Source organism: Tetrao urogallus (assembly GCF_951394365.1).
Source record: "Tetrao urogallus genome assembly, chromosome: 21".
Taxonomy (NCBI): Eukaryota; Metazoa; Chordata; class Aves; order Galliformes; family Phasianidae; genus Tetrao; species Tetrao urogallus.
In genome coordinates this window covers 1255130-1324755 of record NC_136834.1, presented here as the reverse complement: position 1 = coordinate 1324755, position 69626 = coordinate 1255130, and the positions used below count along the sequence as shown (strand labels likewise).

The 69626-nt window shown below is 48.5% G+C and overlaps 6 protein-coding genes across 7 annotated transcripts in view; 2 read left to right on the top strand and 4 right to left on the bottom strand.

The window, feature by feature from the left end:
* Window positions 1-5845, bottom strand: part of CLCN6 (chloride voltage-gated channel 6) — a gene marked incomplete at both ends in the record, with an annotated part of 14499 nt that extends 8654 nt beyond the window's left edge. Inside the window, 10 exons of one of the 2 annotated variants that reach the window (XM_079545604.1) lie at window positions 427-559; window positions 1234-1292; window positions 1435-1502; window positions 2162-2288; window positions 2534-2640; window positions 3032-3098; window positions 3739-3804; window positions 3940-4005; window positions 5202-5261; window positions 5765-5845. In XM_079545604.1, the coding sequence (XP_079401730.1) occupies window positions 427-559; window positions 1234-1292; window positions 1435-1502; window positions 2162-2288; window positions 2534-2640; window positions 3032-3098; window positions 3739-3804; window positions 3940-4005; window positions 5202-5261; window positions 5765-5845 (834 nt within the window). The remainder of the gene's footprint in view (window positions 1-426; window positions 560-1233; window positions 1293-1434; window positions 1503-2161; window positions 2289-2533; window positions 2641-3031; window positions 3099-3738; window positions 3805-3939; window positions 4006-5201; window positions 5262-5764) is intronic. The other variant, XM_079545605.1, reaches the window with a different exon arrangement.
* Window positions 5846-8778: 2933 nt separating this feature from the next.
* MTHFR (methylenetetrahydrofolate reductase) lies at window positions 8779-15934 on the top strand (the record flags this gene model as incomplete). The annotated part of the gene is made up of 11 exons (XM_079545417.1): window positions 8779-9020; window positions 10105-10343; window positions 10461-10571; window positions 10742-10935; window positions 11398-11648; window positions 12263-12397; window positions 12692-12872; window positions 13242-13424; window positions 14813-14914; window positions 15130-15249; window positions 15737-15934. The coding sequence occupies 11 exons, from the start codon at window positions 8779-8781 to the stop codon at window positions 15932-15934; spliced, it is 1956 nt and encodes a 651-aa protein (XP_079401543.1).
* A 19938-nt stretch (window positions 15935-35872) lies between these two features.
* AGTRAP (angiotensin II receptor associated protein) lies at window positions 35873-42642 on the bottom strand (the record flags this gene model as incomplete). The annotated part of the gene is made up of 6 exons (XM_079545511.1): window positions 35873-35979; window positions 37218-37256; window positions 37478-37676; window positions 38268-38379; window positions 38586-38620; window positions 42616-42642. 6 exons carry the CDS (start codon window positions 42640-42642, stop codon window positions 35873-35875), a joined length of 519 nt encoding a protein of 172 aa, XP_079401637.1.
* Window positions 42643-48914: 6272 nt separating this feature from the next.
* On the bottom strand, window positions 48915-54752 carry DRAXIN (dorsal inhibitory axon guidance protein; the record flags this gene model as incomplete). Its single annotated transcript, XM_079545508.1, has 6 exons — window positions 48915-49027; window positions 51154-51243; window positions 51441-51530; window positions 51883-51994; window positions 52494-52678; window positions 54275-54752. The coding sequence occupies 6 exons, from the start codon at window positions 54750-54752 to the stop codon at window positions 48915-48917; spliced, it is 1068 nt and encodes a 355-aa protein (XP_079401634.1).
* Window positions 54753-61574: 6822 nt separating this feature from the next.
* Window positions 61575-63956, top strand: MAD2L2 (mitotic arrest deficient 2 like 2; the record flags this gene model as incomplete). Its single annotated transcript, XM_079545453.1, has 8 exons — window positions 61575-61620; window positions 61786-61904; window positions 62097-62168; window positions 62805-62905; window positions 63028-63122; window positions 63238-63311; window positions 63658-63750; window positions 63915-63956. The coding sequence occupies exons 1-8, from the start codon at window positions 61581-61583 to the stop codon at window positions 63954-63956; spliced, it is 636 nt and encodes a 211-aa protein (XP_079401579.1). The 5' UTR covers window positions 61575-61580.
* Window positions 63957-65631: 1675 nt separating this feature from the next.
* LOC306954545 (F-box only protein 6-like) lies at window positions 65632-68464 on the bottom strand (the record flags this gene model as incomplete). Its single annotated transcript, XM_079545646.1, has 5 exons — window positions 65632-65796; window positions 66458-66593; window positions 66897-66992; window positions 67617-67743; window positions 68206-68464. The coding sequence occupies 5 exons, from the start codon at window positions 68462-68464 to the stop codon at window positions 65632-65634; spliced, it is 783 nt and encodes a 260-aa protein (XP_079401772.1).
* Window positions 68465-69626: the final 1162 nt, after the last annotated feature.

Here is a 69626-nt window from a genome sequence, read left to right as displayed (position 1 = left end):
CACCGTTAGAAAAACTGTCAACTTCACAAAACCAAACACTGCAGGCAGAAAAACCCCCAAGTAGAATGCACAGGGCATTGCTGCAGTACAGCTCCCCAAGGCACAGGACAGCAGAAAGAAATTCATCACCTGCTTGCTCTGCTCTCACAGAAACGGGCTGCAAAGACCCAGGCACAAAAGCCATTTCTCTCATGTACCTGAGAAAACTATGCCACCTACAAAGCTGTCTCGTAGTTCTGGATAGTACCAGATTACTCTCTGCCCTTGATCTGTATTAATTCTGGGGCACTGATAGAGAAAGCAATCTCTCCCCTACCAGGCGGGCTCAGGACGAGACACAGGATAACGTGAATGCCCTCACAGACAAGTTCTCTTCAAGGTCCAGCTCAAGGAAGAGACATACAGAGAGCGCCAGGCACTACTTACCACTTTCCATGTAAGCCCTTGGTTCCAGAAGGAGGAACCTTCTTCCAGGCTGAAAAGAGTACCCCCAATTGGGGCTCCGAAGGCAGCTGCAACCCCTGCAGCTGCTCCAGCAGATACAAAGTCCCTTTTATCCCTGAAGAGGAAAAGAACACCAGTTTAGCAGCAGAGAGCTGTGAATGTGCTTATAGATTGTACAGAATAAGGAACAGTCCCCATTTATCGATATATCCTGGGCATACATGAGTAGCAGCTGGGAGAAGTACTGGCCATGGAGAACAACACCATTTGATCAGCAAGCTGCTGCAGCACCATGCTCTTTTTCTAGAGCACCAATACAGAGCAAAGCACCGTGGTGCTACGTGACTGCTGAGTACACAAGGAAACATCCCACACCAAGGTGCTCCAGCATCACCTGGAAGAACTCCAGAGAGGGAAGGGCAAGTTTTTATTCACATTCAGGTGGACCTGCCTTCTCTGGAGCCTATCTTGGTTTTAGAGGGTGCATAACTGAGCTTGTTACCAACAATGAAACCATTTAACTATTCAGATTAAAGGTTTTAAGTGGGTAGAGATTTGCTGAGCAACATGAAAGAACATTGGTGAACATGGAGATCAGAGCTGGGATCCCTTAAGGACAGCAGTGAAGAGTCACTTTACTTATCCTGCTGCTGTCTTGCTGCAGAATGAGGCTGCAGAAAAAACACAAGTGACTGATTTCATCTCAGGCAGCCGCCCTTCTCCCAAGGAAGTCTGCTCAATTCGCCCCTCCCTCCCCTTTCCCTCTTCTCCTCATCCTGCAGACAGTACCTGTCACTGCGGAAATATGGGAAGTTAAACTGGATCTTCCTCAGTGAGATGCTCTGGAACTACAAAGAAAGTAAAGATTTAGAAATACAGGTGATAGAAACTTACTACTCACAGTACTCTTACAAAGCAGTGGTGTGGACTGCTGGTCCCTAATCAATGTCTTGGAGAACAGAATGATTTTCTGCCCAGGCCAGCACTAACCTGGGGCAAACCAGCACCCACGACAGCACCGCTGTGGATCATTGGACCTTCCTTCCCAACAAAAAGACCTGGAAAGATAAGATTGGTAAGTCACACAGAATCACCAAGGTTGGAAAAGACCTTCAAGATCATCCAGTCCAACCATCCACCCATCACCAACAGTACTCACTAAAAGTAGTCAGCATATTTCCTGCCCTCTTCCTTGCTGACAGTACCAGGACAGATCATCTCACCACTCCCACGTGTGTCCCATGACACAGCTCCTCTGTACCAGGCCATAAGGTACAGAAGTAGTTTCCAATACCTAAGCTGAGTCCAGGCTCCTCTCAAGGGAAAGGGAGCTGTTGAACCCTTTGTGCCCCACAAAGATTTGTGAACAGACTTGGAAATCAGGCAGAAATATTCTACAACTACTCCTTCAATGACTCTGAACTCCCCAGGTTACTGTGAGCCCTGCTGCATACAACACAGCCTCCTTCAGACTGCTCCAGGTAATGTGTTCGGAAGAATTCTCACATCTCCCTCTTAGACAGAGACGCCTCTTGCTAACCCACCTAGAAGAGCACCTGTTCTCTTAACAGTTCCATCCCTTCTGTCTTACTGACTCTCACAACTAGCCCATCAAAATCATTTCACCAGAAAGACAGAGAAGCCTCCTGCACCCTCCCTTTCATTTCTCTCCCTTCAGTGATTCCGTGCCCCAACAAGACATCACAGCCCTTCTTACCTCCTGCTACACTGAAGAGCACTCCCACAGCTTTGCACACCACCGTCCGGAGCCGCACAACCCCTGGAACTTTTACCCCATTGAGGTAGCACTTAATTTCAGGAATTCCTGATCCAGCTGCCACAGGCTGCAGAAAGGAAACACTGATGCTGTGCTGCACTGATGTCAAAGCTGACTGACAACATCTCAGTTGTCACCCCACCTCAGTCAGAGGGCACAGCAGGGATCAAGAGACATTACTTAGCTAACTCAAACAGCACTGTGAAGTTAGTTGGATGCCTTGGGCCGTGGGCAGGAAGGAAGCTTCCTACCTAGAACCCATGTGAGAGAAAAGGAAGAATGTACAAAGTGCAGCACAGTCTTAAGTCTTACCTGGATCAGGACTAGAAGACTTGCAAGAAAAACAAAGGTCAAGTTGAACCCCAGCAGCTCCAGTAAAGACAAAGCAAGACAGCCTTTCTCAGTGCATTCTTCCACCGCTGCATGGAGGGTCAAGGAAAGCAACAACATTCTTCCCATCAACACACAATCATTCAGTGTTGGCTGGCACCAAGAGCCAAACTTGTGCTTCCAACTCCAGGCAGGGCAGATGACCACTCATCAGAGAGCCAATCACCCAGCCAGAGCTCAAGGGTGAGCTATGAGGAAGGGAAACAACTCGAGCTTTCAGAGATCAGCCTTTGCCCACATACTGATTCTGAAACTACTTTCTTGGTTTTAAGGGCTGAACAACACAGGCAAATTAAAACCTGATTAATCAACAATGTGACCGATGGCAAAAGTCTAAAAGAATCAGCTGCTCTGAGCAAAACATGGCAAGAAAAGGGTCACTCGAGTCCAACGGGACTCCAACCATCAGGTAAAAGATACAGCTTTGTACAACCCGGAACTTGAGCTGGGTGAAGAGCCGTACAAAGAAATCCACAAAGAGGCCCACCTATGAAAAAGAAGACAGACCTGTCATCAGAAATCACTACATGCAAGCAACAAAGACCAGCCTCTAGCAAGCCCTACAGGAATACACACACGTGAGAGGACAGAAGATGAAGAAGGCAGAGTAAGTATTCAGAGCAAAGTAACTTGGGAAGCTTAAATTCAGTGCCTCCCTTGTTCTCACTGAGACAGATCCATCCCAGGACTATTCCACTTCACAGCATTAATCTGGTAGCATTTTTAACACCTACAACTTACATCGGGGTACAGAAGAAAGCTGATGTTTAACTGAGGCATACACTCAGAAAAGCTGATTTTCAGGCACATACAGTGAAGTCTGCACTGCCAAACAAACTCAGCTCGACTGTAAACTGGCATTCTGTTTGATTAAGTGCTCAGTTCAGACAAGATCTGCAGAGTTAAAGAATTTGTCTGAATACTCTGCAAAGAAAACGCAGCAACATCTGGAAGAAAAAAGCTCTCCTGGAATATAATGCATCAACACCGTGCTTTAATTGCCAAAAGCCACCTCCAGCCAGGAAGTTCTCCACTTCATGAACGTAAATATTTACTCAGCTTCCCTCCTTTGCCATTGACTTCTAACTTATTCCTGCTGATCTCTTCCCATACAGCATGATCCTTACCAGTCCCGTGCAGACTCCAATGGCAAAAACCATCACCCATTTCACTGCTTCATAGTTTCGGGCTTTCTGTTTAGAAATAGGATTAAAGAATAAACAAATAAACGAGCCTAGTCAAAGGAACATACAGAGATCAGAAAACTTTCTACAGCTTTAGCTCTCAAGATACTAAAAGCTGAAAAAAAAAAAAAAACAAGTTCCTACCTTGTTGTCCATGCTCTCCAAAACTTCCAAGTATGGGTCATTGATACAGCGATCGTAGTCCAAGCTCTGGAAGAAAGCCAAAAGGTCAACCTAAGAACATCAGCCGCTATGGACTGTGCAAGAATCTGCCCACAGTGACCTTGTTAAAGATTACAGAAGTCATTACTTCCCCAAAGCTTGTTTTGCAAACGAGCGTGGGAGGCAAAACTTCTGTAAGCAACTTTGTTTAAGAATTTCCAGTAGAGCCAAGCTGTGAGAATCAAGAAGAGCAGACCAGGATAGGAAACAAATAAACTGATTAACACAACTTTAATTTGAATTCATAACGTACAGATTTAGACCTTGCTTTGTTAGGTGCCTCCAATGTGACAGTGCAAGGGGCAACATCAGACTTAATCTTTAGTTACAGCAGAAGTACCAGGTATGAATTCTCAATAGGCAGCACCAGCTCTTAACCTCATCACAGGAGGAAGCTAAAAGTAATAGTTGTCCCACTGTAGTCACAAGGTATCATTACTTTCTACCTGTATCAGCTTTACTTTTTTGAGCCAAAGGGTAACAGGTTGCTGTTCCATCAAGCAGTAACAGCTTGCTGACATCCATGCTGACAGCAGCTCCTCTAAATAACTCAGGGCCTCCATTCAGACACTTAACAACCAATAATCTCCTGTAAGAGTCAGGACCTTACCTTCCAGGTAGATGGAAAGATCTGCTTCTTCCTCAATAGGAATCTGACTTAAGCAGCAGATGGTCAAGACCTACTCAGAGCACAGGGCTCTAACCTACAAATGCCATATCAGTGAATGCAGAGCAGGTCTTTGCAAGAGCAGCAACTTTTGGCATTCCTGTGGCGCCAAGGAAATCTAGCTGTAGTGATGCAATTGGACTTCTTGCCCCATTTCAGACTCAAACTGATCAAAAGCTGTGTGCAGTTCTTTCACAGAATCACAGGACTGCAGGGGTTGGAAGGGAGATCATCAAGTCCAACTTTCTGCTAAAGCATTTTCTCTACAACAGGTCATACAGAAAGCGTGCAGACAGATCTTGAGTAATTCCAGAGAAGGAGTCTCCATCACTTCTGTGTGCAGCCTGCCCCACTGCTCCATCACTCTGACAGTAAAGTTCTTCCTTACATTAACACAGAACTTTGATGCGTTCATTTTGGCTCATTGCTCCTTGTTCTACGGCTGCAAAAGGAGGCCAGCCCCACTGACGTGACTCCAGCACTTGAAATATTTAGGAAGCTGATGCTTATTACTTACCTCATAGTCTTTGCGTGGAAGGATCTCATCTTCCTCTTCATGAGTTTCTCCCAGGATCGTCTACAGAACAAAAGGGCAACATGAAATGAAAAATAATCAGCAGGATGAATACAGATCCCAAAATGAGGATCACTGCATACAAAACTAAGGTGTGGGCTATGAAAACATCACTTACATCAGATAAATGCACAACTACAGAGCAGAACCAGAGTACCATTTAGCCTGGACAAGCCCTCTAAGATCATCCAGCCCACATCCCTCAGAGCCACACACCCACACTGCACTCCCCCAGGGATGCTGAGCCACTTATTTCCCCGCACAGCTGTGCCAGCACGTCACCACTCCACACAGGGCTTTACGTTACAGCTCACATCTCAGCGGCAGGAAGGGCAGCACAACAGGCAACGCTGAGGCGGGCTGAGGCGGGCTGAGGCGCCCGGGGCCCAGCGCCATGGCAACACCCAACGCCCGCCCGCCCTCAGGCACTCCGCGACCAGAGGCTTAGCGACAAAGCACAGCCGCGGGGTGAGCGGCCGCACACACACAGGGCTCCGCAGCCGTACCAGCTCCTCAGGGGTGCGGCTTTCCCGCTCTCCGCAGCACTGCGGGCAGCAGCAGCACAGCGATCCGCCGCACCCCGCCATCTTATCCCGGCGCCGCCCGCCCGCAAAGCACGTGACCTCGCGGCGCTCACGTGACGCGGCGACGTACGGGGGTTGGGGGGGAGGGAAGGGGAGAGTGAGGGCGCGACGCCATGCTGGATAAGGGAATAGCGGGATACCACGTGATGGATTGGGGGGGGAACAGCGGGGCTTAAAGGGACGCGGGATGGGGCCGCCCGCGATGCGCAGCGTGCGACGCCGCGGGGAGGTGAGCGGGGCCCTGCGGGGGGGACAAAGAGCAAGGCTTCCCATCCCACCCTTAGAACGGGTTCAGCCGAGGTGACAGCACACGGTCGTCTGCAGCCAGGCGTCCCCGCGGGGAGCCAGGTTCCTTATAGGGCGGATCCTTATAGGGTCGATTCCTATAGGGCCTTCTGTGCAGGTGCTGCGTGCCGTTTGTAGCCCTGGGGGCTGCAGGTCCGGCCCCAAAGCACTCGGGTGAGCCGTGTGATGATTGCTGCGGGAGGAGCTGCGCTCCCTGCCAGCTGATGGGAACGCCGAGCGCTTCTATTGATGCACTGCACGAGGCCTTCCTACCGCCTCTGTGCTTTGAGACGGCCGGCAATAAACCGAGGCGAGAAAACCTTGCCCTATAGAGACACCGAAAGGCCAACCTGCGTGCTAGCTGCTCGAGCCGAAGGGGGAAAGAAATCCTGAGGTTTATTGTTCGTCGGCAATGAGCTGATGGGAGGCTGCCCCTATAGCTGCACTGCTTTGGGATAACCCCCATCCTGTCTGCTGTTGTGTCTGTGGGGAGGGCTGTTGGTACGCTGAAGGTTTGAGGCTGGCAGCAGCAGCAGCCTTGTGCTCCTTTCTCTTATCTCCTGCCAGCTGGAGTGGTCCCCAGGTGGTAAAAGCAGACTTTCTCCCAAAAGGTTTGGCTTGATGGCCAACTGAGTGTAAACAGGAGAAGAGTTCAAAGTCTGGATGACCGGAGCTCGGAGTTTCTGATGAGGACAACGAGTGTGCCGGCTTGTGCAACAGCTTCCTCCAGAATAGACTCCTTGTTATGTAATGACAAGGTGCTGCTCTCAGTGTCAGCGTTAAGCTTTGACAAAGCATATAACCCAAATCCCATTTTTTACAGCAGCTTTTCTCTAGCTGTCTGTAACTGCTCCCTAACTTCTGAGGTGCTGGAGATAAAGCATCAAGCAGTTGTGGTCCAGGGAGCTCAGCAGAGCTGGGCATCCTATACCCAACCTGCAGAGCTGCTTGATGTTCTGGAAAGCCAACAAGCACATCTGAGCATTCTGCAGGGCAGGGAAAGATGGGATGGTCTCTAACCTCAGTTCCAGGCAGCCACAGTTGGTGAGGAAGTGAACGTAGCACCCTAACTGGTGAAGGAAATAGCTGAATGTGTGCAGTGCAAATGTCTACAGAGGTGGTGTGTCTTGCAGAGAGAGAAATGCCACAGGGTGATGTCCATAAGGACAAAAGAAAAGATGGCATGCAGGGGGCCCTGTTTCAGAAAGGATTCTTCCATTTTTTTTCTTGTTTACCTTCCCTATTAGCAGTTGTCCTTATCTCTGTGTTGTAAAGAAATGCTGCCTTTTGGGAATAAACAGATGGGAATTCATGAAGTTGGATGCAGTCCAAGGGGCAGCTGCTGTAGAGGAAAATCTGCTGGTGTGTGTAGCCTGAGACTGCAGGATCAAAAAGGTCTTCAGCTGGTGCATGGGGGCATCACAGCCTGCTAAACTGCAGACAGAGCAAAAGTCATGTTAACCTGACTGTCGTGAGAGCCAAGTTTGATCCTGCAGTCACAGAAGAGTTGCATGGAGGTGGCGTGAAGCCAGCTGCTGTGTTATTTTCAGCACTGTGTAAATGCACTCGTTATACTGTGTTTTCACAAGATTGTCTGCCATAGCTTACAGTGAGGGCTGGTCAAAGGGACCTCTTGGTGATGATTGGTGGTTGTAGCACAGGACCCCTTTTCCTTTTACTTGCCTTGCCATCAGATGCATGTCCTGTACCCACTGTGCCACTTCTGAGGAGCCTCAGTAAGTTTGCAGACGACACCAAGTTGGGGAGGGTGTGTTGATCTTCCTGAGGGGAGAAAAGCACTGCAGAGGGACCTGGATGGCCTGGATCTATGGGCCAAGGTTAGCTGTATGAGTTTCAATAGGGCCAAGTGTCGGGTCCTGCATTTTGGTCACAACAACCCCAGGAAACCCTACAGGCTTGGGGAAGAGTGGCTGGAAAGCTGTCTGACGGAAAAGGACCTTGATGTGCTGATACTCAGTCGGCTAAATATGAGCCAGCAGTGTGCCCTGGTGGCCAAGAAGGCCAATGGCATCCTGGCTTGGATCAGCAATGGTAAGCAGGACCAGGGAAGTCATCCTGCCCTGTTCTCGGCACTGGTGAGGCCTCACCTCGAGTTCTGTGTTCAGTTTTGGGCACCTCAGTACAGAAAGGACATGGAGGTGCTGGAGCAGGTCCAAAGAAGGGCAGCAAGGCTGGGGAAGGGCTTGGAGAATGTGCCCTGTGAGGAGAGACTGAAGGAACTGGGAATATTCAGTCTGGGGAAAAGGAGGCTGAGGGGAGACCTTATTGCTCTCTTCAAATACCTGAAAGGTGCTTACAGAAGGAGCGGGGTTGGTCTGTTCTCACTGGTAACAGGACGAGGGGAAATGGCCTTAAAAGCTGCACCAGGGTAAGTTTAGGTGGGCTATTAGGAAATACTTTTTTACAGAAGGGGCTGTTAAGCACTGGAATCGGCGCCCCAGTGAGGTGGTTGAGTCACCATCCCTGGGTGTGTTTAAAACCCATTTGGACGTGGTGCTCGGGGACATGATTTAGCAGAGGTTGTTAGTTGGGGTAGTACGGTTAGGTCATGGTTGGACTCATTGATCTTTAAGGCCTCATCCAACCTGAGCAATTCTGTGATTCTGTTCCCCTTCTCTAGAGCGCTCACCATGGTCAATGAGAACCAGCATACCTGCAGTGCCAGCTCCAGCTCCAAGTCCGATGGCGGCAGCAGCAGTGGGAGTGAGAGCTCCAAGGACAGCTCACGCTGCTCCACTCCTGTCCTCGATGCCGAGCGTCACGAGCGACTGCGGGAGAAGATGCGGCGGCGGCAGGACTCTGGGGACAGGTGGTTCTCCCTGGAGTTCTTCCCTCCACGCACAGCCAACGCTGCTGTCAATCTCATCTCCAGGTGAGGGCCGCAGGGTAAGAGAGGGGATAGATGAAACCTCGTTGGTGGAGGGTTGGGAAAAAGTTAATGAGGCAGGCTCTGCCCCGTGCTCTGTCTCCCCTTCCAGGTGACGAAGCAGGTAATGGGGCTGTGCTTTCCTGCTGAGGAGGGTAATGGACACCAGGTAACTTATCTTCCTTGGAGGCCCTCAAGTGTTAAGTGTCATGGTGGGGTTGTTGAGAGCGCAAGGCTGCTGCCATGCTCTAGGTCTGAAGTGCTGGGGACGACAGAGTAATAGCTATTTAAAACAGAAAATATTTCATGGACATTGCGCTCAGATCTCTGGCACTGAACTCCCACAGGTTTTCAGAATCATTCAGCCACTATAGTTTGTGCCTCTGTTTTACCAAGGACTCCAGTTTTAGACCCTGAGACTGGTTTCCCCATGCACATGCTGTGTGGAAGGTGACAGATCTCAGCAGAACTGAAGGTTATCCTGGAGCCTGAGCCACCATGTACTCATCTGGAAGAGAAGAGGGATTCTCATAACCCCTTCTGTAATTGCTGTATGCCAGTGCCATGTTTACTTTAAACAGAAGGGCCTGTTCCAGCCCAGAGCAGGAGAGAGGAAAAGTTAGAGGAGCCTTCGTCTCTTCAGTGAGGCACGCTTGGAAACACCACAGAGATCTGGCCTTCCTTTCCGTGTTTGTGGCCTGTACAGTTAAAGCTGGGAAAGGAGGTTCTGGCATAGTCTTCCATCTCAAAGTGAATGGGATGTGCATTGTGGTCTACCAGATTGTGCATCAGACTAACAGAACACATTGAGAGGAGGTATATTCTACAGAGAAGACTTAAATTACTTCCTTCCTCCTCCAAGAGATTCTAAGCTCTTCTTCATTCGGCCTCAAGTGATTATTATCTTTGTTCATTTCATATTTGCCACATGTTTAACTCTTAGTTACACGCCTTTTTTTGGTGACTCCTGCTGCTGTCATCCAAGTTTTCCCTGCTTGTTGATGGCATTCCAGCAGGGAGCAAGATATCCTGGCATAGAGAGGAGGTGAGCTGGCTACCCGGTAGGCTAACACAGCTCTAAAATCCACAGGTTTGACCGCATGGCAGCAGGTGGTCCTCTCTTCATTGATGTGACGTGGCATCCTGCAGGGGACCCAGGATCTGATAAGGAAACCTCCTCCATGATTATTGCCAACACTGCAGTCAACTACTGTGGCCTGGAGACCATCCTTCACATGACGTGCTGCAATCAGACCAAGGATGACATCACAGGGCACCTGCAGAAGGCCAAACGGCTGGGGCTGAAGAACATCATGGCATTGCGTGGAGGTGAATCCTTTTGTCCTAGAGCACTTAGTAGGGCTGAGGTGGTGTTGCTGTTACATTCAGCTTCATGGCAAGATGAAGAAGTAACAGTTGGAGGAACTGGATTTATTCTCTTTCCAGATCCTGTTGGTGAGGAATGGGAGGAAGAAGTACACGGATTCAATCATGCTGTTGACCTGGTTAAGCACATTCGCAGTGAATTTGATGATTACTTTGACATCTGTGTGGCAGGTATGCATTTTCTGATGCAAAGTGTGGGGTAGGATATGAGATGGGGAAATCAGTCCAGCAGTCCCTTTCTGGACCTGGGCTGTAAATGACACAAATGACACAGTGAGATTGGCTACTTCCTAATTTCTGATGTGTTGTCTCGGCTTTTCTTTTCTTCATCCACTCCAAAGGCTACCCCAAGGGTCATCCTGAAGCAGAGAGCTATGAGGCAGACCTGAAGCACCTGAAGGAGAAAGTTCTTGCTGGAGCAGACTTCATCATTACACAGCTTTTCTTCCGACCAGAAACCTTTCTCAAGTTCATGAAGGACTGTCAAGCCATTGGCATTACCTGCCCCATTATTCCTGGCATCTTCCCCATACAGGTGAAATCAAGTTATTCTGGCTTGGGGAGGCAACGTGGAAACGTGTTACGTGTTCTGGGGTCAGGGTCTGAGAGAGGTCTGTGAATACCTCCAACAATTTCTGGGAAGTAGGAGTGCTAAATATGTGATAAATCTGTAGGTGGTTTGCTAAATGAAACTCTGTAGAGGTTTTCTGTACCCATATGGCACAGAGGGATATAAAAGGCAGTTGCCTACCTGTTCTGAGTGGTGAGACGTCACTGTCAGCATGCTGAGCTCAGGCACTGAGTAGGTAAATGTGATGAAATCACCTGACCTGATACAAACAGTCCGCGTTACATGGGATCCTAGGGATGGAGCCTGGCTGTACGAAATCCAGGAGCCCCCAATTCTGTCTCCTGCTGCAACGTTGAGATCAAATAGCTGTTACTGGACATGAGAAAAGGACCTGGAAAGACTGAAATCCTGTTTATCTTCACCCAGGGTTACCACTCTCTGCGCCAGCTGGTGAAGCTCTCCAAACTGGAAGTGCCCCAGGAAATCAAAGATGTGATTGAACCCATGAAGGATAATGATGCAGCTATCCGGAATTATGGGGTGGAGCTGGCAGTGTCCATGTGCCGGGAGCTGCTGGACAGTGGCCTGGTGCATGGGCTCCATTTTTACACCCTCAATCGGGAAGTGGCTACTACTGAAGTCCTTAAGCGCCTTGGCATTTGGAATGAGGACCCTAGGTGAGCTGAATATGCTGGTTTGTTTTAGTTCCTGAACATCCCATCTACTGAATGCACAAAGAATGGATGGGTTGGTTCTTCTCTTCTGCTTTTTAAGTACTTTTCTGCATTTAGACATTCATCCTTCCTGCAGGTCTCTGATAAAAGCTGGGAGGAAGGGTAGGTAGTGGAGGAAAGAACTGAAGTAGCCTGTTCTGTGGAACTTTAAAACCTAAACTCTTAGAGATGCTGCTTGGAAGAAACACTTTTTTAAGACTCTCAATACATTCCTGATACAGAGAATGGGATCAGAGTCCACATCCTTCAAAATAGACAGGTGGAAGCACAGGCAGAGGGATAACTTTTCCTTCCCACAGTGCTCTTCCCTTACTTCAACCAATCTCAGATGTCAGTCCTGCACTGAACAGACACCTACCAAACAGCTGTGAAGGAAAACCTTTTGCATAAAGAAGGAAGAGGTTTATTCGATTTTTGTCTTACCTCTTGTCAAATAGATCTCTTCTTAGCTTTTGCTACTTGTTCTCTCCAGAGGCCAACTCTTTAGGAGGAAGGCTTCCAGCCTCTTCTAGAAAGACAGCAGGAGAAGCATGTTGACTTCTGCTTTCTCTGTGCAGGCGACCTCTGCCTTGGGCAGTCAGTGCTCACCCCAAGAGAAGAGTTGAAGATGTTCGGCCAATCTTTTGGGCCTCTAGGCCTAAAAGCTACATCTATCGAACTCAAGAGTGGGATGATTTCCCCAACGGTCGATGGTAAGCTGTTAGCCTGCAATGGCAAGGTGTGGTACAACAGCCTGCTGCACAGTTGATCTCTGTAGTTAGTGGGTGTCTGGTGCATGCCTTCAGCCTGGCAGAAATGATGGTTTGTTGTTGAAGAGGTCCCCAGTGGATTTGAATGAGGTGAAGAGAATGGCAGCAAGGTTTTGGGGTTCCAGGTCTTTAGAAGGATTGTGGTGGATGCTTTTCCTGGCTGGCTGTTTTCTTGCATCCTCAAACTGGTGCATCTTCATCAGTGCTTTGTTAATCCTGTGTCTGTTCTGCTTATAGGGGTAACTCCTCTTCTCCGGCCTTTGGGGAGCTGAAGGACTATTATCTCTTCTACCTGAAGAGCAAGTCTCCCCGTGAGGAGCTCCTGAAGATGTGGGGAGAAGAACTGACCGGTGAGGAAAGCGTCTTTGAGGTTTTCACATGTTACATCACCGGAGAGCCCAACAAGAATGGACACAGGGTGAGAGGTGGCCCTGGAAGGGCTGGTCAGTGTGGCACAGACAACAGTACTTCATGTCTCCTGTTCCTGTACAATGGCAGTTTCCTACTTAAAGCTGCTGAAATAGTGGCTGAAGGGGAGGGATACTCTCTCCAAAGAGAATCCAAGAGCCAGAGCTAGGGCTGAGCATAAAAAGCAAGCTGCTGTAGCATCATGCTGAGCTCATTCCTGGAGTTAGCATACCTGCCCCCCAAACAAAACCTGAGAATTCCGCCCTGTGTGAGATGTTCAAGATCACTAGGGCGTTTCTGAGTTCCTTCAGCATCAGTTAGTAACCAAAGGATTGTTGTGCACTCCCACACTGTAAGCCATCCTCTCTCCTCGTGGTAGGTTACGTGTATGCCCTGGAACGATGACCCTCTTGCTACTGAGACCAGCCTTCTGAAGGAGCAGCTGGAGAAGGTCAACAGACGAGGAATCCTGACTATTAACTCCCAGCCAAACATCAATGGCAAACCATCCACAGACCCCATTTTTGGCTGGGGACCTAGTGGAGGTTACGTCTTCCAAAAGGTACTGCACTCTTCTGCTGGGTAGCACTAAGTTGTGACCTAGTACAGTCTCCATGAGGTAGGAAGGTCTTAGGCTTCCAAACAGATACTACTTCTGCCAGCTCCTTACTCTAATGCTTTCTTGCTGGGATAAGACAAAGCTCCTCTGGTGACTTAAGAGACAGATCATGTCAACTCTGTGGCTTACCTAGCTGTTTTCTCCCACTTCAAAACAATTTCTTGTTTTTACTCATAGCAAGCAGTTGATGCTAAACACTTGCCAGAGCAGAGCTATCAAGTTACAGATTTAAAAAAAACAAAACCAACAATAAAACATGCCTGCCCACTGCAGCTGATCCCATTCCCAATGCAGGAAGCACTCAGGCTTCTCATAATAGTAATCAATGAAGCAGTATCTCTCCCATCCAGCTTTTCATGCTAATAACTGGATATTTAAAAATTCTCTCATCCATCTTTCTCTAAGGCAGAGTTCTTCACCAGTTGCCTCCACTGCAGCACTTCTGCTGTGGTTACTTCTGGTCTGCAAGCAGTCTTATCTCTCATGCCTGCCTCCTACTGTCATGCATTTTCAGGCCCTACATCCTTGCTATTAATGGCTGTGATAGGAATCTCCTGTGTCAAGGTAAATGCCAGGCAAGTGCCTTGTACTAGGAAACAAAGCAGCTGTGTTCAAAAGGGATCCGAATTGCTAAAGCCATGAAATGAGCAGATGGCAAATGCAGTTATGTTTTCAAAGAAGAAAACAAATTCCCTGAGGTGAGGGGAAATCCATCATCACACAATAGCCAGGAAATGGGGGGAGGGGAAGCAGTTGTTGGAGCAGCCAAGCACAGAGCAGCAGTAGATGGAGGAAGTACAGAATTAGATTGTGTGAGCTCACTGGGAGGACTGAGGACAAAAGATGAGACTGGACAAAAGGCAGGGTGTTTCAGAGCCCAGCTGAGACCTCGGACTTCATCTCCTGCTAGACTGGGCTGCCTTGGCAGGATACTCCTGTTCATGGGCTACGACACAAGTCAAGCTCAGGCTCCTTCCAGGAACTCTGGCCAGTATGGGCTGCTTTCCAGGCCCAGCAATTGTGGTTACACTGCCTGGAGCATATTATAGCCTGTCTGCTTACATGGGTACAGGTCAGATAGCTCGCAGCTTTCCCAAACAGGCCGTTCTCAGGCTGTTACCTCTGCTCTCCATGAGTTCTTTTTCTCAGCTCTTACCAATTTGTTTTGCCCTTTGCTCCAGTCCCCTTTGTAATACATATTTCTGGGGATGGATATAGAAGTCTTAGGCTTGTGCTAAAAAACACAGGTTACAACTGTTCTTTCGGTTGCCTCTGTGTCAGCCCTGCCATGAGCTAGGGCTCTTATTTTTTCTCTCTTCCCTCTCTGGCAGGCATACCTAGAGTTCTTCACCTCCAGTGAGATCGTCACAGCACTGCTCAAAGTGTTGAAGAAGTACGAGTTGCGGGTGAACTACCACATTGTCAACGTCAAGGTAGGCTGATATTTACAGGATATTTTCACCACCTTGGGAGAGAGGCAAAGGTCAAAGATTCAGACATCCCCAGGAACAAACTGGGACACGAAGGAAAAGTGAAACAAGTCAGCTGTGACCTGCAGCTGCTGTCTGATCTTTTAACAAGGACAGGAAAATTGCTCTGACTCAGTATCTCCTCCAGCAGCTTCAGAAAGGTTTTCTTTTCCTTGTAGGGCCAGAATATCACCAACGCTCCTGACCTGCAACCCAATGCTGTTACCTGGGGCATCTTTCCAGGCAGGGAGATAATCCAGCCCACCGTGGTAGACCCTGTAAGCTTCCTTTCCTGGAAGGTAAGTCCTTCCTGCTGCTGGACACAGCTGTGATACCCTGGAAATTCAGTGTCTGGTTTGTTTCGAATCTGTAACACCACTTGCAGTTGAGTACTGTTGTGGCATTAGCTCGCTGCAATCTACTCCCTCAGTGTATTTACAGCTTCTCTCCATGAGAGCTTTTCAGAGACACTAAGTAAATATCCGGGAGGCTGGGGGGCCATCATCTCCATACGAGTCCCCAGAGCTCTGAGCAATAGCTTTCCCTCCCACTACCCGCACAGGGGCAGTATTGAGCCATTTTACCGTAAGCACGTCTCATTTCAGCTCTGCACAGTTGTGGTACCTCCCACTGCCTGCAAAGCAGGAGCTTCCTTGCTCAGCTCTTGCAGCACTTACTGTGAGAAACAATCCACAGGCATGCCAGGCGTATGTGATGCTGGTTGTCCCAGTTGAGGTAGTATAAAGTGTGCATGAAACCCCTCAAACATCTCTCTCTCCTCGGCAGGATGAGGCCTTTGCTCTGTGGATTGAGCAGTGGGCCAAGCTCTACGAAGAGGAGTCGCCCTCTCGCATGATCATCCAATACATCCACGACAATTATTATTTGGTCAACCTGGTGGACAATGACTTCCCACTTGAGAACTGCCTCTGGCAGGTTGTGGATGATACTTTTGAGCTGTTGAACTCTCCACCTCAGCAGTGAAAAACTCATCGTCTACTCCCTTAGTTCTCCCTTCCATCTGCTGCCTGCAAGGAGAGAAAAAGCAGCTCCTTTCAGAATGCTGGACCAGAGGCTCCTAAACCCAGTCAGCGTTGCTGCTCAGAGTCAGGCAACTCTGATCAACCCCCATTACAAGCTCTTCTATCCCGACAAAAATGTTCCTTATCCCTTTCCACTGAACAGTAGCCAGAAGAACCACCTGTACTTCTAAGCTGAGGTTCTCTGTTGAGCTTGAACGCCAGCTCTGCAGGATGGAGGGGTGCTCACCATGGTTATGTCGATCACAGCTTGTAGGAGAAACCTTGCACACCAAGCTCAGTGGAAGTCTGGCAACTTTCTTCTGCAAGGTATGCTGCTTTGGGGGCAGAAACACTCCTGTCAACAACATCTATGCAAGGAAGTTGATGCAGCAGCTACCAACCATAAAAAGCAGCTCAAACTGCTTTTACGTTGCACTCCAAAGATGTATTGCATCATGACTAATATCAGACTCTTTTTGTGCTCACTCCAGAAGAAGGTTTAATCTTTCCTAACTTTTCCTCTTAGCTATGCTTCCTGATTTTTAGTTTTTTTTTAATGGGAATATGAATTCCACTTCTGGATGTGATCAAATAGGAATCACTCAAATGTACAATAAACTACATGTATACAAGTGTCTCTTGTACTAGACTAGATTATCTTAAGTAGCACAAAGAATAATGCTTGCAAACTAATCAACTTGGCCCAAGGGAAAGCTTTAAGAAAACAACTGATTGCAAGGCAGTGCTGCCTCCATTTCTAACACATGCCCCAAAGGAAATATGGACAAAGGAATAATAACCACCTATGGCCCCTGCCTCAGTTCTGCATGGCCACAAGAGTGGTAGTCCTTCTCCTTTCCTAGCTGTAGGAAAAAAATAACCTAATCTTTCTTGACCTAATGACTCCAGCAGACTTAGGCCTTGCACCAGTGAAAGAAGGGGCGGCCGAGGCTGCATTGTCCTTAATCCTGCAAAGCTACCCCAGGCTAGGAAAAACAAGACCTTGGGGCAGCTCCCAGTGGGATTTCAAGATCCCTGCTAAGCTGCAAGCATCTCTTTCAAACAAGCAAGGAAGAAAAGCCTTTTCGAGATTCTTCAAACCCTCTCATTACAGCTGTCTGAGACTGGGCTCATATATCCAGGGTAATTACAGGGCATCAATCACAGGAGCAAGTAATGGGAAGGTTGGGGGTCAGACACGCCTGTCTTCCCCCAGCAAAGCTTTTGGTGCTCAGCTGTTCCCAGCAGGTTTCTTCATCCCTAGCCCATTCAGTGCAGAAAGAAACCAGCAGGAAGCAGTCAAGAGGTTGGCCACCCACTGAAAGCCTTAATGAAGAGCTGATGGACTTGGACAGGGGGTGGGGGCCAAGTGGGAATCATCCCAACCACCCAAGGGAAGAGCCTAATCTTAAAAATAAGGTCTCTGTTCACAGTGACCAGTGTCAGTCCAAACTTTGGAATCGACAGCATGTAGCATTTCCACAGACACATTCCTGCTCACTTCTTCAAAACCACAGTTTGCTTAGTCCCTTACATGACACTAAGCTCTCAATTACCAAAAAAAAAAAAAAAGAAAAAGTTAAGGGAGGTCCTATAAAGTATTTTTTGACTTTTAATCAGAACTCCAGCAAAATCAGGCTCTAGCAGAAAAGGGAATGCAACCTCACAACAAAAGCCATTAAGCAAGTTCTCAAGTTTGTGCAGTAGGGAGGCAGAATATCAGTCCTTAAATAAGACCTTTCTCTGGATACCATCTCTTCCTGGTTGTCCTCTGGCTATCACCATGCTTTGGGCTTGCAGCACTGTTTTTAATCACACAGGTAGATCATGCACTGCTTTCTAGATTGCAGGAGACCAGCTCTTTGTTGTGACTGCCAGCTGTATCCTCCACTCCTGAAATGAGCAGCTGCAGGCAGGCCCCACACTCAGCAGTGTCCTCTGTCCTTGAGTTGGAACACTGTGAGCTGACGCCATCTTCCAAACGCCTGAAGTAGAGGGGACAAATCAGAAACTCAGGTTGCCCTGGAGGGACTGCAGCCACCCTCACAGCATCAGTGAACCCAGCTCTTTCTCTAGCAGTGGCCAAGCCAGATGCCTCTCTGTTCACTTACTGTCTTCTCCATCCCCCGTGTTACTGTAGCCAACAAGGGAAGTGAAGAGTACAAATCAAAGTGACAACCTCCTCCCTCTGCCTTCCTTTCAATACTTGTGTTCATCGTGTAAAGGAGGACTTAATCCTGCATAGACCTTTGGGAGGCAGAGGAGGGAAACGACTATTTGAGATACTGGGCTTTGCTTGCACATTCAAGTTTACAACAATTTGCCTGACCTGGGTGCAAGTCACCACAGTCCTCCAGTAACAGTGTGGAGCCTGACTGTTCCCTAAATGGGCTCTCAAGAGGCAGAGGATTCATGGATAAAGATCGTGTTATGTGCCCCTTCAAACCCTTATCAGAGTTCTGCTACCCCAAAGATAAAGCTAAATAAAGCTGAAAGCTATTTCCCCTTGTTTTGGGCAAGTCCCATTTCTTGATGTATTCAGCTTCTCCTTCTTGATGTATTCAACTTCTCCTTTCAGTAGTGCTTTGTCCAGGGAGGGAAATACAGGGAACATCAGTTGTCCCTTTGTGGTGTTTGCTGATCCACCACGGAGCCTGGCACCTTCCACCTTTCAATTCCTTAGTAAAGGCACACACCCACTCACCCTCACAGTAAGAAGAAGCTGTTTCCCACAAAATGACATAGGTGTCTGGAACTCATTTTACATCCCTCTAACCACAAACCGCCATTTGCTTATTATCTTTCTGATGGGACACTTCACAGGAACAAGGAAGCACGTGGGCCCAGACATAGCTCCATGTTGTTTCACCTTCCAGGTGGCAATAAGGGACAGCCCTCCCTGGAGTCTTGGCACCTTGAGCTTAGATCTGAACCTTTTAACCCTTATGGTTGTACCAGAGTTCTGGGGTTCAAAGAATAAAAGCAGCCTTGAGTGCTTACCTCAGACAGTAGGCTTCTGGCTTCAACCTCCAGAAACCTCTGCACTACACAGCTTTGTAAATACCGACGTCTCCATGCTCTCCAGGCCTTTTCTATCAGCCGCTGCTGGTCCTGCCAGGAAGAAAGGCAGTGCACAGATTAGATCATAGAATGGTTTGAGTTGAAAAGGACTCTTATAAGCCACCTGCTCCAACTCCTCTGCAATAAACAGGGACAACCGCAGCTCCATCAGTGCTCAGAGCCCCCTCCAGCCTGACCTTGGGTATCTGCAGGGATGGGGCACTGCCAGCTCTCCGGGCAACCCGTGTGCCACTGCCTCACCGCCTTATTGTAAAAAACTTCTTATATCCATTCTAAATCTCCCCTCTTTTTGTTTGAAACCATTTCATCTTGTCCTGAGCAGAGGGGAGACAAATGACAGCTGGTATTTCAAAGAGAAAGCTGGATAAAGTAGCCACAGCAGCAAACTGGGATTTTACGTGCACATTTGAGCATGTTAAATCCCCAGGTCTCATCTTCTAGAATGTAGTGGAGGCTGCAAGCATAGTGGGCTTATCCACTAACACCCATCATTGACACCCACGTGGCAGTACCACTCACCAACACCTGTGCCAGCATCACCACCCTGCTGGCTTCTTTCCACTGCTGCCAACCCCTTGCCAGACTGCGCAGCCTCCTGGCACGCTGGCACCGGCGCAGCGTCACCGTGTGATGCCACCACCTCAGGTACTTCCTCCTGTAGGCAAGAAAATGAAGAAAACAAGCTTTTGTCAGAGAGTCTTTTCCTGGTGGCAGAATAGTGATGAAGCTCAGAGCCCTCCAACTCTGCCTACCCAAGCCAATTGTCATTCCATTCATCGGAGTCCACCTCTGCTTTGTTCTCCTGGATCCTGGCACACCCAGGAACAGGTCCTACCAAATCGTGTCTCTCTAGCTGTTGAGGGAGCAGCAGCCTTTCAGTCCTCCTTTGGCTTCTGTAGATCACCAGCCAGCGGTGAACAGCACTGGGAAAAAACCCAAGGGAAGCAGCTGGAGCTGAGCCTTTCTCTCTGCATCCTCTGCTTTCTAGGAAAGAAAAGAGGAATCACACAGGAGCTAACAGGAGGAAGAGATTAGAGTTGCCACAGGTTCTCAGTCCTTTGGACACTAAAAACAGAAGCAGTTCACAGTCAAAATTTGACTGCAGTTAGCATCTGCTTCAGAGAGAAACCCCAGTCATTAGGTTGGCAAGCACCTCTCCCTCTCCCCGCTCACACACCACATATGGCCCCACAAAAGGAAGAGAGAATGGGGTATCTTACTTATGGACAAAGACAAGGACATCTTCTTGCTCTTCCTAGCACCTATCAGGGTACTGCATTGCCGTGAGCACTGGGAAAAGGCAGCTGCTTTTGTCCAATAGTTGCAGGCCTGCAAACAGAATTAACACAGCTGCAACCAAGTCTAAAACACATGCACACATACAGCACAGAAACTAGCCTTACAGATACACTTATGTTCATATCCCTGCAGGTAGTTTAATGTGCTAGACCCCAGGCTGGAAACTGCACAGATGAGATCCCAGCAGGACTGACTCAGTCTTTCAAAAAAAAATCAATCCAGCTCTTTGTGGTTTATTAGCTGTGAGCCTTTTGAAATAGTATGCACCCCTGATGGCTCTGTCTGCTCTGTGGGGACAGTGATTATCCCATCCCACCTTTGAGTAGAGAGGAAGGAGTGCTCTTGCCTCTCTGGTCAAAAATATCCCCACTCCTTAATACTGTGCTCCAGATGGTTGCCAGATTATGGTGATGAAGTTGTTTGCACAGTCTGTAAAGAATTTCAAGGCAGAAACTAAGCAGTCACCACAGTTAGGACAAGCCAAACCAGGTTTTCCTACAAGCCCTATCAATGCAGCTCAGTGCTCGGTGACCCACAAGCCAACTGGGTGTTCTAAATCATCTCAGAAGGACTTTCTTCTTACCTGTTTCACAGTGGCCACAGACCCCAAGTGCAGGGCTTGCTGTCCCCTTGAGGCCAATCGCCAGCGCTGACAGGCTTTAGCTTGAGAACATCCATGCCACGTGTGGCTTTTCTCCTCTCCCAGCAACTGCTGTTTAGCTGTCATGAACTTCACTCTCCATTCTGCAAAACTCACTTCTAGAAGATGCTTCTCTCTGACCCTTCTAAAATAACAGAGGGCTTCTTGCTGCCTCAGTCTGCAGGCAGTGACCTGGGCCCAGATGACTATGCACCTGAAAAACAGTACAAATGCAGAAAAGTGCTCTTTATCAGCACCAAACAGACAATGGGCCAAATTCCACCTTCTCAATCCACTCTGCAGTGTTACATATAAGTCGTCAAAGGAGTATGACTGCTCCCTTCTGGCCATTCCAGTGTTGCAGCTCTTTAAATACCCCTACAAACAGAATACAATATTACATTTTCCCTCTGCTGACAAGAAAAAGAAAGAATTAAATTAGTCAGTCTGATCTTTCCCTGTGCCAGCAGCTGATCTTTAGGATGATGCTTTATAGAGAAAGGCTGTTTACTTGTGGAGTAAGAGTAATGACACTGCTGAAATTTCCTTCAGCACAATCCCAGCAGACCCAGTTAAGTCTTTCTGCTGCAGAACCAAGCTGGATTCAAAATAGCATCTCACTGTGAAGATGCAGATCTTCCTCTTTTTCTTGGCTGAAACGCTGAGGGCCTGCTGTACACAGGATATATGGCTGGAAAAGAATTATTCAAATTTTATTCAAGATTTTATTTAACAAATAAACAAATCCTACAGTGTGTACAGGAGGAGACACAATTAACAGCACCGCAAATCTGCACCTACAATAACTCCTCCTCTGTCTACTCTGATGCATGGAGGGCAGCCTCCCTGCACAAACCCAGAAGCAAATCTGCTTTTAACTCTTGGCTCGTCCTGTTGGTTCCTCATTCCACTTGGGTTTTCATTATGCAAACTGCCCCACTGCACCATGGGACGGAGGTGTAAATATCCTCTGCCTGGCAGGCTTCTCTGAAGATCAAGAGAATCTATTGCAGGTTATCCTAGCATGAAAAATGCCCCCCTCAGAAGAAACAGGGCTCAGCCTGCACCACAGCCATGCTGACTGGCAAGCTGATTTATTTATTGACATTAAGGTGAGAAATTAGAGGCGATCTCCCATCAAAAGAGGGCTCAGAAGGAAGATTAATGGTGGAGGCACTCTACGGGAAGGAGCAACATGAAGGACTTCTCCGAAACACAATTCCCACTAGGGTGCCACCACACAGATTGATTTGCAGAAGAAAATGCAACTGGGTGAGGTGAGCATAGAGTCTAAGCATCACAGCTGCTAAGGTTTTACTGGGTTTCTTTTTTGTTGCTGCTTTTTCCTGACCTTCTCTCCTTCTGAGGCTGAGCCTGCAATTCATAAGTAAATCTGCTAGGAACAAACCTTCACTTCCCATGCCTTAAATGAATTCTTGGCATAAATCATCTCACTGATCAAACGGGTCTGAATACACTGGATCCGCTGCTACATAAATTGCTCTTCACTCAAAGCTTCCCTTGGAAATGCTTCAAAGAAAGGAAACAAACCTGTGCAGGAGGAGACGCTCCCAGAATAAAGCAGCATTTTTCAGCTGCCTTGTTTGGCAGCGCCACGTCTGCAGGATCAATCTCTTCTTCTCCTGGCAGCTATGCTGAGCCCATCTCTGCTGCAGCTCCTTCATATTACACTTCCCTATGAGAAAAGACAGGAGCTTGCTGAGATAAGTTCTACTTCTCCCTCCCCCATTACAGCGTCCACACAAGAGCAGACAATACACCTGCTGCAAATTGCAGTCTAGGAAATCTTAGTCTGGCCCATCATCTCCCAAGCAGCTGAAAAGACTACTCAGTTCACCCCTTCCCCAATCAGCCTCCCTGATTGCATCTCCCTAGCATCAGTTATACACAGGGCAATAAGGCTCTCACTCGCCCCTAGACTAATGTTCACACGCCTACAACCAGAAGCAGGAGTTTCTCCAGCCCAACCATTCCCACAGTGTTCTTATACAGAGGTAAATGCTGCTGTAGGATGGAGTAACTTACTTTGACAGTAGGAATGCCAACGCCGAAAAGCATCAGCAGTCATCTGGTGGAGGTGACACCTGAACCTCTGGTCAGCTTCCACTTTCTGGGCCAGTCTCTTCTTCCACAAGCTGAAAACCATCCGGCAGCAATTAAGCTGGTATTTAAGGGCTGCTGCTACTTTTTGGTTCTTGTTCTCTGCAGCCCAGTGGTGCCATCTGAGAAAGGCTCTGAGAAAGAAAAAGATCATTGGAGCATCTGTAGGAATAACTCAGACAGATTCATACATTTGGAATCAAAACCTTAACAATAAATATATGTGAGATATTTTAGGAAATGCATCATATCTGTTCAGATCCTTTCCTAAGTAAATGTCAGGGTAAACCAAAGGCAGGGCAGGGTGTAAGGGAGTAAGGTATTCTGTCCTGGCTGTGCCAAGTCTTCTGTTCTCTGCAATTTCTGAGTAAGTAGAGAGCAAGGCCAGTTCAGGAGATAGGAAGTTACCAAGGCTTGACACCAGCAGCACTGGGATCACTCTAACTTCTGAGGCAGCTCATCAATGCAGAGAGAACAGCGTTTAGATATAATAATTTTGAAGCAGGAAAATAAAATAATGGACTGCAAAACTTCCACTGAAAAAGAGGAAGCTTCTGGAAAAGCAAGTGTGGAGTTCCTGAAACAGACAGCTTTAGGAAACTTCTGAGAAGCACAATTCCTACCGAGACAGCTGCAGAAGCCTGCAGTACTGCTGGGCCTTTGTGAGTTGCTGAGTTCGAGTGGACCAGATGATGAAGTACTTCTCCAGGCAGCATTTCTCCACACGGTGCCAGGAACTCTCCACCTCCTTCTCAGAGCTGCAGTCCTGTAATTCAGAAAAACAAAGTCCTGAACTGCTGTTTGGACACAGTCACTCCCTACAGCTCAGCCTGTTCTTGCTGCTGTGACTTCTGTGGAAGTGACAACTAAGTCTCTGTTGCTAATCATGCCCCGACACTCACACACATCTATATACAAGGGTCTGACATGATTTTTAAATCCCAGGCAGATGGACAACTTCCAATTCAACTAGAAAATGAACAGGAAGAGCTGCCCTAAGATGTAGCTCAACCGCCCCCCTCTCCCCCCAGGCCTTCTGTTCAATCACAAGAAGAGAAGAAGTGAGATCTTCCATATCCTGACACCTGAAACCCAAAGGCTCTTTCCCCATTTGGGCCACACAAAAAGCAGTTATACATTTACACGCATCGCATTCATTTTTGGGTCTCACCTCTTCCCATGTAGAGTAACTGACAAGAGGCTGGACATCACTGTCTGCACTCTGCAGTGCCAAAGACTGGAACTGACCTCCCACAAACCAATTTTCTCTGCAAGAAAAATACGTCAGTCAGGAAAGCAAGAGAAAGAAGAAAGTATCTGTAAGGCTGTTGTGAGATGGTGTGGGTGACTATCCTAAAAGAATGAATTTGGCCAGACCAAACAACCAGCATCCCAAGGAACAAGTCTCCAACTTACCCAGATCTAGTCTTCCATGGAGGAAAGGAAGCCTGCAAGCACAGCTCCCCACCCAGCTCAGCTGGCAGCTCTGCACATTGGTGTAGTTGCAGGAAAGAATTGTAATAGGGCAGGTATGGCACATCCTCAGCAGTCAGAACGGAGGAGCAGCTCTGCTGGCTGCTGTCACTAAAACTGTATTCCTGCATGTAAGGAGAGAAAAAGACACCATGAGACAAGTGTTCTAACAGAATTACTCTGCTAACAGTTCTGACCATTCTGACCATGTCATTTATACCTCCTTTCAGCCAAGAATCAGGAAAATCCAGAATGCATCCAAAGGAAATGCAGGCTAGCAAGGGCAGATCCAGAGCACAAACACATCCTTGATGGGAAAGCAAACCATCACAGAGGCAGCAAATATGCCTGTCTGACCTTTTCTCAGTGAAGAGCTTGTTTGTATTTCATCCCTTCCACCTTGCAGCCACAAACAGGAACAAAGTACACACGAGAACCACACTAACTCAGCAGTTCCCAGTATCACTACATGAGGAGAGCTGAGAGAGAAGAGAGTTTACAACTTCTGATGCCAGGACCCTACAGCCTGAGAGCTCTTCAGGTCTGAATACTGAGCACAGTTTCTTAATGACAATTCCACATTGAAGCAGAATTTATTTCCTGAAAAATCCCAATTTCAGAGCAGTTTGTACATAGATGGCAGAGAAAGGACCTGTAACAAAACTTCCTCACCTTTTCCAGTGAGCTTTGAGAGGCAAGAGTAGTTGGAGCACTGCTGTGGAAGCCAGAAGATGTTGAGCGTTCCTCACAAAACAGTACAGCAAGAGGTTCTTCATAGACAGCCCTGTGAGAGTGCTGAGGACTTTGTTTGTTTGTCTTCAGCATGAGATACTTCTGGTGCCACAATTTCAGAGCTTTTCTGAGTCTACGCTCCTCCAAAGCCTGAGAGAAAGAACTGAGACAGAAGATATTGAGATGGCAAAGTGACTGAAGAGAGATACCAGAGGGGGACACTGGTAAAGATTAGATGGATAACAGATAGAACAAGAGGTTTTTCCAGGGGGACTGGGAGTCAAGTGGATACAACCAAAGAGGGCTCCAGGAACTGGTTTTGGCACTCACTCAGCTCTGCAGTGCTCGTACAGCCTCTCCTTCCACAACAGATACACTCTCTGGAGTTTCATCTTTAGGCAGAAGTCATCAAGAGAGTAACCTGTTTTCTCAGGAAACTGTGGCACTACAGCCCACCAAGGCCAGCTGTCATCACCTTCTGTTGTAGTTCTGTGAGATACTGAGCTTACAGCTGGTCCTTAGCCAATTATAGAGATTGACAAGAGAAAACAATTGTCAGAAAGCATTCGTATGAAACTCAGTCCAGCCCAGCTCTCTAACAGCTTTCTTTCAAGGCTTAAGGCTTTCTTCTGGGTCTATGAAATAGGGACCAAACTGCTTATAGCATTAGAGACACATCCAGAACAACTAGCCCTCCACCTACTGCTCATGGTATTTCTTAGTTCCATGTACTGAGAACTGGAATGGGTTGCCCAGGGTCCTGGGGACCTTCAAATTCAGGCTGGATGGCTCAGAGCTCCAAGCAACCTGATCTAGCTGTAGATGCCCTTGTTCATTGTGGGGGAGTTGGACTAGATCACCCTTAAGGGTTCTTTCCTACTCAAAAGATTCTACGGTTCTATTTATTATCTGTGCCTCTCTATCATCAGGCTGTTTTTAGCTGTTTTTCAGGCTTCAGTTCACTGTACAAGTGGAGAAGGAATAAGTCTCAGCAACTCCAAATCTTAGGTGCTCCACAAGCCCCACGACACTCACCATAATGCTGCCTCCATCTCAGAAGGAGGAGGTTCACCACTGCCTGCTTATTTCTTTCTCTGACCCGCAGCATCTGAAACCACTGCTGGAAGTATTTCCTCATTGATTCTACTCTGAGATGTGTCAGGCTGCTCTTGTAATAAGCCTTTAGCTCAACAGCCTCTTTCCATGCACTGAAGCACCTGAGAAAGACCAAAGGAAAACAGAATACTGAACTACTAAATCTTTTTCTGGACTTTGACTTCTGAGTCCTTTAAATCAAGTTTCTGCTGCCACTAAAATCAAATCTGTTTTGACCAAAATATATTTCTACCTTTATTAACTCCTGAAATAAAATAAAAAGATGACTTTAAGATGGAGCAACGCATCATTATCTGGATTGGCACCATCATTCCTTGGACTTCCAGAATGAACTTTTTTCCACATTAAAAATACACCTCATCAACTTACCGGGAGACCAATTTCCTTTGGATCCAAATTGTCAGCCCTAAAATCTTTTTCTTTTCCAAGTGTCGGGACTGCCACACCTGGAAAATGTTTTGTAGCCGCTTCTTTTCCATCAGGGCACGTGCTTCCAGCAGCCTGCCTTCCTCATTGCTCAGCAGCTCCTTCTGAAGGCACCACAGTCTGAAAGCTGCTGTGTTACAGGGCAGGAACAGATTGACAGGAAGAAAAACAACTTAGAAGAACTTGAAACAGCTTAGTGTCACACAGCAATCATTCCCAGGCTGAACTCTAGCTGTCCGGAAAAGGCACTTAATAGAGATAGATCACACTGCTGGAGCAACAGTATCTGCTACAGCTGAATTTATATAAGCAGCAAAGCAGAAGTGTACGGCAGGGCAGGTAATCCACCCTCTACCCCTACAGATATTAGCCCAGCTGTTTGCAGGATCAGCTTCTGGAAGAGCCAGGTCAGTGCAACAACTACACCCTGACCAAGAAACGTGGTGAAACAACCAAGAAACGTGGTGAAACAGTGGCTCCATTCAGGCTGCTCCACAGAGCGCGTGCTTACCAGCTAGGCGCCTCACATCTCTGATTGCTTGAGCTCTCCAGCAGAACTCATCACCTCTCTGCCTGCGATGAAGCTGTGTCCACAGTTCACTCTCCAGCCTGAAAGTTGCAAGTATGCCTTAAAACCCTTATGTCCAGACAGATGCAAAGTGAATCCAGAGCCTCCCTTCTCCCTGGGTAGCCCTATCTTTTTGTCCAGATTTGCTCTCCTGCCTTCAGAATCAACAGGATGAATGATGGTCTTTTCTTTTGACCATCTCGTGTCCTGCTAGACTGTGCTATTGGAGTGGAACAATACTATTTACACTCATATTCCATATGCAGGAGATAGCTGAACTCAAGAAAGAGTACAGCACAGCTGTGTCAGACACAAATCAGACTGGAACAGTAGTGCATTATAAACTCTAGGATACCAATTCCTGCAGCAGTTATCTGCAGCAAGCAATCCATTCACAGACCCGGACACAAGTTTCACACCCTCTGACAAAAATGTCTGTAAACCTCCACTTGTCTGAGATACAGTAGGAGAATCCTCTCAGCTTACCTACAAGCCTGCTCAGCTTCCTTCATGTATCCTTCCGTAAGCTGGTGCTGAGCTGAGGTTGTCATAGTTGCTAATCTTCCTATTCCAGAAAAACCCACCGATGAACTTTGGGTACATGAATATGACTCAGACTGTGCAGCTTGTTTTTGGCTCTGTTTTGTCACAGCTTCCTTCCACTGAAGAAGGAACCACATGGTTAAAACAAACTGTAGGCAGAGTATCAGCACCAGGGTCCACATCACTGAATTTCAAACAGGTGCCACTTGTACTGCCCCTGGCCCATCCTCACCTTGTGGAAGCTGGCAGCTAAAAGAGCTGAGGCACATCTTTGCTGGGCTACCAAGCCAAAAGCACTGAGGGCCTTTTGAGGCTGCTGCTGCCTTGCTGCAGCCTTCTTCCAGCTGACGTGGTCCCTCCAGGCATGGAAACACCTAGTTACCATTTGTCTGTCAAGTAAGTGCTGGAAACTTTGAGAGAAAAAGCACAAGTGAGCTCCAATAACATACAAAAATTAAACACAGACAGAAGGTGGCAATCAGACTTCAGGCATCAAACTGAAAAGAAATTCCCTCTAAAGAGTGAAAAACCTGCAGCCTCACACCACACTAACATGTCCATCTCACATTCTTCTGATCCACAGATGACAAATTTCAATCCCATCTCATGAATAAGCCCTGTTCTTGATCTTCACTAACTCTGGAATGAGCATGCTACAATTTGCTGCAGTGAAAGGTTATGTGTAGTACCAATGCTTTTTCCATCGCTATAGTAACTAAAGTTGAATTTAGAAGGAAGAATTTTAAAGATAAAAATACTGGTTTTTAAAATACACTCCATTCTAGACAGCCAGCTTTTGAAAACAACCAGATGTAGCTCCTGAGCCAACCATGGCAGATCCACTGCTAAATCCTAAAGCCAGGAATGGTTCCTCAGCCATTTTCCAGCAGTTTTCCTCCCATTTAGCTACCAGCACACTCACACGAGAATTCTGAGTCCTTTTTACCTTTGCTCATTCACCTTTGGAGACCAGCAGCTGTTCTCTGACACCTGAAAACAGACAGAAGACAACAGTCATTCCAATACCCTACTATCAAAGAGTTTGCCTGTGCCCAGCATGGTAAGCCATTTTGGATGGAGTCCAGAACAGTCCTGCTAAGCATTGCATGTTACATTGGGTGCTTTTGCTGCTCTGAAAGCTCTCACACACTTCAGCCACTAAAAGGCACAACAAAACTGGAATCTCAGGACCCTGCAATTAAGCAGGGAAGAAAAATTGCTTAATGCTTTTGGTCCGCATGTAGATCCTGGGAATATAAACAGGTCTTCACATTCCCAAGACCAACCAAGTGAACAAGCTGGTGTTTAGGAAGATGCACGCAAATGTTGAGATGGAGAAGGACCAGAAAGAGGAGATTCTGACCATTCAGAGCCAGAAAAATAAATGACAAGCATTTCCATCACTGCTGGGCTTCAACTTTGCACTTCTATCAGAAAGTAGAAATAAGCACAGTATCTGCTATTAGGGATGCTACACGGTGAGCCCGCCCTCACCTCACTGGGCACAGCTTCCTGTGTCTGGTTCCCTTCTTCACAGCACCGTGGTTCTTTGGCACTCTTCTCTACACAAGGTTCTTCACGGTGGTCAGGAGCTTTCCAGTTCCTCCAGCTGCTTTGCTGGAAGTGTCTGTTTCTCCTTTCTTCTCTGTTTGCATTCACATGTTCTATGTTGGAACAGTCACCAATGTCTTTTCCAACCTGAGTGCTGAAGAAGCTGGACTGGCTGTCCCCCACTGCCATCCTGCTGGCTGCTGGAGATCTACAGTCATATACCTCTTCTAAGCCTTTGCCAGACTCAACAGGAGGTTTGGGGTTCTTGACTTCTACAGATTTAATGCTAAGCTGCTGTACTGGCCTAAACTCTTGATCTCCAGAAGTGACTCTTACACACACTTCTCTTGGAGTCCCATACATGGATATGCCAACGTTCATCTGAGTCCCAGCCAACCACGTTTCCAGCGCCACGTGCTGACCCTCAGGGTGGTTTTTTGTCCAAGGCATAGCACATAGGGTTGCCTCACCAGATGTCCCTTCTGCTTTAAGAACCTTTTCACATGAATGATTTCTTGTATGAACATAAAACCCACCAGTTTCCAGAGTTGGCTTTGGATGGGACTGGCATCTGAAATAAGGCGAGCAATCGTTGGAAGAATCTTCTGTATCCACAAGCCTGCCAGAGCCCATCCCAGCAGACAGCCTATCTGGATGGATGCCACCTGAAAGTTTGGTTCTCCACATGCTCGAGTCAATGTATCTGCATCTGTGAGAGACAGAGAGAGGTTCAGCGTGCCCAAAGTCCCTCGTCACTGCACCAAGGCTCGTGCCTTTAGCAAATGGAATGCTCCATCTCAATCTTGCCTGAGCAGCACTAGTTTTTGCTCCAGCTAGCTGTTCTCCTGTGCTCAGGATAGTAGGAGCTGGATCATCAGGAGCAAAGCACAAACTGCCACCGACTGGAAAAGACTTGGGCTCCAGAGGAAGGGAGGCCCGGCTCCCCATGAAAGCAATTTCTTGCTTCAGCCTCCAGATTGAACAGTACAAAGCAGCAGAAATTTGTGAGGACTGCGAAATAGGCTGAAGGGACTCCAAATTAGATGGACTGAGATCACCTGAAGTCAGGGCTGAACTACAAGTGCTGATGCTTTCCCTTGAGCTCCTTGAGGAAATACACAACACTAATTTGTGCCTAAGAGGGCAATCTACAGCATGAAATGGCAAAGGTGTATTGACCAGCAAAGGGTTCCCAGTATCCATACAAGACACAGCAGGTGGCTGCTGCTTTTCCACTGGATAGTCACTGTTCTTGTTCCTTCCTTCTAAACAGTGATGATGAATAGTAGGCATAAAGCAGCTATCAGCTGCCTTTGCTTTCTGACTGTGCTGCTGAGGAAGGCCAAAATTCTCATTCCTTCTCCCTTCTAAGCTACAAGCCTCAAGGTGAGAGTGTCCCTGAGGGAGTTCTGCAGCAGGAAGTGTGGACACAGCAAGATGAGGAGTCCTGTGAGCCACGTGCTTCAAGCTGTGCTGCTGCAGCTTAGAGTAGAGATTATTTTGCAGCTGGGAGCAGGAACTGGAGAACTGACTGGTGGTATCCTGGAACAGCTGAGAAGGCCAGGAGAGGTCAGTCTGTAGCAGTCTGGGCTCTCTATGCCCAGCTGACTGCGATGAGGTGCACAGCCAGCCCTGTTCTGTCTGCCTGTGAGTTACACTGAGTGCAGCAGCATCAAGCCAGTGATGAGAAATATCTGCTCAACTTCTCACACCCGAACACAGATCAACATTCACATCCTTCTGAAAGATTCTTTGCTCTGAAGAAAAACAAGAAGAAACATAAACAAAGGAGCATGCATATTTCTTGACCCATCTTCCCTCATTTGCCACAGGCTTTGGGTACTTTCCTACTAAGTCTCTTTGTCCCCAGTCCACCAGCCTTAATCCTGGAAGTAATATGGCACTATATCCATCCTGCTGCCAGCAGACAATCACGACCGAGAGCAGGAATGACTGAAGGGAAAGACTTAATCTGCAACAAAACTGCTGGAAGAGAAAGACTTTAAAACAAACACAAGTCAGAGCAACCTGGTTCCATCGGGATTACAATGATTACCCTCTCTTCATTGATCAGAAATCAAATTCACATCTCCTCCATGCCCATTTTCTCCATGGCTGCTAGCAATGGTGCTGCCTGGACTTAAGGTACTGTTTAACTGTGTGTCAATTTCAGGTTCATCCACAAATTGTGTTGCAGCCCTGCAAAGGCTGAAGGCTACATAGGGCAGTTTCTCCTTATCCACACTACAGGACAGAGCAGTGTTTAAACATGCAGAGAATTGACACTGTCCCCCAATTTGGAAGAATTACAACATATATGGGAGACCTAATTTGCAGTCTAGCCACTAAGTCAGATGGTTACACATATAGATCTCATGCAGAACAGATCCTTAAGTTGTGGATAACAGCAGTAAGTGCCATTCAAGGGAACTGTGCTTTCATTCCCTCAAATTTTAAATGCAAATGCCAATTGCTGTCATTCCAAGCCTTCTTTGCCAATCCTCTTCTAAAAAATGAAAATGATGGGGTGAAAAAGACACGCAGCTAGATCGTCTTTAAAAAAAAAAAAAAGAAAAGAAAAAAAAGCCCAAACAGCCAACATATGAAAGACTGCAGGAAATAAATGCCCACCATCTTTTTCAAATACACTCAAGTAGCAGAAGGTCTCCATTCAAGTGGCATTATTTCCAAAGTATGTGAGCCTCGGACATCCCTGGCTGCAAGCAGCCATATAAACTCCTTCAGTAACCACCACAAAGAGGGGACTGCCAAATGGACAGCAGGTCATCACGCAGTGTTGCAATTATCCTTGGGAACTGGTGTTTCTGTCTTTCAAACCTCACCAAATGCACCGTTTTTGTTTTTTTCAAGCCAAGTAGAAGTTGGCAACTTACAGAGTGAGCAGACAAAGCACTGCTACCTTCTTTAGGGCATCTCTCACTGCAACCAACTGTAACATCAAAATGTAGAATGGCGTTCTGCAGGAGCTCTCCTTGCATCCCAGGAACACCCAACCAAAGATATCGCATAGAAGTTTTACAAAGGGTTTGGAATTGCCAAACTTATCAGCTCTGGTTTGTTCCATGAACATCTGGAACTTTGGCTCTGGGTTGCTCTGTTGTTTTTTCACTTCAGCAGTTCTTTCTCAATATTCTCAATATTGAGAATACTCAATACATTGCCGTGCTGATTTGAGTTGTTTTTCACCTGACATATCCCTAATTTCGGTCTCACTGAGACCTGAAAGAGAAAGCCTCCATTAAAACTCACGTGTGTTGTTCTTTCTGTGATTACCATTCAGACCTTACTGTAGCCACTTATAAGCAGTATTTAATCCTACTCGAAAGGCAGTAAGATTTTATGAAGTGCCTTTTAAAATTCCCTCTAAGGCCACAAGGCAAACAGCATATTGCAAACTGCAGAAATCCACAACCAATGGATTCCATATGAGCTTTTATGCCTGTAAGCATTTAACGCGTGTGTAGCATGATGCTAATGCATTAAAACCCAAAATAAATCCAATTCTGCAAACAAAAATTAAGCTGATCAGTGTACCTCTGTACTACAAGCAAAGTAAATAGCACAGCCAATGGGAAGCAAATAAAGCTCTTTCAAGTGAGCACCACTCGAGCATTATATCGAGGAAGATAAATGACAAACACAAGTACTGCACAGATAACTCCATTCTTCCCACCCCTGCCGACCAAGGCTCATGTTCCAAGTTGGAACCAGCGATTGGTTCGACACCACACCAACACGCTTCCAATCACAGAACCAACAGCACAGAATGCCTCAGAAACAAGACTTCTGCCCCCCAAACCAAACCGTCACCATTACGGCGAGCTTGGCCTCGAGCCTCGTGGCGTAGTACTCCTCCCCAAAATATAGAGAAGACTGTCACTGCTCCAGCAGCTGAGACACTTACTCACTGCCAGGGCTGCTGGCCATACTGCTCGGCCTCGCCAGAACCTGGGGGCAGATCAGCACCTCTTTGTCTGCTCCTCTGAAGGCAGGGGCAAACCGGCTGCTTTGTCCCCCCTCAACTCCCAACTCCAGCAGTGAGCTCACTCCAGCTGGGCTGCCCTAAGCAGCTTATCCCCTCCGATTAGCAACGCCGCCTGTCACCAGGGCTGCAGATGGCCACGGGAAAGCGGCTCTCGCCCACGGCTAATTAGAACAGCGTTCTCAAGGCAGCCCAGACGATGTGGGGTCTGGCACGGCAGGGCAGCTCAGCCACGACCTCTCTCGGATGTTGCTGCTCAAAGCGCCCTCTCAGCTCCACGGAGAAGCACGCCGTTTCCTCCTCTTCACTCACCGGCTGCCAGTGGTGCTCTGGGTGGGAGCACACGGCTCCCTGCGCCGGGCCATGCCCTGCCCTCAGCCCCACGCCACTGAGGGAGAGGCGCCAACGGCTGGTTTTTCTTCCTCAGAAGCCAGGAAGGGGCACAGTTTTTATTGTCATCTGTCTCTGCTTTACTGCCCGGAGTTGGCATCCTTGATTCATAGCAAGCGCACTGACACCCCTGCCTTGCTTTGCTCCTCTGTGCTGCCCTCACATCTGCTGACCTCTCCGCAGGAAAGCACACAGCACGTCAGCTAGATGGGCACTGATACAGATTTGGCTGTGTTTTGTTTTCCAACATCTTGGAAGAGCTTCCTTAGATGTAACCATATGTTCATGCTCAGGAACTCAGGAAGTGCTGCATTCAAAGCAACCATTTTGTCTGTGGTCCACAGGTCTGGGGAAGAAAAAGCTGCCTCCCTCCTGAGTGTTTAAACACATTATTCAGGGATCCATACTGACACTGCACAGTTCTGAAGAACAGTAAAACACTGAATGTGTCCACTCTGCCACTTTATAGAAAACAAGCTCTGCCTACCTAGTCTTCATCATGGGAGAGTAAATCAGATTAATGCAGCTCTACAGCATCTACCAGGTGTTCATCCAAGCATAAGCAACATTGGCCCAGGCACAGCAGCAGGCCACCATAATGCTCGTGCTGTAGAGGGAATGAAGCATCTGCTAATGTTTAGAGTGACAAAACCTGAAAGAAAAATGCTTGCTTTTAAAGATACATTTGGTACGTTTCTAAGGGCTAGAGCAGGGTTAACAGGGTTTTGGTCATTGAAGAGTCAACACAGCAGCAGGTCTTGTCAGAGAAATGCAATTGTCAAATAACAGATGTATACTTTGAAAGTGAACCTGCTGCAGAAAAGCACAGATCTTCCCAGCACTTGTATTTTTCTTCAGCCAAGGCTGAAGAAAATCTTTTCTTTCAATCTTTTCTTCTTCTAACAAAACCTGCTGAACATTTGATAAGATTGGATTGATAAGATCCAAATTTATAGTTTGCCACGTTCCAGAGCTCACCACCGCAGTGCAGAACTACACAAACCCACCCCTGCCATTCACCAGTCCTTCCTTTCCTCACTCACCTCCACTGCCCACACATCTCCGTGCAGAACCGTCCACATGTTTACATACAGCTTACAGCAGAGCCACTGAAGCCTTGTAGCCCTTGTCCCATAACAACTCTCCCAGACTACAGTCCCAGAGCCTCAGGAATAGCAATATTTTCAAATGAAACATGGATGACCAGTGTAATTTTTTTTCTAACACAGAAGAACTGTATTCATTTCATAGTTTTCTTAGAAAAGTGTAACACTTCAAGTCCTATTAAGGCAGGCAGCTGAAGGCAAAAAGACATTTCAAGGCACAGAGCACAGGTAATCAACATTTACCAGCCATTTTAAGTATCCTGAAGGACATTTAACTTTCATAAAAGCATCAATGAATGCTCCCTGGCCCAGTAAGAGCACTTTATACAAACCCCAGCTGCACGTAAACCACCACAGCTAGCACATGGAGTTATGGTCATAAATCTTAATTTAAAAACATCATCAAAAACAGCCTTCAAGAACTCCCAGATGTTTCCTGGAAACGTACCAGCAAGAAGACAGGCTAAACTGTGTTGTCTTAGGGGCAGTCCATAAGCTTGTCTAGGAATATTTTGTGCATCTCCCTTACTTACAAACGAGAGGAGGCACAACACAAGACTTGGAAGAATGCAGAAGGTGCATCCACTTGCACATAGAGAGGAGGGATTTAGGGGGAGGGAGGAAAGCAGTGTGTTGGAATCACAAAGAGTCACAGAGCTTAAAGTTATCTGAGATGTTCTGGGCTCATTCCAGGAACCCCTCTGCCTAATCTTCAGGAAGGAAAAAGAAAAGTCAAATCAGATCCTCTCCTGTTTGCTCAGTAGAAGGTCTTGTTTCATCAGAACAGACATGGGAGGAGCGTAAGGCTGGACTGAGAGAGGGAGGTGTCCGTTCTGCTGCAGACAAGGGCCTCAATATGGATGCTGAGCTGTCTTGCTTGAGTCAGGCCACAGAGGAGAGCTTTCCTGCTGATCGATTGTCTCATAGGCACTGCGGTCCCGGCCTGCACGGTTGAGACCTGAACAAGAAGAGAACAAGCTTGATGAAAAAAATGAATACAAAAAACTGAATCTCCTAGAAGAAACCAAAAGTTGAGGAGCATGCCACATTACCACGACAGGCTTGTTTTTATGCAGCAAGGATGCTGGCTAGTAATGAAGAGGGCTTTTGTTTCAAAAGACAAGACAGAGGACCTGGAAAATCACAATTCAGTTCTAAAGAAAAATGCCAGTTAGTAGGAAAAGAGAAAATTTGTCAATCACATTCAACAGAAAATAACAGCACATGGTTTGTACTGAAAATGTTGTCAGGAAGACATTTCAGAAGAAGATAAAAAAAGTACTACGTGACTGAATTCCAACTTGTGCCTGGGAAGAGATTCTGACAGCATGCTGTGCTGAACAGCATGGTAAGAAGGAAGAATACTCAGCTACACTTTCTGTAGGATACAGATGTTAAATCCTAGTCACAAGTACACTCAGCAGGTAATAAAAACTGGCACAAACATGGCACGCTGGCCTTCTGAGCCAGCTAAGAGAGATCTGCATGGCATTTGCACAAGCAGCTGATGGAGAAAACATCCACATTCTTCTACCACAAGGTGCAAACAATACCCTGAAGCTGTTGTTTTCCTCTGACAGCCTCTCCTTCTTTATAAGTACCCACCACTTTTCACAAGAAGCTTCATCGTTTTTGCTAGCACCAATGCAGTCTAAGTGGCAGCTTTCAAACACTACAGTGCCTGTTGTACCACCTTTTGTCCTACAAAGCCTTAGGAAAGAAAAAGATAACTGTACTAGGCTGCTGGTTTTGCCAGGATGAACTCCCACACAGCAAACAATCTCTGGCAGCAGCCCCAGGAATTCTTGGCAAAGAAGCTGACAGAATACCCAACCCTAACACCTCTCTCTGGCAAGGCTGCCACATTATTCCTAGCAACTGCAGCCAGGAGGAAAAATGAGTGCCTCCAAGCAAAGGAGCACAAGGTAAACATCAGTCCCATTTCCCAGGTAAGGAAACAGCAGTCCACAACTATCAAGCTAGCAAGGGCACAAAGCATGGAGTCAGAAATCCACCCTTCCCTCACATGCATAATCCAGGTGGAAGGAATGATGCCTTAACTCTCCCATAGAAGGAAAAGGTCGGCAAAGTGAGAGGGACACCCAAAGGCTTCCAAGAAGTGCATAAAATGAAGGAAGTGGAAGAGAGGAAAAACCTGAGTTAACTGAGTAAGAGTGACAGCAGTGACATCAATACCATTGTAGGCAAACTGGCTGTCAGACGAGGACTCCAGGTCTGCAAGGGAAGAGAGGAAGAATGTAAATTTAAGGCCTAAGACTCAGCAGGAGCACAAAAGGGAGAAAAGACACGAGGAAGAGAGAGGCCATCCTCCTCCTTGGAAAGAAAAGCAGGATCCAGCTGCACAAGGCTGAGGCTGAAGGGTACGGAGTCTTCTCCAGCAGCCTTCCCTAACAGGAGAGGACGTGGCTCACACTGATGTAGAGGAAGCACCCTACCTATGTTGAAGATGTAGTCCCCTCCACGCTCCCGGTACATTCGATACACAAAGTAGCAGGATCCAGGTTTCAGGAGGAGGCTGAAGATGGCCATGCCCATACTGAAACGCTTCACATCACTGGGATAACCACGCAGAGGGTAGTAGACAGAGATGTGAATGATGTCTGTGAGGACCGTGAGCAGCAGGCCGGTCAGGAACTGGGAATAGAGAACAGGACATGAACTGGATGAGGGATTAACTACCAGGAGTAACAGCCAGTTATAGGTTCTATCTACTAGAAGATCAGTGTTCACACAATCATGCTTTTACCTCTGTATAACACAGTGCTAACCCTTCACATGCCCCCAGGTACACAGATAATCCTAAGTGATCTCATACATCATGCATTTTCTTCACATCTGCTGGACGCCTTCTACTAGTATCTTCCAGGGTTGTTTATTTTTGCTTGCCAATTTCTTTAATGATCAGAGAAGAGATTTAAAAGGCATCTCTAACTCAAGCATATTAAATACTCAGAGTCTGGCGTTAAAAGTGACAACAGCAGGCAGAAAAAAAGAATCAAGTATGCCTTACCCCCGAGAAGCAAAATAATGGATAGTGAATGCTTCTCACCACAGTTTATAGTGCTTAAGTAGAAGCCAGGCTCCCTTGGGGAGACTAGAATAAATAAATAAAGAGTTTGACTTGTTCACTGCTGCACTGGGAGCAGCTGAAGATCATCACCGATTCAAAGGAGCTTTTCTGCCCTCCACCCTCTCCCTGGTAGAGGCAAATGCCCTCACACTCACCATCACGATGGCATCAAGGGAATCTCGCTGCACAATGGCCCAGATCCCCACTGCAAGGACACTGAAATTCCCCCAAGCGTAGGAGGCTGGAAACGAGTTATTCATGCATCCCCTGCCAAACAAGACAAAAAACCCAAGCCAAGTTCACAAGGAGCCCGCAGCAGTGTTTGCATTTATCCCTGCTCCCATACAACCACTGGGACTTAGGAGGTCCTTGCACAGAGGCACGAACAGGGAGTGCTGACTCCCCAAGAACATCCCATTCCTAGTTTGAAGGAACATCCTCTTCTCAAGCCAGGCCAGTTACCAATCACTCACCACACTGTGAGCAGCCAGTGCACCAGAATGATGGCCTATGGAAAAACAGAGAGGAAGACAGATCAGCAATTGGGAAAACTGTGGGAAAAACAACAGAAAGTTACACCACCTCACCTCCATGAGACAGAGAGGGAGAGTGCCCTGGAACCAGTGCAAAAACTGCCCTAGCAACTGGGCCAGCAAAGACAAAACCATTTTTCTCTGCTGCTGCTGCTATTTCCTGTGGTGCTCCACTATAGTCGTTCACTACTGTCATCATCACTGCTGACAGTTGATTCAGAGCACACTTCAGCCTTTTCTAAATGTGTTACTGATTTTGGAACTCTAGCAGAGTTTGTACTGCAAGCCAGACAATCTGATTCACAGCTTATACAGGACCAATCTGGTGTCCCACCACCAATAAGTCCATGAACAGACACGACTGCAGCTCCCAGCATTTCTGCTGTGGTCCTCAGTGAATTCCCCTTCACCCCCTCCCCACCCGCTCACAGCAGCAGCCTGCCTCAGCTCAATACTAAGAGACCTGAAGCCATCTTCTAGGAACCTAAAAACCCCAATCCTGCCATGCTACACCACTCTTTTCACTTCCAGTGACACACCAGTGCCCAAATACTGCTACATTTATTGACTCAAAACGTCTAACTTCACAAGAACTCTTTGCTTCAAGAAAGTTAATGACCCATGAAGCTGTGACCTGAGTGAAACCAGAAGGAGTGATGCCTTGGACTGTCCAGCCACAATGTCACAACATAGATACTGCAAGATAAAGCTCTTGTTCCTCTCTAGCACCCTATCACATCTGCTGAGCATTCAGCATGGACTGTCTGAACTTCAAACGCTGCTCAAACAGGTTTTTAATAATGATTTTTTTTTTTTAATTGCTCATGAAAGCCTACAAAATGCTTCAGCACCACCCGCCACCTCCCCTCCTCCCAGATTGCACCGCAGAGACCAGGCAGAAACTGCTAATCAGGAGAATACAAGATGTTCTTGGATAAGAATGGAGACATGCAAATAGCATTCACCCAAGAGACGATCACAACATCAGGGAAATTCTTAATTAGGTAGTATTTAATTGCACGTTACGCACAAGACCCCTCAAGGCTCAGCAGTTAATATAATTACACGGGGTGGGTTTTTTTTGTTTTTTTTTTTAAGCTGTCTAGATCAATATTGCAGTTACTAAATTATGAAGCAGGCTCCATCACCAGCATGAAGTCAGGTAGGCAAAGGCTGATAATCCAAGGGGCTGCTGAAAGAAAAACAAAGCACTTCCTTCCGAGCTATTAGTCTGAGTTATCTGACAGCTCTTCGGGGCACTGTGGAAGTGGCTGATGGTCTCAGTATGCTTTAACACAGAAAACGCAGTGTTAATGAAAAACATTATTTAAAGCTGCAGTCATTACGTGAGATAATTTGCAGGCAGCCTCCTGGTGAGACAGAAGAATTCATTCCCATCTGTTCAGGGGGATATATCCATACCTAAGAAGAGCATACGTTGCTTTTTTAAGAGTTCTTTGGAACAGGAACTCATTTTCCCTGACTGAAGGTATTCAAAGCCTATCTGGGCACTTTCCTCTGCAGCCTCCTCTGGGGTGCCTGCTTCAGCAGGGGAGCTGGACTGGATAATCTCCAAAGTGGTTGCTAACCCTTTGAGTTGACCTATTTGATCTACTTTTCAAGTTAGCTTTGCTTTGAGCAGGAGGCTGGGCTAGGTGATGCACAGACGTCTCTTCCAATCAAAATGATTCTATGATTCCAGAGCTAGCATCTAAAGACACCCAAGAACAAGACATCTGTTTTCAGGCATATTCATTGTTTTCCAAGCTTGAACAAACTTGATATTTCAAGATTTAGCACAGCTACTGCAGTAACCCTAGCTATCAAACATTCACTGCAAAAATAAGGTGATGCTGCTTTCCACACTTTGCTGAGCATTACTACGAGAGCTGAGCCAGTAGATGCTGCTCCAGGACAGGTTTCCTCATCTACAGTAGGTCAAGGCCTGCTATATTAATTATACAGTTCTACACGCAGGTTTAAGAGGGACCTCAAGGCTGAGACTTTGCTGCATTCTGGTTCAAACACTGCATTCACACAGGTTTTTGGAATTTTTCTTCTTCTGTTGTTAGGTTTATCCTTCTGATCTCAGAGAAACTGTAAGTAGTTAATGCCAACACATAGCAGTAGTGTGTTTTTCCTGGTCTCTCTCTGAACCTTGTCAAGCTTTGTGTTGTGTTTCAGAGCAGCAGGCCATGATTCAGGGACAGCACAAAGATGCAGGATAATTATTAACTCACTGTGCTGCAGCCCTTGAATCCCAGAACACAGCATGGCTTAGGTTGGACAGGACCTTGAAGATCATCTGGTTCCACCCCCCTGCCATGGGCAGGGCTGCCAATCACCATCCCAGGGTCATCCAACATGACTCTGAATGCCTCCAGGGATGGGGCACCCACAACTTCTCTGGGTACCCCATTCCAGTGCCTCCCCACCCAAACTTTACAAAAGGTACTTCCCAATGCTGAGAAAAGTTTGGCCAGGTCAAGATCACTCTCACCAAGGAAAAGACTTAAGAATGGTTGCCAAAAACCAGGGAGGAAATGCAACATTTTACATTTTATGGGGATTCATTCATTCAAGAAGCATGCCTTTTCTTCCAGCTCCTGCATCACCACCTCCCATGGTGAAGCATGGGATTTCACTGGCAGATTTTTTTAATTTGATGTCGTTATTTTTCCCTTTTGTTTTAGTGTGGGGAAAAAGAAAGACAGACACACACAAGCAATTAAAAAAAAATAAAAATAAAAAAAGGAGAATGTAGCACTTTTTCTAGCGGACTGGGAACCACATAATAGCTAAAAATTGACAGAGCAAAATATCAGCTCAAAATATCAGGGATGTAATAGAAGAACTTCTTCACAGTCGGAGTGATGGAGCACTGGTGCAGGCTGCCCATGGAGGTGGTGGAATCTCCTTCTCTGGAGATATTCAAGATCCATCTGCACACTTTCTGGTGCAGCCTGCTGTAGGGAGCTCGCTTAGCAGGGGGTTGGATTCATGAGCTCCAGCAGTCCCTTCCAAACCCTACAGTTCTGTGACTGCAAATACAACCCGTAAGCCAGGCCCTGAAAAAGCCATTTGTGCACCTGCCTCTAAACAGGGCAATCCCTTCTCTCAGCAAGCTGAAAGAAGGGGAAAGGCGCCTATATGAACTCCCAGATTTCACTTAGCACACCCACAAGCAAGCCTTCCCATAGCAAGCTGCAAGCACAGGGCAGCTGGCACAGAGCAGCCCCCAACCTGCTGGCAACACGCAGCTCCGAACCAAGGGCTGCAAACCCAACCTGCGATGCTTTCAGCAACGCGCCCAAAATCCCCACAGGGAAGCTGGGCGGTGAGCGGCACGTAGCCCTAAAAGGCTTCGAAAATATGATAAATGGAAGAAAAATAGAGGGAAGCGGGCGGTATCAAGGTATCTTCAGTCTCAGGGGCAACGTGGAAAGGGGCGATTTCAGCCTCCGTGCCAGGAGCCGCTTCCTCCTGAAGTTAACGTCAGTCCCTTATTTCCCGTTTCTCCACCAAATACCGGATGAAAGTTTACAGTCACCCTCATTCAACACCCCCTCCCCTCCCACAAAATGAAGAAAAACAAAAAAAAAGCTGTTTCTGTCGGTCAGTATCAGCCCGCAGCGCGGTCGCCTTTCTGAGGCGGTTTCCCTACGCGCCAACTTCGCCCCGTCAGTAACGCGCGGCGCCCATCGCTCCGTGCCGGAGGGGGGGGAGGAGGGGGGGGAGGAGGGGGGGCGGCCGTCCCGTGCGGCAACCTGAGCGACAACCACTCCAAAAAAAAAAAAAACCAACCCCCAAAAGGCAAAAATAACCACTTCTCAAACACCCCCCGCGCCTCCTCACCGGGCACCAAGCTCAAAACCAACCGCAACGCCCACCCCCGTACGAGGGGACCCGCTCCCCTTTCTCCCAGTCGACCCGCCTCGCCCCACAGCGGCTCAGTTCCCCCTCCCCGTACCTTGAGGCTGACGGCAGGCAGCTCCATGGCAGCGGCCCGCCCGCCCCGTGACTCCCACCGCGGGGCCGCCCAGGGGAGGGGAGGAAGGCGGGAGCGGTCGGGACACCGCCTCCCTCAGCGCCGTGCCCCGCGGGTGGATCCCGGCGTGAGGGGAACCTCGGCGGGGTGTTTGTGTCTGTTGTCAGGCTGGGCAAGAAAGAGGTGAAGGCCGTGGAGTGCGAACAGAGATGGGAGCAGAGCGGTGCTGTGGGGAGAGGCTGAGGGAAGGAGTTGGGAAGAAACTCATCGCAGCTCCTGAAAGGAGGCTGTGGCGAGGTGGGCTCAGCCCTGGATCCGTGTAACACGGAGCACGGCCTTACGGCACACCAGGGGAGGTGCAGGCTGGATGTCAGGGATTAATGAGGGACAGTTTCTCCTCAGAAGGAGCAGCGGTGTGCTGGCACAGCTGCACAGGGAGCGGCGGGGTCACCGTCCGTGGAGGCATTTGGTGTGGAGATGTGGCACTGTGGGCACATTGGGGCTGGATTTGGTGATCACACAGCTCTTCCCCATCCTTAATGAGCCTGTGATTCTGAACTGGGACTTCACCTCTTGATCTGAGAGTGTTTCCAGCTTTAGAGCTGGGGAAGTTGTCATGTAAACGACCGACCCAAACCCACAGCGTACAGCTATGAATTCTTTCCCTCCCCTGTTCATAACAGCAGTCTTCTCCCCACACTCAGCGATGGGATAGCAGAACCAAGAAATAAGGGTGACCCTCTCCAACCTTCCTTGCCCAATGTATGCATGACCTGCCTGCAGAGCATAGAGTCACAGAATCTCAGAATTGTAGGGGTTGGAAGGGACCTCCAGAGATCATCAAGTCCCCCTGCCAAAGCAGGTTCCCTACAGCAGGTCGCACAGGTCGGCATCCAGGCAGGTCTTGAACATCTCCAGAGAAGGAGACTCCAGCACCTCCCTGGGCAGCCTGTTCCAGTGCCCAGAGCTTGACACTTTACAGGCAGACTATGACGTTTATACTGGGTCAGTTGCTTTCTTGTAATTTGTTTTTAAGACGAGGCCTCTGAGAGTGAGAGAGGAGTCACAAGTTCATTGCAGAAGCTGGATGTGGAAATGTGTGAGTCACCCTTCAGCCCCATTTCCAGTTTGAGCAGCACAGTGCAAGGTTATGTGCAAGAGTTGTGTGCAGTGTGGGATCTGAACTCACACATTCTCAAACCAGCCACAAACAGGCCTTGAAAAAGCCATCTGTGCACCTGCCTCTGAAAAGGGAAGTCTCTATCTGCCCTGTCCTTCACTGCATCTTGAGTCCTGCTGGCTGCTCTGTTTTTGAAGATCTCCCAAGGCAAAGTTTTAAATCATTAAATCACTGAGCAGAAGCAGCAGCAGCAAACTGACCTGCTGCATAGTTGAAAACGTTTTAAAATGTCCTCCTAAAAATCCTCAGTTCTGACACCTTACCAGAAATGCAACTCATGCATTGTCACATCAGCTGGGATTTCATTTCTGTGTCCTGCAGGGAAGCCCTGCTTCCGTTCACAGAAGTACTGGTATCAATTGGGATCAACGCTAATTGCCTGAGCGATGTCACGGACTGGATTTTACCCTAAATGGCAAAGAGAAGATTTGACATCTGAAAATATGTAAAGAGATACTGAATATCTGTATTGCTGGCTCAGTGTTTGGGTACAAACTGTGACAGGGGTGCCATTCTGCTGGAATAGGCATCTAGCAAAGCAGTACGGTTTGTTTTAATGACAGTTTCCACTGCAGCCCAGTTTAAGTGTAAGCACTGTTTAGATGCAGCAGTTTGTGGGTGTCTGTGCTCCTTCCAGCATTCTCACTTGGTCTGAATGAGACAGGCGGTCTCATTACCATTTATGCAGTGTGAGCTGTAATTTGGATTGATGTGACTGCCGCTCAATGCAAAGCATTCATTTCCCCTTGTACAATGGAACTGCTTTACTTCATTTTGTTCATCAATGTATTGTGCAATTAATTCAGCCCTATTTATTATATTCTGGGCTTGTATGTCACGGACTCAGGGGACTTAGAAATGCCTTAATGATCTCATGGATATGAAAACAATGAGAGCTGTGATAGCCATGATGCATTTGCACATCTCTCACACCTATTGGATCTAGACATCGGTTGTTTTTTATGTCTGCTTTGCTTTGCTCGTACCTTGTAAATTGCCTCTCTGTGTAAGCTGCTGCCTCTGTTCCCTTCCTTAGGCCTGATAGCTCAAAGCATCACAAACGTGGTGAGAAAGATAACAGCAAGTTAAAGACAGTGGGGAGAAGCAGATAACCCCAGAGGCTGGAAATAGGGTACAGAGATTTTCTTAACTAGACTGGTCCAGGTGAGTTCGGCTCACTGCAATTAATATCCAGCAATTAGCTGCTTTACATGAAAGATTTTGGTAGTATGCCTAGTGCAAATCAAGTTAAAACCTAATGCACAGCTGTTTCCCTTCCTGGCAGCATGAAAGTGGGGCAAATAAGGCAGAAATGCTTTCCTTTGCATCTTCAGGATGCTGTGCCTTTGGTGGGCAGGGTGATAGCAGCAGGGAAGTGCAGGCATTAGTACGGTTGCTCCTGCTCTCCTTATTTGGCCCACAGATAAAGGCAAGCTCAGTGCTCACGGTTCTACTCTTCTTGTCACTCACTTGGGGTCTAGCCCAAAGATAACTGGTGGCTGCAGCTGCCGTGGTATCTTTGAGCTGTGTCCTGCCTGCAGAGCCAAGAGCAATGAAAGCATCAGCCCTGCACAAACGCATGTGTCACCAATGGAGACCTTCTGAGTAAGCAGTGAGGGAGGGCATATAGAAGTTGTCCCGGCTCTGCAAACTCCCATTTAGATCCCAGGGGGAAATCAGCATGCAGGAGCATCGTTTGGGTTGGAGGGGACACTGAAGACATTTTGCAGTGCTGGAGAGAAAGCTCACTGCAAAACACATGGCAAGATGATTTGGGGAGTGGGGAGGGTTAATGTGCTATACTGTCAGATAAAGCTAAAAATTCCTTTCTAATCCCAGCAAAAAAAAAGCTACTCCTGTGTTTTGCTAAAATGTAACGAGAGATTCTCTTGTATAATTGAAGGATTACTTCAAGATTGGCTGATGCTCTAGAAAACACATGGACATGTCATAAATGAGTTTATGGGGAACATGTGATACTCAGAACATTCACAGAAAAACAACAGCTCTCATTCCTCCAGATTGAAAGAATATATGTGAAAGCACTGTTTTCTTTATGTAGCAGAGCCTGTCTGGCACAGACACGAACAATTTAGTACAGCATGATTTGAAATTGAAGCACTTTCACACCCCATGGATTGACAACAGGGTCATTAGCAGGGGAGGGGGGGAAGAGAGGGTTTCAGCAAAACATCCCCCAGCTAAAATGAATGCGGACTATTACAGACCTGAGAGATAATGATTCCCAAGTGTTTTAATTTGTGCTTCCCCTCCTTGTCTCCCTTGCAGTCATCATTTTGGCAACTGCCAGCAACATCCCTCACACACTCAGCAGCATTCACAGAGCAGGCAGCTGCTGAGATGATTATGTCAAATCAGCACTCTGTCCTCTCTTTTCCACATCTAATGATTCTCACCCTTGGAGAAGTGCTTTAAATGAGGTAGACACCTCTGGCTCATTGTGAGGCTGCTAAAAGCAGTAGCTGCAGAGCAGGACTTTGGGTGGGACCCTGTCATTCACCTGACTTGCGCGCACGCACTGCAATTATCTTTCCAAACGATTCCACAGAGCCCTGCTGGTCCTTTTTGGGGCCTGGCCCAAAGTCCTTTCTAGACAGCAGAAAAATCTTCCAAGAGCTATGGATTGAGCTCTCTGAGGGCAGGAGAGAAGCTGAGTTTGTGTGAATTCTTAATTTGAGTTTCTCAAACAATCCACTGAGAAGAACACATAAAACAAGGCTTGCTTGACGTCGATCTCCCTCTGCCTTATTCAGAGCTAACGTCCCCAAAGGCAGAACTGTCACTGATGCAACTGGGAGATGCAGGGAAGGAAGAAGGGGAAATGTGCTGTATGTAACCTGGTGGTGCTGTTGCTGCCACTGCTGTCGTGCTGCTGAGCCAGCAGAGCAGCACTTAAAAGCTTTCCTGCGCTCAGAAGTGGGTTGGACTTGCACAAACATTGCCCCTGGGTTTTATGTCACGGGCTGATCCTGCGTTCTGTATCTTGGCACATTATTTACTCAACAGCTTTCATTTGCACTGCAGCCGTGAAGTCAGTAATACGTCTGGCAGAGACATAAATCAGGTTGCCTGATTCTGCTCACACTGCTGTGGCAGTGCTGCATGCTCTGCCCTGGCTGCTGCTCCTTTCTGCTTCCCTTCTGCAGCATCACAGTTTGATTCAGAAAGAACAAGTCTCAGGCATGAGCTCTCCTATTGAAACCCCAATCTGAGCAATCAGTCCAATAATCTCGTAGCTCAATTCGCTATAATTAACTCAATTTTCACTGTCCTTAGACATCTAACTAATCCCAGCAATTAAGAATCAGCTGTTCTCTATATTCAGAGTTAACAGTGGACCTAAAGCAGAAAAAGCAAAGGGTCCCCTGTTGAAGTCTAAAACCTCTGGCTTAAAATTCGGACTTGCTTTTATTGCAGCAAAGTCTTGTTCAAAACACTGCCCAGAACCCTAGAAGGATACGGGGCACTGAATGCCTGCATCACCAAGGATAAAGATCCCTGCCAGATTCCCAGCTTTCTCTTACTTGCACTGTTCCAAACAGACTCAGCTCCGATATCAGGAAGCACCGCAATATCAAAACTTGGCTTTGATAAAAGACGGCGCGTGTGGTTCTTATTGCTGTCACACAGACCAGGATTTGAGAGCTCTGCAATTGACTGTGATCAATTAAAGCCTTTTTCCATTTGTGCTTTCACTGACAATAGCACTGGCAGAACCACCTACTGTTCTGCATCTGTGCTGAGGGAGGGGCTGCATTTCTCTCTCTGGGTTAACAAACTGCATCCCTGCTGCCACAGCATAGAGCTGTAGCCAAGACACCATTCCTTACTCCAAATTTTTGGGCTGAGATTGTCGTGCTGTAATTAGAAATCAAAATAGCTCTGGCCAGATGAGCGTCAGGCTTTGCCTAAACCCTCCTTTCCAAATCCTCTGTGCATCTCCCAGCAGTACAGGTGCATGTGGGTCAGAACTACTATTGAATGCACAGCGTAGTTCTGTAGTCATGACTGGGCAGCCTCACATCAGAGGCACAAACCATAACGCCAAGAAGCACCTGGGTGGGTACACAGTGTGACACTATGAAACAGTGCAGAATGGGGACCTGCCTCTCCTAATGGAACGCAGTGGGGTTTAGGGAAGCAGTGTAAAGAGGATTCTGCCCAAAGCACCAGGTTTACTATTTCTACTCCTCTGAGCCCTCCTGGCTCCTGCGCCATCCTCAGGTGCAGCTGAAGAAGCAGAAGGGTTCCACAAAGGGTATCTATCATAGCTTTATTTACACATCGTGGAAACACACATGCAACATGTCACAGGATTCACTACAGTGGAACAGCCTGTCCCTATCTCCTGTTACCAAAAACCTCGTTTTTGGCTCACTAGGAAAACTATCACTTCCCCAGAAAGCTCCTAAAAATAATCATTAAAAATAACAGACTTGGCAGGATAACTAATGAGTGAGAGCTGCAGGCAGGGATGTCTTGCCACATCCTTGCAGAAACCAGGTCATTCTATGGGAGCAGGAGAGAAGGAAGGAGTGGGAGTCAGTGCTCTCAAAGAAGACAGGTAGGAAGTGGCAGCATGTAACTGCTGGGAGTACCAGTCTGTAGCAGTAAACAAAGGGGAGAAGGAGAGCTCTGTCAGGGGTCCCTTCTCACCCAGGCAGCTTCTGCTATCATCTTTGTCTCCCTATAAGCTTCCAATTCTCTATGAACCTCTGACCCTAAGGAGTGTCTGCCTTTCTTCTCAAGCAACTGTTGAGAGGGAAAGCTTAAGCTCCTGTGCCTCCTGACCTGAAGGATCTTTCCTACCTTGCCATCAGACTGGCAATCACGATCATCTCCAACTAACTGGGAGAGGGGGACCCAGAGGACGGGAATGTGCTGAGGGAAGGGAGGAGGAATGCAGTCCTGGTGTGGAGAAGGCTGAGACCACTCTAGAGTTAACGCCAGCCTCAGTTCTACTGGAGCCTGGCCTGCAGCTTCAATCATTCGCTTGACTTTTTCTCTAATCCTCACTGCTAGGTGTAGGCAGTTTGACTGAGCTACTGAGCATCCAGGCAGGAGATAAAGTCCCACCCTCCTAAACGTTAATGAATGATCCCTGCTCTCCGTTGGCAGACTCAGGCTCCACACAGCGCCCTTTCCTTCGGGTCACTCTTCGGTTCCGGTGGAATTTGGCGTAGCAGCGTAGCCCTGTAAAAAAACAACAGCAAACGGCAGGCATGGTGAGAGGGTAAGGCTTCATTAAAGCAGTAACACTGAACACAGCTCCCAGCCTCGGCTCATGACAGAACCTGCCGCAGTGGGGCCGGTCCCAGCACTGGGAAGCGTAGGCTGTGTCAAAGGAGGTGGCAGACAGACGCCCCGCGTGGGCAGGGCGCGTTGCTTGCTGGGCCCTGCTATTCTGCTTGGCTCACTGTTCTGGTCTGGGATTCATTGGCTCTGGCAGAAAGCTTCACCGGCTTTTTGAAATACCAATGAATTATCCCAATCGTTTCCAGTGATTTTATGGAAGCCCTGCTTGGTTTCCCCCTGTTACTTCCCATTACTGTCTAAGTGATCTCTCCATCGGGAAATTACTACAGACATAATGTGCAGCACCGACGGCTGGGAGCTCCCCTTGCTATTTGTTTCTCTGAAGCTTCAAGAGAGGAGGGAAGAGACTGAAGTGCTATTACCGGGAGGCCTGATCCAAAGCTCACTGCTCATCTCCTTCACTTCATTTTGGATGCTAGAAATGCAGGCTCTGAAGGAAGCTATCAGAGATAGCATTGATGAATACTTGGAGGGAGAAAAAAAATAGTATTTCATTTGTTAAAAAAACCCTTCAGTACACGGTCTCCCGTGGCAGAGGAAGGCAATGGGGGCCTCTGGTCAGGTTAACTCATCAGTTTGTGGTACTGATTTATCTTGTCATGCCTACCCCAGAGGCACTTGTCCCATCCTGGAGGTGCCCAAGGCCAGGTCAGATGGGAGGCCTGAGCTGGTGGGGGGCAATCAGCCCAGAGCAGGGGGTTGGAGCTCTGTGGTCTTTAAGGTTCCTTCAACTTAAGCCATTCTATGATTCTGCTGTCTGACTTTGTTCCACCTGAGGCAGGTGGGTCAGATGGAGGAAAGCCTACGTGCAAGCAATGCACACGAAAGTCTTGATTTTCAGTAGTCCAGGATCTGGTTATAGCAGTTCTTGGCAAGACCTGATTTGATCATTCTCAAAACTGAAAATCTTTTTACTTCCAGAGCAGACAACAGATGCAACAGTGCCAGCACCCCCAGAGTGGGGGAGGTTGAGGATTTATGGCTGCAATAATGAGACAGCCCATAAGCTGTCCTTGAGTACTTGTACACAGGAGACCCATCCGATGTCACAGGTCACTGAGCAGCATTTTGGAGTGCGTGTCCCTGGGCTGTGTTGAGACCAGGCTACCTTGAAGCTGAGTTTCTGCCCCTCATTACCAGCCCCCCCCAGGGCAGTTAGGCCTCCCAGGAAGAGAGCACGCAAGATCAGAGCTCTGTTCTTATCTAAACATCTTATCTGGACCCTATACCTCTGGGGATCTCTTTAGAGGACGCATATTTGGCATCAACACACAACTAGCTTAAACATAAAGCAGGGCTGCAGGCAGCGTTCATTAGGCTTGCAGAAAGACTTTTTCCTGGGTTAATCTATCACAACATCCTCACTGATGAAGGCCTTCCAGTATTCCATGACACAGCCAAGGTGAGAGCTATCACTTAACATTACAAATCCAGGAAAGCACTCACCCAGTCAACTGGGTGCACAAGGTGTCTGACCTGGTCAGAGTCACCAGTCCTTACACACAGGTCACTCAGCCTGGCAGGCAGCTTTGTTCTGGCACACAAGACCCAGTGCCTGGAGCTGGTCCTGAACGTGTTCAGACTGGAAGAGTGCTTTTCAACACCTTCCTAATGTCACAGCCTACTGAGGGCTGTTGTAGATTCTCCAGAAATAATTTTAAGAAACCGAAGTCTGAGTCCTGCCCACACCTACTGAATTGCTACATATTCATTTGAAATTAACTCAGAAAAGCCACACGAGGCATAAAGTAAGGGGAAGCAAGGGTAGCAGCACAGTGTCACATACAGTGTGTGGGACTTCAAAGCACCACTGAGTTGTTTATTTTCAGTGGCTTCTTCTGTTAGATAGATATCAAGAGAGAACACAAGATATCCCAGGTGACTCACTGGTCACATTGCGAGGCGGTGTCAAGGAACGGCCAGGAACAGCAGGGCTGCCTACAAACACTGCACCCAGCCAACTCCTGAGACAGCAGGAAGCGGGGGAGCGAGGAGCTGCTCACCTTCTGTGCACATACAGTCATCGTAACATTTGTTGTTGAGGCCTCGGTTGTGTGGTTTGCAGAGGTGCTCACGCAAGTCACAGCAAGAGCCTGCAACGTAAGAGCATGGGTGAGCACGGCTGATTTCTTCCCTGCTAGGACTGCAGCAGTGCTACAGATGTTACCTTCCAACTGCCCTCTGCACACCATTACTGAACAGCATCAAAATTAGGATACTTAGAGCGGAACTTGGGCTGGTCTGCAGCCATTTCTACAAACGTGACATTGGTCATCAGGCTGATCCTGACCTGGGAGGCAGTCAAGGTGGTGGTCACACGGCTCCCCTTCTGCTGATGAGGTTTCATTTCCACCACTGGAGCTCTTACTGCGGCGTTTCTCTATGGAAAAGAATTGGCGCTGGTAGAAAATATCACACTGCCGTTTATATTCTGGAGACTAAGGTGACAAAAAGCCTCAAACTTCAGGAGTCTGAGTTCTGAACCCTTATAGTTCAGTCTCCTCTCTACTTCTCAACCCTCCACCCAATCATTTTTCCTTTCCTCTCAAACTATCCGCCCAAAATGAGAAGTGTGTTGAAGCAGAGCATAAATACAGTCAGCTTGTTCTCTCTTTCCCCACTACAATGGCCTCTTATCCTTCAGCACATCTGCCAACGCTAATCATAGGCCAAGACTTACAGGATGACTTTTAGGAAAGAGGATGGTGAGCTCAACAGGGTGAGTTTAGCACCTTTCTTTTTAGCTGACGGCCACATTTCTGGTTTGAGGTCCTCATAATCTGTCCAGTCAAAGAGTGTCATATCTAGGGTGGGCATCACATCCCCGTCTTGCCTGAGGCGGGCCTGCAAACCACAAGATACCAAAGAGACAATGGATTATACTTCTGTAGTGACACTGAAGCATTTGTCAGTTTTCCTCATGCTTTCAGACCTTAAGGCTTTATAATTCCCCCCCACACACATCCCCACCTTGTCCACTGGGGGTTCTTAGTATCATGTTTAGAAAGGAAAAGCTTTCTCTTGTCCCAGCTAAAATCAAGAGGGAAGCTTTCACTGCTTCTTTGTGGGGCAGGAAGGCCAGCAAGGAGCATCAGAACATGCTGCCCCTCCAGCCAAGGGCTACTACTGCATCTCTGCTCCTTGAAGCCGAATGGAGAAGGAGGGCAGGGAAGAGAAGGGACTAAAGGAGCAGCTTTTGGGGTGTCTCCAAGATAGAGAGCTGCTTCTGAGTTTGGAGGTAGGCAAGCACTTTCCTCTAACTGAAAAAGAAGAAACTGGACCTTAGCTGCAGGAGATTCTGTCTGTATCGGAGCTGCAGTGCAGGTACCAGTGGTCTCTTTACCTGTGACCGCGGCGACGTGGCTGGAAGCACAGGGGGCTCTTCTGTGGAAACGACCAGATCCAGTGCAGTGAAGGGAAGCACGGCGGGGGTCGGGCTGCTCGCTTCCTCTGCCTGCAGGTTTTGAAACTGTTGCTCGAAGCTTTCAGGTTTCTTGTACAGGGAGCTTGGCCCAACAGCAGCCTTCCCTGCAGAGGACAACAGGTAAAAGCATGAGCTTTGCCGTCCCTTTCCTCTGCACGCCATGGAAAAATGCAAGTTAAAGGAATCTTTGATTCCATCCAGCCACTGCCTTCTTTTCTACCACCCGGAGACCGGTGTCAATCAGTCCCAACCTATCTGCACCTTGATTCTTACACACTAAGGTCACAGTATCTTTAAGAAGGTGCACTTCTGTATTTCTCATGCTTAAGAATCAATGGATTTCTTCCTAAAGAAAATGCAAATCTCCAAGACTTCTTGAAGCTGTAGGTGTAGCAAACCAATTCTTTTGGGAATCATCCTTGTTGGCTGGTCTTGGGAATACAAAAAAAAACCCCATTTTTAAAGCTGCTGCAAATTCCTGAAACACATCCTTACCTCATTTTAAGGGTGGGTAATTCCTATCTAGCTCAAGTCAGAACCTCCCTAACTTGAAATGAAAGAACTTCACAGCTTGACCCATGCTTTTGCAAAGACTTAATTTCATTGTAGACCTTAGGTTAAGCCAAAGGTACTGGGCCTGTTTTGCAGTCTGCAATTAAGGCTTCAAGCCAGCTTTGTTGCACGCTCTTTCTATATTGCTTAATGTGAGCTGTTCAGTCAGTCCCCTGAGAAAACAACAGAGCTCTTCTTACTGATGCAGGGAGGAGTGATAGCTGGAAGGCAGGGAGACTGACACCCAACTTGTCAAATGGTGCAGATGAGCACAGAGTGCCTGGCTTTAAGAGCACTACAGATTTACTGCTGTGAGGACACCGTACCGCAGAGACACCACAAGCTGACCTGCGGAGGGAAGCAGTCCCAGTCAAAAACTTTTAGCAACATTTCTAACAGTGCTGTCACGTAATTAGAGCAATCTCACATGTGAAAAAGTTAGATTTTTCATAGTTTGCCATAAACTCAGAAGAATGCAAGTTGTGATGGGAAGAAACTGATCTTCAAGCTAAGTAGGCTTTTTTAATTATTATTTCCAGTTCTTGTCATGTTTTGAAGTCAGTGGAGAGATTGAGCATGGCTTGGTCTTTTTTCATCCTAAATTGAACTGTTTGCTTAAAAAAAAAAAAAGCAACAACAAAAGCAGGCCACCCCAAACCAACCCCCCTTGTCCTAGGGCTTCCAGCGCTCTCCCCTATAAGGCAAACAAGGTCATTTTCAGAAAATTGCAGCCAGCAGTACAAACCTCCAGTTCTGGAGTTGCCTTTTTTCTTGTGCCTCTTTTGTTTGGCAGATTTCTCCCCAGAGCAGGCACACACCCCACGCTCTCCGCACACTCATGTGGCTCAACCACAGCTACATCTTCTTGCCCTCATTACAAGTGAGCCAACAGCCTCCCCTTGAAGCTCAAATCATAGAATGGTTGGAGTTGGAAGGGACCCTAAAGGCCATCAGGTCCAACCCTGCACTGAGCAGGGACAGCCACAGCTCCATCAGAGCCCCATTCCTTGACCTTGGGTGTCTGCACCACCTCTGTGGGCAGCCTGTGCAGTGCCTCACTGCCCTCACTGCAGAACGCTTCTTCCTTCTATCCAGTCTAATTCCCCCTCCTTGTAGTCTGACACCAGTTCCCCTTGCTCCCCTCATACCTCTGTGGTGTTTCAGCCTGTCCCTGCGGCTGTGCCGTCGCTGCTCTCGGTTCTGCTTCTTTCCTCTCTCAGACCCAGGGGACTGATTCTCTGGGAGCTCAAAGCCCAGGAACACATCCTTATCCTTATCCTTATCCTTATCCTTATCCTTATCCTTATCCTGTTTCAGTGCTGCTGGCTGGCCAGGTGGCACCAGCTCCTCCACGGCTGGAGCTCCGCTGCCCACTCGGAAGGCCTCTTCCCCGGCTGGTTGCCCTCTGGCAGGCAGGGCAAGGACCCTTCCTTTCTTGGCCAAGCCATGCTTGTGCTGGTGCCCACTTCTGGGATGCTGAAGCCACATCTCTTGGTTCTGAAGGTGGTTGTTGTTCTCATTTTTGAGCTTCATGTCAGTGTCCAGGGAAACGGCAAAGGTGATGTCAGAAAGAAGCAGCACACACAGGAAAAGAGACGGAGGGAAAAAGGTGGAAGAAGCTGCCATAATCCTGGGGCCTCTGTGTCACCTGCAATTAAAATCAACAGCGACAACACGAATGAAGCAACCAACTTCTAGGAACCGTAAGGGCAACCAAAACTCAACTCAGACACTTGAGATGTCCAGATGTCATCCAAAAAGAGTTGGATGAGAGTTTCTCCCTCCTTGGTTATCTCCTGTGCCAGCCAGGCTTACAGCAGCTGAGACCCACGTGCAGGGCCTGCAGGGATAAGAGGTCCCAGTTTCATGTGCAAATGAGGGCCATCAATCAGCGGGACACTTCCCTTTGATGGCTGAGCAGCCCCCTGCCCTCCCACTCGCTGCCTGCCATCTGAGGGCTGCACAGCACCAGCTGTCGGCTGGGGCACTCGGCTGCCACGTTGGCATCCTCAGCCTGCCTGGCAGCGGCCCCCAGCACAGCTGGTTTCCTTGCAATGAAGATGTCAAGACGAACAGAACCGGAGGCAGATGGTGGCTTCGCAGGACCAGCAACAGCGAGAGCCCTGAGCAGCTCAAGGTGTGGACGCACACACTGCCTGAACGCGGGCAAGGAAAGAGACAACGCAGAATGGTTTGGGCTGCGTCTCTGCAGTGTGGCGGAAAAAGAAATCTGCTGCTGTCAGCAGAGCAGGGGATGCTGGTCAAGGGGCAGGAAGGCAAGCTGAACGCCCTATGGCTCGTCCCACTGCTCTCCCTGAGCCTGCAAAGTCACTTCACCTCGTCCCACCAAGTGACACCTGCACAGGGAGGGCAATCCAAGTTCAGAGGACACTGAGACCAAAACTCAGAGCATTTTCATCCATTTTGCTTCTGTGGGGGATTTTCACGGGTCTTTTATCATCCCTGTGTTTGTGTTATGAATGTGGCTTTGGGACATTGCCCCGGTTACAGACTTCTCTAGTTTAATTCTTCTTTCCCTGCCCTTTTGGTAGCTTTCCTGGACTGTTCCTCTCAATCTGGGCAGCTCAACCCCCTCCACCAACCTCTCCTGTACCCCAGGCCTCGGTTGCCACTCATAGCCATCGTTCTGCTCACCATGTGATCCTCTCTGTTGCCTAATTGCAATGGCTTGCGCTCCTTCCTCCAGCTGCTCTGCTGCTCCATGTCACCTGTGAAGGGGGGCACGCAATTCTGCTTGACTACGCATCAGCAGATTCTGCCTCTGCAAGATGCATCTCTGCTATTGCTTAGAGACCGGGAGCAAACTTTCAGTCTGTATCTCTGGAGAGAAGCAGGCAGCACAGAGGGCTTTCCTTCCATGTGGGGTGTGAAAATCAAGTCCTTCCACTGGCCACAAAGCCAACGAAGTGTGAGGTGAGGGCTGATCCGGGAGCTGCTCATTTCCTGCAGGCATAGTGCTATGGAATAGCATTTTATTGACAGCTACCTGGGACAAAGGAAAACCAGACTGACAGCTAAATATATTATCAAAGCACCTCCAGTTCCTGCTTCTCACCAATGTAACAAATAGCAGCCAAGCAAAACCCAAACCCTGCATCCGCAGCCTTTGTCTTTTTGAGGGATTTTCTCTGTAAGAACCGGCACAGACCAGCTGGATCAAGGCATCACAGAACAGCCCAGAGAGCTGCAGACAGCATCTTACCTTTTCATCTATAGGCAAAACGGCAGGAGGAGAGAAAAAGTGCAAAGAGAATGGAAGGCAGCGCCTTCAGTCTCACTCACAGACAGCGGCGCTTTGATAACGAACCTGACAGACACATTAGCCACAATTCTGCTTTCCAGCAGGAGCCAAAGAACAGCTCGATGCTGTGGTGCTGCTCCTCAGCATCCAAATGCCTCTCAGGACCCCAGCCCACAGCAGCAGCCAGCCCAGGGCGTGGGGATGCAGAGCACAGCAGCATTCTCACTGCTGATGCACCTGTTCTGCAACAGATGTTTTTACCCAGGGCAGAATTTCCTACGCAGAAATAAACGCGTATCAAGTCCAAAATTCATCCTCTTCTGAGGGGTGGTACTTCAATAAAGGAAACAGCCCAAGCACTCACCAAGCTGCCTGCTCCTGCAGCTCTCCCCAGCGCCACATCTGTGTCCTCCTTACTTCAGCCAACACTTTGTGTGCTTCCTTTGTGCACCCCCGGGATTATCAGCCACCTACTTCTCGAGGTAGCAAATCTGCCTATTGACGTGAAAATGTGTAAAGCAAAGATAAGGCCGTGGAGCTACCTGGGGTGCGAGCTCAGGGCTGACGAATGAGTTGCAGAGCTGTCTCTCAGTTAACACTTCTGATCTATTTTGGGTTAGCAGCGGATGGTCAGAACCCTGTAAGAGACATTATGTTGTTTGGCATCTCGGGGAACTTCCCCGTGGGCAGTCCCTTTCTCTGGACTCACAGATATTATTACTATTGCTCTGCTCTCAGCTTGTAATCCTGCAAGGCAGACGTGGACTGAATGGATACACAGAAACTCATGGTTTTTTTCTCCCTGTAAATGCAGCTCTGTCAGCCTGGTGTGGAAAAAAAGGCTGTGATGCTGCCACTGCTGCATTGGTTCATTCACTGCATGCGTTCATTCATGCATCTCATTGAAGCCACGATACATGAGAGCCTTGGCTTTAAGTTGTCACCCATGTTCTTCATGACACAGCAGAGAGGAACAGAACACTTCAATCCAGAAATGCATGTCAAGTTCCTTTATCACTCCTTTATCACTCCAGACCACAGATGATGCAGTTTTTATGCTCAAGAGCTGAACCAAGCCAGACCCAAGCATGTCATCTGGGACGCACTTCTCCTTGGCTCTGATAAGCTCAGACTTTGGCAGCAGTGCATAAAGATTTCCTGGACTCCAGACAACCCCAGGCTGCAGCAACAGACAAAGCGTGTGCTCATCTACACGAGTGCTGTGTGTATGTGCATGTGTGGCACAGATGATGGACAATAAACCCAGCTTCGTGTGCCAGGCTCCCTGCAAATAAGGAGCCACTGGGTGATGGATTGGCTTGGGAAGGCCTGCAGCAGAATGGCCAGGGTAGGTTCCATGGTAGCCGACGTGCAGAGAGCTGGCTGGAGCCAGGAGGATGGCATTGTACAGATAAATGAGATTTCCCTTCCCTGCTGGGTCTCATTCCATCTGGTTTTCTGTTTCTGGAGGCAAATGCTGGGAAGCTTCACACACAGTCTGCCAAGAGAAGACCCTCCCATTTCAAAGGGGTCCCCTCAGCTTTCCAGAGTCTCCAAAAGCAGATGGGAAATTCTGCATGCACCCTCGTCTTTTCCTCCCCTAGGCACACGTAATTTCACTTTGCTCATCTCCCACATTTCTTGCACACTCGCTTTAATGAAGGATAACTTTATAAAGGGACGACAGAGCAGCCAAGTCTGCAGCTCACTGCTCTTCTGGGTCAAAGCTGTCCTCCTTTCGCAGGTTGCCTGCATCCATTGTCACCTCTCCTCCCAACCTACCTCTCAGATTCATCTGACTTCGTATCTTCTTCATCCATCCTGACTGGGAGACGTGTTCCTTCTGCAGATATTCAGGCTGGGTGAATCCCACAACACCACCCTTTGAAACATCTGTTTTTTCCTTTTGCTTGTTGCTTTCTCTTTCTGCCATCACCAAACAGCTCTCTGCTGCCGGGAGGACCACAGTCACATTTGCTCTGTGCACCGATTGCAAATGGCAGCACGAAAATCATAGAATGGTTCGGGTTGGAAGGGAGCCTTAAAGGTCCAACCCTCTGCAATGAACAGAGACACCCACAGCCCCATCAGCGCCCAGAGCCCCGTCCAGCTTGAACACAAGACAGGACATAGACTGAAGCTTGCAGAGGGTTCAGCAGAGCTGTAGGTACCTCCACAAAACACCTCCCCGAGGCAACCTGCATCCAGCAAGTGCATTCACCCCAAATGCCCCTCATTCCCCAGTAGTGAAGGGCTGGGACTGGGTTTTGCTGCCCAGGTGATCCCAGCTGTGCCCCGTTTCCCTGGTGCCTACCCGCAGAGTGCATCCCTTGGAGCAGGGAGCGCAGCCCAGGGGACAGAGCCGCTGTTTTGAAGTGGAATGAATGAATATGCAGTACCCTCTGCTCCGCTCCCCTCCGGGACCTCTCGGAGCGGCTGACACAGCCATCACAGGCGACCCGCTATCAAACAGAGCCTCCCCTGCCCGATAATGAGATTAAAATAGCAATGAGTCTGAGATTAGCATCTGAGATACAGTCGCTTGCTGTCAGCGCAGCGGAGAGGACTCTCCGGCTTCCCTCACAATGCCCGGTGACAAATGAAACGCGATCAATAGCAGAGCTCATCGCTCAGCCAGAGGAAAGCACCGCCGGTGGGACGGGGAAAGAGGGGCGCAGTGACACGGGGAGGTGTGGGGTCACCGCCCTGGGAGGTGTTCAAGGAAAGGGCACAGCGTGGATGGGTTGGGGTTGGAGTTGATCTTAGAGCCCGAACGAGTCCGTGATTCTGAGATTTGGCCCCGTCCCCACCGCGATGTGTCCCCGAGCAGCGCAGCGCCGGGCTGCGCTCTCTGCCTTCCTCCTCTCTGTGTCATCCTCACTCTGAACCCGAACGCGTGGGACGAACGTTTCCTGCAAAAGACAGGAGATGGAAACACAGAACCGTTTCCACTGAGGCTGACGGCCGGCTCCAGGTGTGAATCGGATAAACGTCACTTATAAACCCTACATGATGAATTGCCGGCCGCAAAGAGCCGTTAAGCCATGCCAAATTGATTTAATTCACAACCAAGATCTCACTTTTGGCAAAGCAAGAAACGCAGAGAACGACCCGCGGGCACTCGGGGGAACGCGAACACACAATGCCACGGAGGGAGCAGCTCCCTTCGCCCTTCGGCCACTTCACGGAGCGGTGCGGGCGCTCAGCGGCTCCCGGCGAGGGGAACCGCGCCTCTGTCCGGAGCCGAGAGGGGAAGAGCCGCCCGGCAGGGCAGCGCTCAGCACCGCCCGACGCAGCCCGGACTCGGGGGAGCCGCAGAGCGGGGCTGCTCCGCCAGCACGGTGACAGCGGGGGCGGCTCGGGAGCAGGCTGCCCCCATCCCCACGGCTTCCCAAAGCCGGCGGTGCCGGGATCCCCGCAGCCTTTGTCTTCTCCCGGTGAAAGTGCCCCCGTACCTAAGAAGCAAAGGGAAAGCGGCTCAGCGGAGCGGCCCCCCGGTGCTTACCTGTGCTCGGCTGCCGGTGGGCAGAGCAGGGCAGGGCTGTGCCGGGGTACGGGTGTGCGGACCGAAGAGGAGAAGGAAAAGGAGAAGGAGGAGGAGGAGACGCGCGGAGGCAGTGGGGGAATGCGCGGCCGGAGCGGGGACGCCGGGACCCCGCGGGCTGCGGGGCGGTGGGAGGGGCGCGGGGTGCCCGGGGCGGGGACGCGCGGAGCGCTGCGGGGGTGCGCGGCTGTGCCCGGGGCATCGTGCGGAGAGGGGGGAGATTGAGAGGGAGAGCCGACAAAGGCGGGGACAAAGGCGGGGGGACCCCGCAACCCGCGCGGCGGAGGCACCGCGGCTGCAGCCGGGACCCCGCGGGGAAAGCGGGCGGCGAACCGCGCGGCAACGGCAGGGCGTCGGTCCTCCCGCCGCAAGGGGGCGCTACGGCCGAGGTGACGTCACACGCCTGCGCCGCCAACAGCGCCGGGCCGGGAGAGCTGCGGTACGGGAGCGAAACGGCGGTGCGCGGCTGAGAGCGGCGTGATGGGGGCGCGGAGGGGCGCGGCGAGCGGGCTGTGCTGAACGTGAGGCGGCCTGGGGGGAAGGAGGTTGGAGGCAGCCCGCGCTGTGTCGGCGTAGCGGGGCCGTTCCTCCGTCCTCGGCTCTGGCGGGAGGCTGCGGAGAGCTGGGCTCGGCTCTGCTCCGGATCGCAGCGACGACGGGCCAGAGAGTGCGGCCTTAAATTGCAGCACGGGAGGTGCGGGGTGGATGTTAGGGAAGGTCTGTGCTCAGAAGGAGCAGGGATGTGCTGGCACAGCCGCACAGGGAGCGGTGGGGTCACCGTGCATGGTGGTGTTGAGTGAGATGAGGCACTGAGGGATGTGGGCACGGTGGGTTGGGTTGGACTAGATGATCACAGAGCACTTTTCCAGCCTTAATGCTTCTAAGATTTTGCTTAGAGAAAGATAGAAGCTGTTACCTCCCTATTTTGTGAAATAATTCATTAGAGATCTGAAAACCACATCTCGTTGCAGCTGGAGCAGCTTGGCAGTCGGTAACTAAGCAGCTGATAGGAGCAAGCAGGGCTTGAGAGCTCCGTGTAAGGCGTCTGTGTTCCTGGTGGAGCTGGAGGCATTTAAGAACACGTTAGTGGTGGTCTGCATGCACACAAAGAGGATGACAAAAATAATGAAACATTGAAACTTGCAATCAGCAGTTCTGTATGTTGCAGCCTAAAATGCACACGAGATACCGACCTGTTGGGATGCTGAGCTCCAGCCGCTTGATTCTTTGATACACAGTGCTCCATTTGGCCACCGAATGTGCTGCCCTTGTCACAAATTCCTGCAGGACAGATTCCACGTTAGGTGAATGATCTGGTGGCGTGGGGTTTGTGAGGAGCAGGGGAATATGTGGGATGTGGAGGCAGTGGGAAATGTAAATCCTGCCCTGAATGAGAAGCTCGCAGTGTGAGCAGTGAGACAGAACACGAAAAGATGCTGTCTTCATTTTTTGTACTACTGGTGATTTTTGATCACGAGCTTGAATCTGTCACAGTGAGCGCCTTGGGTTTGTGTACATGTGCTTGTCACTGAGCTCAGAGAGCAGCTTGTTGGCATCAGGGAGGTGAAGCGATCCCTCAGCTGTGTTAAGACCATAAAAGCCAGAGGATAAACATTCTTCTTGTGCTGCTTTTCAGGTTCTGGGCAAGATGACCACGCTCACACGACAGGACCTTAATTTTGGGCAAGGTAATGTGTTTGTGCTGCACTGAGAACTGGACGCCTGCAGGATGCTCCAGCCCTAAACTTCCCTCAGCTAGGAAGGAGACGAGATGTGTGCTGGTGTCTTTAAAAACGTCCTATGAATATGGTATTGCTCTGCAACCTTCAGCATCTTTTACTTCTGTTTTTCAGTTGTTGCAGATGTTCTTTCAGAATTTCTAGAAGTGGCCGTTCATCTCATCTTGTACGTTAGAGAAGTTTACCCTATTGGGATCTTTCAGAAGAGGAAAAAATACAACGTGCCCGTCCAGGTAGGAGACCTTCATGAAGGTCTCACAGCACGAGCAGATTGTGACAGTAGCAGAGTGCTTCCCCTGCTGCGTGCAGGGATGTAACACAAAGGCAGGCTCCCTAGGAAATAGAGATCTTGTCTTTAGATCTTCCTTCTTAGCGTTGTCCTGGTTGGCATCAGAACACAGCTCTGTTTGCTCTCTTTGCTACAGATGTCCTGCCACCCAGAGCTCAACCAGTACATCCAGGACACGTTGCACTGTGTAAAGCCACTGCTTGAGAAGGTATGATCTTACCATGGACCTGTGCTGGGCAAATGTACTGCAAGTGATTTAGATAGAAAATAAAAGAATGTAAATACTGCTCTCATCTCAAAATGTTTATTTATGTACTTGCCATACACAATATACTTGCTTTTAAAGTTACTAATGGAGAATAAAAACATTCTTAATTCTTCCTTGCAGTCAAGGCATGCTGCTGAACGCTGGCATTCAGTTTGCTTCTAATGCATAAACATGAGGATCAGTCTCTGTATTTTCAATAAGCTCATCCTACACGTGAACTTAAACGTGTTCAAAAGCAGAACATTGAGTTGAAGCATCCATCTGGCAGGAGAACAGTTAAGAGTGCTGTGCTGTAAGCCAGAAAGCAAAGGTGGTTTGAACACAAGCTTTTATGAGAGAAAAGTGTGACCACACGTCACGTTGCAAACCTTGCTGCCACCCCACATCCTGCATTCTCTTCTCTCTGCAGACATCACACTGCATGTAGAACCTGGCAGTAGGACAGGGCTCAAGGTTTGGATATGCTGGCACTGCTCTGCAGCAGATAAACATACTCTACCAGAAGTGAAGCTAACTGGGGGCAGAAGACAGCTTGTTTTAAGGAAGGGCCTTCTCTAACTGCAGTTATTCTTCCAGAATGATGTGGAGAAAGTTGTAGTTGTAATCCTGGATAAAGAGCACCACCCAGTGGAGAGATTTGTCTTCGAAATCACCCAGCCGCCCCTGCTTTCCATTAGGTAAAGATTCCATTCCCATGCTTTCTCACAGCATCCAACCCCCGTGTCCTTAGAGATGTTCTGGAAGATGCTCCAGGCCCCGGTACTTTGCTTTGTGCCACTAACAACTGCTGTCTCAACAGTTCAGAGTCCTTGCTGTCCCACGTGGAGCAGTTACTGCGTGCCTTCATCCTGAAGATAAGCGTGTGTGATGCTGTGCTGGACAACAATCCCCCAGGTAAGCAGGTGCACACAGCCCGGTGACATGGATCTGTTCTGTGGGAGGTGATTACAGGCAGTGTCTGAGCCTCTGTTGGTTGTCCCTGATCCGCAGCCTGCCCTTTCTCTTACAGGCTGCACCTTCACAGTTCTGGTTCACACACGAGAGGCTGCTACACGCAACATGGAGAAGATCCAGGTGATAAAGGTAAGTGGTTTTGGCTGCCTTGTCACAGGCAAGCTGCAAAGACTGGAATTGAAGAATTCTGGATTCAACGAGGTTAAGGGCTGCTAGATGGCTAGCTTTTACACGATGCAGTTCATGGCTTTGCTTTGAATGTGTTACAGTTTGCGCTGGTGAGGTGACTGAGCACTTCTACCACACACCAGCTGCAGGCAGTAGCTGCTTTGATGCCCGAATTAGACTGTGCCAGTGCTTCCTGCACAGTGCCATCCCCATCACTTCACGTACTGACCTAGCACTGAGAAAGTGAGCTCACCTTCTGGGGCTGCCCACCTCTCTGTACATAAAGCTCCTTGTGTTCCTGCCCTAGGATTTCCCATGGATTCTTGCTGATGAACAGGATGTGCACATGCACGACCCCCGGCTTATCCCACTGAAAACTATGACTTCTGACATCTTAAAGGTGAGCAGAGCATTCTGGCCTGAGAGGTCGCTGAAACTACATGTAGTGTGAAGACTTCTCATATTAAAACAGGAAACCTTGTTAATGAGGGGAGGTGCAAAAACTCTTCAGACTGTTCTCCATCTGGCTATCAAGCAGAAACTGATACTTGTTTTGTCCTCCAGATGCAGCTTTATGTAGAAGAACGAGCCCACAAAGGCACCTGATTTCAACTCTTCCTTTTCTTCAAGCCTCATCAGATCTTCCAGCGGAGTAAGATCTCTCACCAACCATACCTTGATAGCCCAGCCTCCTCAGCTGGCCTTCTGGATGAATGTAGAGCAGCTGCTGCCTCTTTATTTCAAGTGCTCTTACCAGTGTATATAGAACTGACTTGGAATGTGGAGCCAGAGCCTGTTCCCATGTACACTCATGTGTGAGAGTGAGTAGAGGTTTCATTACAGTAATCCCTGGGGTAGGATACAGCTGACTGCGGTCGGCTCTTTGTACAAATCCAGTTCTTGCCTTAAACAGGACATCCCCATTGCACACTGGTAGTGCTAACCAGGGATCTGCTGTGTGCTCCACTAGAGCAATGGTCTGATACCATGCGCGAGTGAGGCCTTATGTAGCATCTGTCCACTGTGACTGTCCCCAGTAGTCTTCAATAAATATCAAGTTTTACTCCAGTTGAAACAGGCTCAATTCTGTCCAAATCAACCGTTCTTTCAGTGAAGAAGCATTTTTATTTTGTATGTAGAGTTTCCATCACCTTTTCACGTCTTCTCTGGGACAAGGCTGGGATGTGTCAGTTCCTATGAAGGGCTGTACCACCTTGGTCTCCCCTTGCCACAGGGAAACCTGCACTCAAAAGCTGTTAGAAGCACAGGGGAATGTGTCTGTGCTGCAAGGACACTTGTCAGCTGTCTCACTCTTAGCAGACAGCAGATGAGGGAAAACACTGTTATCCTGCCTCTGTCAAAGGAGATGGAAGAAAGCCTTAATATCAGCCCCGTGCATACAGGGGTAGAAGAAATGGTACACAGAATGTGAGCTGAGCTTCTTGGACAGAAAATTTGGTAAAACAGCCAGCACAGCACCTGCCTGCTTTCTCCATGCAAAAAGTGCAAGAACACCACATCTCCAAGTTGTCTGTGGCTTTAACATTTTATATAAGGTTACTGTTCAGTACAAACCAAGTTCTTTGGTAGTACAATGGTAATATGGAAAAAGGCAGTGCAGTCCAAAGGCACTTAGGTTGTCAGGTATCCACCTTAAGGGATTCCTTCCTCCTCTTTGTTCATTGCAACAGTAACGGGCTGTATTTGGACAGGGAAGGCATCTACCACGTTGATCATGTATACTTACTAAGGAATTAAATACCAGTGACACAGCATATAAGGATAAAGAAGACTGAAGGTGGCATAATGCTGTGAAAGATACATCTTTATGCACGTAATTAAACTGAAACAGAAAAATACCATAGTATTACAGTCTGTCTGTAGCACAGTCCTCGAGACAAGGGTTGATAATCCGAACTGAAAGATTTTAGCCTTGTTTTCATTAAGTTGTATAAACAAGAAAGAGTTTCCAGTTAAGACTGCTATGTACTTGTACTACAGCCAAATGCTGTTCACTTTAGGTGTCATATTTAATTGCCCTCATCTTCCTCCTATGGAAGGGCACCAGGAATTGTCACTGCCACAGTGAGGGAGGACAGATGAAGACAGAACTCTTTCCAGAGGGCTGGGCCTGCAGAAGTTCTGCTTGCAAACAAGGAGAGCTAGCTGCTCGTATTCCACATCAGCTGTGCAAGACAAAGCCAGGATATTCACCCAGAGAGTACAGGCAAATAAGTGCACCTGAAACCAGCTGGTCACAGTCCTGAGGTAAAAGAAAACACTATATTGTGTCTTCATTTGCCTTCAATGTCTGTGGCCCAATGGTGATGCTGCTGTTTGTCACCCTGATCCCGTACCATCCTGCCCAGAATTGGGTGTCTTGGCCTCCATGCTGAAACCAGATGTAACGAACCCCAGCTGGGTAATTGCTGAAAGTGTGGGAAATCTGTAGAGAAAGGAAATTCTGTTTATTTTGTCTAAATAATCCAGCACTGACATTGAAGGTGAAACAATTCCAGGTATAGAGCCCTGGGCTTAGGAGAAGCTCATTCTAAAATACCTTCCAATAAAAGTATGCATCACATCACTTTCTTTGAGGGAGGATAAAATAAAATAGCCTCCCATATTTGACTCATAGGTTTACAGGGCAGAAGGGTAAACATAATTTAAGCTTGGTACGTGACAGAGGTAACAACATAAAAGGGAGTGTACAGCCACTCAAACCAAGTCATTCAAACCAGTCAAAACAAACAAATTAGGAAAAGTAATGTCTGCAATACTTTCACTTACACCCATGCAGTTGTTTTAAAACAAAGCTTTTTGATCCAACATAAACAAGACCTGTGCTCCTGCAACTCGGTTACTTGGACAAAAACTCAAATAAAGAACAGAAACACTTGAAGAAGCCCAGACAAAATAGCACAGGGGCCCGGGGGGGGAATCTCACACACCTACAAACTGAACCTAGATCTTTCAGAGCTTCTTCAATGTTGTCCACGGCGAGGACTGGCTTACATTTTGTCTTACGTTAGAGCAACTTGGAGCTTTAGACAAGGTTCTTATCACAATGTGGATGTAAACCTGCCTCCTGGAGTGCTGCTCCTTACCTCTCTCCACATTGCATCACTCCACTGCTCTATGACCACTGGCTCAGGACAGAACTCCTCAAGCACAATGTAGTTTTCAGAAAGCAGCCTCACTCTGAGCTCATAGCGACAACCACAGTCAAATCTGGCAGCATACCTAGAGAGCAAGGGAGAAATCAAGGAGGAGGGCTGTACACACAGCATTGTTTTCCTTACTGTCCAGAAACAGTCTCCAACTGGAACTGAGGAAAGGGATGTCACCCCCATAGCTATGGAGAGCACAGCTATTCTTTTCTTCACAGGATTGCCACCTTATAGCCCACTGAATAAACCAAGATTTAGCCTACGCTTTACTGAAGAGCTACAGATCCCAAAGAATTAACTTTATAGCACAAAAAGCTTCAGAGGCCCAGCTTACACCGAGGTCCTAATGCTAGAAATTCTAGTATTCAGTTCTTACCAGTCCTTGACTACAATTTCAGGCCGTTTTTCATCCATCAGCTCATTCCAGTACCCTTCTTCCTGCAGGGTAATCAGTTGAGACTTGAAGCATGGCCTGCAACAGAAACAGAAGCATTCAAAAGCATCTCTCAACATCAGTGCTTTCCCTACCAGACTGACTCTCACTGAATGCTCACCCAGACCCTGAGTACCCACAAGGCTGACAGGGCTGAGGTGTGCCTTTATCCAAAGTTTGAGCAGAAAGAAACTGCTCAGCTTCACCCCAGATAAAAGGAATCCAACAAAGTGGATCAAGAAGGGTTCCTATGCACACATGACAGATATTGATTATGGAAAAGCAGTTGATCTTCCACTATTGATGGCTTTCAGTGCGAGGTGTTTGTCTTGCAAACAGCTTGTCATGGTGTTTGCATGACAAACACCTCATGCTTCCAGAGGTTAAAGCTTTGACTTTGTCAGGTGAAGATATCTGATCAGTCTGCCAGACCTCAACTTCTGTCCACCACATTTAGTAGAAGAATGGAGAAATTCAGCACACGATGTGATTCACTTCTGCAACACATTGCTCTCTTTAGATTGAGGAGTATTAAGAATTAAAATCTTTTTTTCCCCTCTCTCTGGGATAAGGCTCCTTGTCCTGCCTCGCACCTAACCACAGCGCTCCTGCAGCCAGGAGGAAGGAAGCCGTTTTCCTCCAGTTGCACTTTGCAGCTCTTACCCAAACGAAGTGACAAAGTATTTGTGGACTTCTGAGTCTGGCAGCTCTTTCCCCAGAGGTCCAGGCAGATCCTCAATCTTCCACATATCTCCTCCATTCTGATCAAGTTTCCAGTGCGTAAAGTTCTCTAAAAACAGATATCAAAGATCAGCGTTAGGACTTCAGTTTTCTGCAACATCTCTGCTTTCCTTAAAGAGAGCTACTTATGCAGGTGAATTTTCAGCTGTGTTTCTCTTGTACTTAAGGCTGACCTTTAGCACTGTACTGTCATTACCTTCAGCGTGGCTGTCAGCAGCTGTGACAGAGCTGGGCACAGCACTGCAGGTGGGGACAGAGAAGGACAGTTGCCCTCCCTGCCCACTGCCACCCCTCTGCTGATGCAGCCCAGGATGCAGTCGGCCTGAAACCAACTGCTGATGGTTTCACTGCTGCATTACATCTTGTGACTTACAGGGATTTAACCCAAACAGCATTACGCAGCGTTTCCTCGTGGATCTGACTCAGTGCCACAGCCCCAATAATAGTGAGGCACTGCAAGGCATGTCCCAACTGCTGGGAAACTCCATAGGCCCTCTACCAACAAACCAACCTTCGGCTCGGGGGTTTTTGATCAAGTTCCTCTTCAGCTTGCACAGCAGGTAGAACACCTTCCAGTCAGTGATGCTCCTGTCCAAGCTCTGCACGTAGAACCCCTCGCGTTGGCACTTGCGCTTCCAGAGGGTGGCGAGGTCCACCACGTCTCGCCATTGGGAGCACACCAGCCTGCACGCACGGAGCAGATCCCGGGCGGGCAGCAGGGACAGCAGCTCCACCAGCACATCCTCGGGGAGGTCACTGATGGTGGCCATGGCTGTGCAGAACCGACGGCAGACGGAGGGTTTCCAGGCAGCTGCGATACGGGGAGATCAGCAGGGGTTGCAGGGCTCAGAACGAAACCAAAAGCGGAGCTGTGCGCTGGGCAGGGGGGGAGGAGGGGCGAGCGGTCCTCGCTATCGCAGCCACAGCCCCACCTGCGCTCCGGACGCGGATGTGAGGCCGCGCTTCGCTCTTCCGCAGCGGGCGGGGCGCGGGGCGGGGAGCGGCGGGGGGGGACTGAGGGGAACCGGGAGCGACGCGGGGAGCGGCAGCAGCGGCGAGCACGAGGTAGGAGCGGCGGGACGGGGTGATGGGAGAGGGGATGGAGGAGAAGAGAGGACCGACAGCCCTGGGTGGGGTTACCCGAGGAGTTCTGCTGAGGGTCGATCGCATTTTGCCCTTTAAAATCGCAGCATGGAGGGGAAAAAGGGAGAGTGAGAAATCCTCGTTGTTTCTCCGTAAAAATAATAACAACAGGGATTTTTAAATGATGTTTTCCCTCTGATGGCTGCGGTACAGAGACAAGAGCTCGTGATGCCGTGTCCCTATTGCTTCCCTGCTTGCCCCACTCGCCGTGCCGTGTTTATGGCAGCAGCACGCCGGGATGCTCTGCCTGCCCTGCCCGCCCTGCTCAGCGATTTTTCTCTCCCGCAGTTTCGCTCTGTGCGATTCAGTGCAGCTTCCCCGCTTCAGCGCACGGCTGAGAAAAAAGCGGTGTCAGTGCGTCCCGCTCTCTGTGCACGGCGCTCCTCTCTCCCCGCTCTGCAGCATTCTGCCCCGAAGCCCGCAGCGCTCAGAGCGCTCGTTGCTCGCACTGCCGCCTGACTGCGGTTATCGGGCCGTAGGAAAAGGAAGATTTGAAGTGCTCAGACCCGTGCTTTGCGCGGCATCGTGACTAAAGAGATTCAGTGCTAACCCCGAGGGAAGGAAGGCCTTCCAACAGCCAGGCCCGAGTGCAGCCTAAGCAGAGGGGACCGATTCTGTGCTGACAGAGCACATCTATTCTTAGGTTAATTGTTATTTGTTTTAAGTTTACTCCAGTAGCTGATGCGTGGATAAGTGTCAGCGTTCCCCAGCTGCCTGACAGCAGAAATTTGTCTGGTCCTGGATAGCCCTCCTCTATGGCCTTGGAACCAAAAAAAGCATCAGTGCAAA